The sequence below is a fragment of the Nannobrachium achirus genome (assembly GCF_963921795.1).
Source record: "Nannobrachium achirus genome assembly, chromosome: 2".
Taxonomy (NCBI): domain Eukaryota; kingdom Metazoa; phylum Chordata; class Actinopteri; order Myctophiformes; family Myctophidae; genus Nannobrachium; species Nannobrachium achirus.
In genome coordinates this window covers 71,667,043-71,739,131 of record NC_137811.1, presented here as the reverse complement: position 1 = coordinate 71,739,131, position 72,089 = coordinate 71,667,043, and the positions used below count along the sequence as shown (strand labels likewise).

Sequence of the window (72,089 nt, the reverse complement as noted above, 5' to 3'; positions counted from 1 at the left end):
TTTCAGACTGTAGCTACAATATGAATAGTGTTGAAATGTGTTTTTGTTAGGGATAACATGGGTCGCAGTGCAATGCATTGGGAGCTTGTAGATGTAGATCTGCTATTTTCTGCAAAAGCTTCCCCCACAATAAGGATTCTGGGGTTTAAGTGGTTAAAGTGCCCAGTCTGCCCACATTTGGGCCTTGAGGAAATTGCAAGTGGGCCGCCAAACACTTACGATTGTAATGATAATAAAACATTCATTTTAAAACAATCGATTGGTCATTAAAATAAACTATGCGCAGGAAATGTTCGCGGGCTGCTGACACTTTCAAGGCTGCTGACACTTTCAAGATTTTCAAATGGTCCAGAAAGGTTTGGGAAACAGATGTTTTATTTAGGCTACAGTAGGGCCTACATTTATCAATACTTTGTGAATTGTTATTGTGGCTAAATGTTTTGAAAATTGATGGATTAGATATGGATTGGGATCAGTTTATTTATTTATTTAGTTGTATGTGGTTTATTTGATTTGAAGTGAATGAAACCCTGGAACCTTTGGTCTCATTGTAGTACCACCACCAGAGGGTAGCATTGGACTGCTTTTAGAACAGTGTGACAGAAATAATAGAGACAGGTTTGTTTTTCCATGATTACAAAAGAGTATCTCCCTTGCACAGTTATACAAATACATCAGTGGGCTATAGGGTGTGCCAAATGTAGTTCTAAGAGCGGCCATTTCTTGTGACAACACAGCCTTACACAGGTGTTCTGATTAGACTATAGCATTAGTTCTATGCAATCAAACAATTGAAACACCTGTGTTTTGTCACAAGAAATGGCCGCTAAGGACTACAATGACGTAGCCGCTGGCACACACTATAGGAGCCTTGACCTGCTGACCTGAACTCCCCGCATTCCAGTCTTATTGCGACCGAATGTCGCAGTTTACCATGAGAAATGTCACAGATTGTCTCTGTGTGCGTGTACACATTTTTGAGCGATGCAAACCGCTCCTATATTTCACTTTCGGTTTATTTAGCTAAAACATATTAGCACGGGGCGATTCTTTCATTCTTCATCGATTGGCTAGTTGAGTAACTAAACATAAGAATCGACCAATCAGAAACTGTTCTACTCATGACGACATGTGTTAGCCAAACAGAACAGACCAATCAAATGCTGTGTTGTTCATGTTAATTTAGATCTGTCTTGGCCATTACACTTGCACTTGAGACCGGTTTAAAATTCATGAAAGGTCCAGGCGTAATGGCCAGGTTGTTTCATATCCTGGACCTCTCCTAAACCTTAAACTAACAGATTGAACATCACACAGGATTCGAAACAGCAACCACGCTACATTACCCTTGTAGGCTATGGTTACTGTTTCGAATCCTGTGTGCTGTTCAATCTGCCAGTTTAAGGTTGGTTTTGATTGATTGATTGATTGAAGACTTTATTAGAAGTTTGCATAGGAAAAGGTACAGTTTCATGACGGTACAGTTCACTGGTACAAGGTCTACTAAAAGGAGATCCATGAAAAGACTAAGCTTATTTCCACTGGAAACCATTGAAGTATCTCATATAATGCCAAGAAGTGCTGGGTTGCCCTCCTGTCTGTTTTTCCTCTGTTTTCCCTCTGTCTCCTAAACCTTAAACTAACAGATTGAATATTACACAGGATTCGAAACAGCAACCACGCTACATTACCCTTGTAGGCTATGATTACTGTTTCGAATCCTGTGTGCTGTTCAATCTGCCAGTTTAAGGTCGGTCATGCCAAGAAGTGCTGGGTTGCCCTCCTGTCTGTTTTCCCTCTGTTTTCCCTCTGTCTCCTAAACCGTAAACTAACAGATTGAACATCACACAGGATTCGAAACAGCAACCACGCTACATTACCCTTGTAGGCTATGATTACTGTTTCGAATCCTGTGTGCTGTCTGCCAGTTTAAGGTTGGTCATGCCAAGAAGTGCTGGGTTGCCCTCCTGTCTGTTTATCCTCTGTTTTCCCTCTGTCTCCTAAACCTTAAACTAACAGATTGAACATTACACAGGATTCGAAACAGCAACCACGCTACATTACCCTTGTAGGCTATGATTACTGTTTCGAATCCTGTGTGCTGTTCAATCTGCCAGTTTAAGGTTGGTCATGCCAAGAAGTGCTGGGTTGTCCTCCTGTCTGTTTTCCCTCTGTCTCCTAAACCTTAAACTAACAGATTGAACATCACACAGGATTCGAAACAGCAACCACGCTACATTACCCTTGTAGGCTATGATTACTGTTTCAAATCCTGTGTGCTGTTCAATCTGCCAGTTTAAGGTTGATCATGCCAAGAAGTGCTGGGTTGCCCTCCTGTCTGTTTTCCCTCTGTCTCCTAAACCTTAAACTAACAGATTGAACATCACACAGGATTCGAAACAGCAACCACGCTACATTACCCTTGTAGGCTATGATTACTGTTTCGAATCCTGTGTGCTGTTCAATCTGCCAGTTTAAGGTTGGTCATGCCAAGAAGTGCTGGGTTGCCCTCCTGTCTGTTTTCCCTCTGTCTCCTAAGCCTTAAACTAACAGATTGTCTCTTCTGTATTTATATGACTATGTATATGGCCATATACTGGCTTGTTCCTTAAGGTCTGTGTTCCTTGTTTCTTCACCTTTTGGTAAAAGAGAAACCAGTCTTTTCTACAAGTCCTTTTTACCAAGAGTCTGCTGTTGGTGTCTTGTTGGTGGCTGTATACTCCGGTCCCTTTTGGTCCTCTCTCTTCTTCCGTATTAGCCGTCAAGATCTATATGAGTCTGCTGTTGATGTCCTCGCTTCCTCACCTTTTGGTAAAAGAGAAACCTTTTCTACAGGTCCTATCTAGAGATACTCCGATTTTCTCAAAGTCACCTTTACAATTTACAATTATAAATTCAAATGTACAATTACTCACACAATAACAATACTATTATATTTACTGATTTTGTGTAGAAGAACCTATATTATATAATACATAATGTGATATCATAATGATAACACTTTCATGACTGAGTATAATTGGTTTATATTATGATATAGAATACATTTTATGATCCATACATGGAGGTCTGTGTTACAGTAATAGGCCTATGGTGAAGTGAGCAGAGCACTCAATTCTGTAAGACTTGGGCAATGGGTCAAGATTGTGTTTATATTGAAGCTGCAATCCGTACCTTATTTTAACCATTTTAACCATGGCATCACTGCTTTGGGCTTTAAATACGACAAATTCGATACATCTGTTTGTGAGTCTGTCTCAAACATGATTTTAGATGTGAACAAGAGGAAACTAAGGCAAAGGAATGGACTGCCTTTAGCAACCCTTGACTATAATCCATTGAGTGATCTCTGACGTTATGGTGATATATGTCATAGTAATAAATATGGAGGTAAAACAGCATGCGTAAATCTTCATTGCAACAAGTAGAGCTGGTAGAGCAATAGACTCAGAGAAAATAACAAGGAAGCGTTTTGTTACTCCATTGATGCTAACATCCAGTGAGTTTTTGAGAACACTTTTACGGGAGATGTGTTAACGGTACACACCCACGCGACCCCTCATCAGTTTACATTCATCAAAACAAGGTACAAAACAACGAGCCAAAGAACGTACAATGGTCATACATATATGAAAATCTATATTTCTTTTTTTGTTACGCTATTAAGGATCACATGCATAATGAAAATCGCCTTTGCACCGCTCACTTCGCACGGGTGCGATTCTTTTTACAGTCTATGGGTTGGTTCCCTTGACACATCACTGTGACATCACAGGTGATATCACAGGTGACATCACCTATGTAAAAGTCCATATGGGCCTATGGGTATTCCCCAGAATCCCTTTTATGCCCAATAAATGAAGATCCCTGATGTCATCATTGATAGATATCACTGGCCAGATGGCCATATATCTGATAGGGATATATGGGCATAAAATATAGGCCTATTGTATGTATATGGATACATATTATTATTAATAATATATGGGCATTCCCAGAAACAAAATCCCTTTTATTCCCAAAAATGGAGATTTCTGATGTCATCAATCCCAGTAGTAAGGGAAAGTTAGCCTATTGCTAGAACAATCTGGGAACTAAATCTAAATCATTAGCTTCATTAGCTTCATTAGCTTCAAGTTCACATGTGTCTTTCTTGTTAGTCCCTTTGATTGATTGATTGATTGATTGAAGACTTTATTAGAAGTTTGCATAGGAAAAGGTACAGTTTCATGACGGTACAGTTCACTGGTACAAGGTCTACTAAAAGGAGATCCATGAAAAAAATAAGCTTATTTCCACAGGAAACCATTAAAGTATCTCATATAACATTGAATGACAGACGAATAGAACACAGTACTATGCAGTAGATGTAAAGAAAAGAAAATGAGAGAACAAAAAAAAAGAAAGAAAACAGTAAGTTTTAAACCCTGTGTTTGAGTGTTCCTTGTCAGATTGTATCATGTTATCCTGTGTGTCATGATGTGCGCTTACCCACCTGATCTTGAATAGTTTTCATGAATTCAAATCCTACTCCAACCTTTCTTTTATTGCCAATATTAGAATATGTCTCATGGACACACCGAAGTAGGTGTGGCCTATTTTATGGCCAAGGAGTCATTTTAACTGAAAACTAATGATTGGAATGGATACAGCAGCCCAGAAATACCAAAATTACACACCTCATACATTCATATTGGCCATTTTTAATTTTTCCCCTTTAATCCCAGGCCCTCGGGCAATAACTTTGATTGGCTCCCACAAAGTGTGTCAAGGGAGTTGGGTTTGACAAAGGTCAGAGGTGATAGTAGACACCTTTATGAGCACGTTTGTGAAGAAAGCTAGTGATTTAGATTTAGTTCCCAGATTGGTCTAGCCAGGGGCGCAATTGGCATTTTACAAGTGAGGGGGTTATATCTGGGAGGTATGTGCGCGCGCGTAGCGCGCGCGAAGTTTTTTGGGGTATCCCCCCCACTTTTGGTGATATCCCCCCCACTTTTGCCCCGAGGAGGGGGGGACATATCCCCTCCACTTGAGCTGAATTACACAGTTGTTTTACGCAGATTTCAAGGCATTTTTAGAATGAAATACACATGAATTCATTAAGTCTGTATTAGATCTTTTTATTGAAGGAGTAACAGGCCAAGAGCTGCAGCACTTTTTTTAACCCCAGGTGGCCGGGCTCACTGGGGACAGGGAAGTCACTGACCAGGGGTAGGCTCCATGTAGGAACCAAATAACAACCTCCTCCTATCATTACTCTGCACAAACTGTTGAGCAATGTCTTTTCTGTCCAATTTATCCAGCCTGTCTTGGTGAATGTGGCACACAGCAACACCATTGAGTCTTTTCTGAGTCATTGTAGATCGCAACCATGTTTTCAATCTACGCAACGCACTGAAGCTGCGCTCCGCCTCAGCAGATGAAACAGGCACCACCAACAACAATCTGACAAGTGTCTCTATATCCTTGAATAGCCCACGCGTCTCAGGATTCATTTCTTGTAGAATTTTCACAGCATCTGCAGTTGTTTTTACTTTGTACTGTTTAAACATGGCCAATTGAATTTCCAATTTGTCTTTATCCAGTTCTGGGTATTTGCAGACAGTGTCATTAATAGTACCAGTCAGGAGTGTGCTTTCCAGTTGTTTCACACTTTCTATGCCTTCTTGCGCAAATCTCTCACTCAGTTGTGCATCTGCTGTATCCAACAAACTGTAGAACTGCGTTCTGTAAAACTCTGAGGCAGATGTTGGAGTGTAAGCAGCAGCCGGCCCAGAATATCTTTTGGGGGGCTTGCACGTGCGTGGCAAAACAATGGGCTCTAGAGACAGTTGTTCACACACAGCTTCTGCCTTCTTAAATACTTTTTCAAAGTGGTCAGAGTCCCTTTTTGTCTTCAGGTGGTCTTGGACTGTGGAGACTAGAGAAACCATACCTGCCACTGTCTGGCTTCTTTTTTGTAAACTGACATTTAGCATCTCTAATTCACCGATAACCTCTTTGCCAAGCATTAGGCCAAGTACAACACTTCCTTGTCCTAATCTGTCATGCAAGCCCTGTGCCCTGCTATCAGTGCTGCTACCAGATGTTGCCTTCTCATTCAGTGCTTCCAACACTGTGTTGTACTGGGTCAAAACAGCTTTAATGGCAGACAGTCTAACAGTCCATCTGGTGGGACATAAAGGCCTGATTACAACGATTGGGTTGACTGGCCTGTCATCGTCACCATGACCCGCAGCAGCAATCGTTTTGAATGTGTTCTTCAAATTACCAGACTGTGAAAAGAAGGTTCCAAGTTCATGAATACAATCAAGGGCGCTACTCACAACAGGGGCGGCTCTGCATGCCTGTTGTGTAACCAAATTCACACAGTGGGCTGTGCAGTGTACATATGTTGCGAGTGGCTGTGTTTTACGGATTATTGCTTGTGTACCTTTGAATCTACCTGCCATATTTGCAGCACCATCATATCCCTGGCCTCTAAGGCCTGACACAGGCAGGCTCAGCCTCAGTAGCACATCAAAGACAAGCTTGGCCAGTTGTTCACCTGTTGTTGATGTTGTTTCAATTAAACCGATGAATACTTCATGCACAATCAAGTCATGGTCAACATAGCGCAAGCATATGGACTCCTGCTCAGTACCACACACATCCTGTGTCCCATCCATCACTACTGAAAATTGAACCACAGGAAGTTTCTGTATTTCTGCAACAATTTCTCTTACAATTGCTGTGCTCATTAAATTGATCATTTCGTTCTGACAGAGCCAAGAAGTGTACATTTCTCTCTTTTTAGACAACCACAGTTTTAAAGACTCATCACCCTCAGCTTTATAGTCTAAGGTGTGGTCTAGGTTTCCTTGGCGATGAGCTTTCCCCCTATAGGCCAAACCTTGTCTTCCCAACAATACCACCCCACCAAGAACTTTTAGTAGGTTAGCTCTGTTTTCTTTTTGTTGTGTTGTGATTGCACTGTTCAGCTGGGAGTGAACCGTTCTGTTTTCATGCAACACAGTTTTCATTGCAAGTTTGTGGCAATCTGACTTCTCATGAATTGTAAATTTCTCAATTGCTTTTCTCCAATTTGAAAACCCAGTCGTAACAAAGGCAGTCTCTATGTTCTTAGCTTGGGTAGGTTTGGCCCTCTTAAAGTACTTTGAGCAGTGAAAGCACAGAACACCATCAATGCCTGGAATGAAATGAAGCCATCTGTACTTTTCATACCAGCTTTTTTGAAATTTTAATACTCTTTTTTTCTTGCCACAAACTTGCTTTTTAACATGCTTTGGATTTGGTTGGTTTGGCTTGGTGAACATTTGACTGTCCTCAATTTCAACCTCCTCTGACTCCTCTCCTGTGTCTTCTTCCGTCTCCCCTACACAAGGTCTCTTTTGCCGAGGTCGTACAGCCATCTCCTCTGAACTGGAGTCATCAGAAAGGACCTGATGCACATACAGTATGAGATAAAGTTCTCTGGTCAAATCAATGTTCAAAATACTGTCATAAAAAACAAAAAACAAATACCACATCTACAAGCTCAAAATGCAATGCAGTGTGACGTATTTTGAACTTGCAGATCTGCTATTTTTTGTGTGGAATTATGAACACACACACACACACACACACACACACACACACACACACACACACACACACACACACACACACACACACACACACTAATATAGACTGAAGAAATTAATGCAGGTACATTTTTGGAATTCTAACAGCTCAAATAAATTATATATCACTGGATATTAACCTGTGGGCCACATTAAGTGAAGGCACATGGGACTAAACAAGAAAGCAGTTATGGAGTCTCACCTGTAGTGGTCCATCCTGGTCATCCATGCGGCTTGGGCCTCCAGTCTCCTCTGACTCCTCTCTCTTCTCTTCTTCCGTCTGCCCTACACAAGGTCTCTTTTGCCGAGTTTGTAGTCGTACAGCCATCTCCTCTGAACTGGAGTCATCAGAAAGGACCTGATGCACATACAGTATGAAATAAAGTTCTCTGGTCAAATCAATGTTCAAAATACTGTCATAAAAAACAAAAAACAAATACCACATCTACAAGCTCAAAATGCAATGCAGTGTGACGTATTTTGAACTTGCAGATCTGCTATTTTTTGTGTGGAATTATGAACACACACACACACACACACACACACACACACACACACACACACACACACACACACACACACACACACACACACACACACACACAAATATAGACTGAAGTAATTAATGCAGGTACATTTTTGGAATTCTAACAGCTCAAATAAATTATATATCACTGGATATTAACCTGTGGGCCACATTAAGTGAAGGCACATGGGACTAAACAAGAAAGCAGTTATGGAGTCTCACCTGTAGTGGTCCATCCTGGTCATCCATGCGGCTTGGGCCTCCAGTCTCCTCTGAGTCACTCAGTTCCTCCACATGGATGGATCCTGTTGTCCCATCTTCTGACTCGCTGTCAGATATGTCCTGAAAATGAGAACGTTATTTGGTCAGATCATTCAGAAAAGTGTCTTAATATTGAATGACATGCAATGATGCACACAGGATTTACAAAGGATTCTAACCTGCAGTCCAAGTCTGTGGCGTCTGGTTTCATCCACCCAGCTTGAGCTTTGGGATACAGTCTGCTCTGACTCACTGTCATGATTAGAAATGTCCTGAAAACATGAAGGAAATAGTAGTTTCATACACAATGCAATATAAAGAAAATAAAGGTTAAAGGGGGCCATTAATGGTATAATTAATAATTTGTAGGTTTCTCCTCACCTCCTCCAAAGCCTGCACTGGCTGCCCTCCAGCTGCTGCCTTCTTTTTGTTGTTGTTGTTGTCGTCTGAATTTGCCTGGTCATAAACCATGAAAATTAAATCACTATGTTCTGTGCATGTTGACAAGTGTCAAACCAAAGACACATGTCGGCTGCTGTCTTTTTGTTGTTGTTGTTGTTGTTGTTGTCAGAATTCGCCTGGTCATAAAGTTTCATAAATCATGAAAATTAAATCACTACAATTTGTTCTATGTTCTGTGCATGTTGACAAGTTTCAAACCGAAGACACCACATGCCATGCATGTACAGTGTTTTACTTTAGTAAAATATTCTGTGTCTGTGACCAGTGAGTGAGTGATTCTTTCACTCTTTCACTGATTTATTTTCACCCATGAGTGATTGCCTCATTGGTGTCTATTTTTGGGTCCGACATGAAAAAGTTGGGAACCACAGTAACAAGAGGAAACGTAACTTAAAATGTGTTGACAAACGAAATTGTATTTCCATTATGCATCTGTTCAAAGGTACTTACATTGTTGCTTGATTTAAAGAACGACGTTATGGTTTTTTGGTTTTGTGACCGTTTCATTTTGATGTGAGAGGTCCAGCACCTGCAATGACGGTCTCCTTCTGCCAGTGCCACTGCCTGCCTGCTTGTGTCGCATTAATTAAACTCATTCAGAACAGATGTGCTGTTAATGGACTGCACTGCACTGGTGGGACTGTGCCTCTAGAGGGCAGTAATACGCCTTGAAATGAGAACTAGGCCTACTCTCAGTGTGTACAGTATAAGCGATCATATTTGCGTCTTTTTCTTGGACCTGAACACTGGGTGGGATATCCCCTCCACCCAAAAAAAGTGGAGGTGTTAATCCCCCCCGTCCCCTCCTATCTATTGCGCCGATGGGTCTAGCAATAGGCTAACTTTCCCCTACTACAGGCCCTATCTGGCCCAAGAGCCTGCTTCTGATTTACACCCTACCTTCCCCGAAAACATTAATATTAAGTCCATATATGTATATGGATATATATTAATAAAGGATAAAATAAATACGGTAAAATGTCCATATACAGTAGGGCATTCCCAGATGATGCCCTGTTAGGGTACCCCCTTATGCCCATATGGAGATCCCCAGGCATTAACCCCAGGCCTTAACTCGCCAAGGCCCTGCTTGGCTTTACTAATTAACATATGTTTTATGCCCATATATGGAGATCCCTGTCCCAATGTCATAAATATTAAGGACATATCTGGGAATGCCCATATTTGGTAATGCCCATATATGGGCATGTTTTGACATAACATTGTTGACTATCATGCAGGGGTCTCCATATATGGGTAACTGGTCCGTTATGCATCACTGGCAAGATGGCAAAGAATTGGCGCGACCTCGCCCTTTAGGATGAGGTTGCATGTCGCCCTGAGGCGTCTTACTAGTCTTATCTACTGTTGTGTGTGTGTGTGTGTGTGTGTGTGTGTGTGTGTGTGTGTGTGTGTGTGTGTGTCTATATATATCTCATATCATGAGTGTCCTGACTGAAATGAAGTGAACTAAAGAACGATGGAGGTGTGAACAAGACAAGCCCAGGATGTCACTCAAACTTAGTCTGGGATCACTTCACTTTACGGGGTTTGATCGGGAGCGGAAACCACTTTACGTCATGTTGTAGTCCTAGACGGACTACACTTTGGCCGGAACTATCAACCGGATTCAGTTTTAACCCAAAATATTCCCCTGCACCCAAGGACATAGTTTTGCTTTCGAAAAATTCGTTTGGTATGTGCATCTTTTAGTCCAACTCGCAGCGACTGGCAAGACTACACTAGGCTCGAGCATTTTAATTGTGATTGGGGAAACAAGCGAGGGGAACTAAATCAAAGCGACGCCGCTTCTTCTAGTGGTTTCCGCGCTTTAGGCGGAAACCAAACAGTCTGTTGTGAATGAACACCAGGCTTTCTCCCCAGAAAGACTGGTAGGCGAGGTTACTCAAACTCAAGATGCTCCTTAAAGGGGTTATGCCACCTTAAGGGTTACTGTCACCTTAAGAAATTATATTAAAAACAAGTTAATATTTGTTTGATGTCATTGTGGGAATGCACGATAAGCCAATCAAATTAATTAATTGACTGTTACTTACTGTATGTCTGCACAATGTACATTTTCTTCCCATCGCCCGCAGGCTCGCTCTCACAGTCACAGCCCTCACAACTTCTCTGCTCCCACAGGGCTAGCTAGCTGGGCTAGCACTAAAGCTAACCAGCTAAAGACACACATTTATATATGAATCTGTGGCTATAGAAATTATATTTCCGGTGGTTACTGGTTGTTACTTCCCCATTGTTCATGGGAATATGCTTGTTTATGTTTATTCATTGAAATGGAAAACACGATGTTTTCACTGAGTTGGGCAGCTGCGCTCGAACTCATCCTCGAACTGCGTGCGGCTGGCCAGTATAGATGTGACGTTCGCGAACGAATCAAGTCTTTTGAACGGCTCTTTGAAATGAACGATATGATTCGGTTCACAGTAGGGAGCCGTTCCTTTCTAATGAACAGTGGTGGGAAAAGTACTCAATTTCAGAGATCCAGCTCACTTCAAATAGCCATAAATCCCATATCTGCTGGCCAGGCTGTCTCCTGTCTGTCTCTCTACTCCTCCGAGTGGAGGGGGCTGCGCTACGGGGGATGGGATCATTTGATTCAGAGATTTCAGACCGTTTTAAAAAAGACCACGTGACCTACTGTATCCTACTGTATCATACTATTATAATTTCGGGGCGTGGCAGGACCCCTTTAATAAGATAAGGAGCATCTTGAGTTAAGATTTTCCCACGTCAATCAGTGATAAACTCATACAATGATGAAGACTCCTAGTGTTTGTGACATCCTGGGCTTGTCTTGTTCACACCTCCATCATTCTTTAGTTAAGTTCATTTCAGTCAGGACACTCATTGAGATATTGAGAAAACGTTTATTGCAATATTGTTATTATGCAACAGGTGGCCAGCCCAGTAGAGCCCAGAGTCCCCTATAGGCCTACTAGTCTTTTCTGTTGTTGTGGGTCACAGAAAATAGCTGATTGACAAGCTCACAACTCACAGTTTTGTTTTAATACAAGGGTTCATATTTAAGGTTGTAATTTAGGCCTACTTCTTTCTATCGTTTTAGTGATTTTGATTTCTGTGGTTGGGATCATGGGTACACAAGTGGCTGAATGCATTTAGACATCATAAGCCAGCAATGTCTTTATTACTATTTATTTACAGTATAACGCTACTAGCACCCATAAATCATCATCACATAGGGAATGGGCTTATGTGTAAAAAGTCATGTTCCTGGTAAGCAAACTGCAAGGGGTGTGCAAGGGCATGTCCTGTGGTCTCAGTTCACAGAGATGCAGTCTAGGGTCTTCATGATGTGTGATGTGAGGGCCCAGGGGCGTCACAAGGGGAGGAAAAGTGGGACTGAGTTACTAGAGCCCAAGGTAGAGGGGCCTTAATTATTTTATACTTTAGCTACTGAAAAAATAGCAGATAAACAAGCTCACAGCGCAGCACAGAGTGCCACACTGCAAGCTTATAGATTTGCTATTTTTGAAAAGTCGTGAAAATGTGTGCAAATCTTTGAATAGGCTATATGTATTATTATTATTATATATTTTTAAAAACAATATGTTTATTTTTCTTTTTTAACACTCAAAACAGCACACAAAACATTAAAAAAGCAAAACGTATTATTATTATTATATATTTTTAAAAACAATATATTTATTTTTCTTTTTTAACACTCAAAACAGCACACAAAACATTAAAAAAGCAAAACTCAGATAAAATAAGCACACAAAAACCCCGCAAAAAACAAAAACCCCAAAAATACAAAATAAACACAAAGAGCACGCACATCACATCAACATCCCGATTCATGAGCCACAAGGCCAGACAAATAATTGTAGAGAGAGAGCAAAACAGAACAAAACAAAGAAACAATTACCCCACTCCTGGTTCCTCCATCAGATGAGGAAAGTCGTTTCCCTTAACATATTGAATAAAACTTCCCCATATTTTCTCAAACATCTCTTGTTTGTTTTTGAGAGGATATGTATTAGTTAAGTGAACATTTGTAACTCAAATTTTGCTTCTGAGGGGTCCCTAGAACAAAATATTTTGAGATGGAGGTCTGTGGCCAAATACATGGGGGTCCTTCACATGAAAACGTTTGAGCACCACTGGTTTTTCAAAAAAACCTTAGAGGGATTTGAAATATTCAACGACTTGCACAAAATAATGTTCATCCTATTAACTCATTGAGTGCCTATCCCGAATATGTTCGGGATATATTATCGCATACCAGAGTGCCTATCCCGAACATGTTCGGGATATTAAAAAAAAAAAAGAAAAAAATTGAAAAAAAAAAACTTTTTTTAATTTTTTTTTTGGACCCCATCAAATCTAGTGAACATGATTTCAATCGCGATTTTGCATGTTCCACCCCCATACAACCCCATCTAACATACAGGGCAGCCATGTTTGTTTACATAACATGTAAAACATAATGGCGATTATCTCAAGAATGCCTGAACGGATTTCCAATCGGATTTTTTTGTTTGAAAGCTGTGAACAAACTGCACAAATCCACTTCAATGCAATCCAGGATTGCATTGGATTCTTTAGAGCTCATCAGTGACGTCATTACGTGCGCATCCCGCGTCTCTGACGCATTCACGTTGCCTAGAGACGCATTCACGTCAGTGTTCTGGGGTCCCACGGACGCATCGCCTCCATTGGAGTCCACGTGAAAATAATTTACCACGTCGCGAAAAAATATATATTTTAAAAAGTCCACAGACGCCACCATTGTTCATGGGTGAAGGCATGCTACTGTACCCTACGTTAACACAAATGAAATCCGCGTAGAAAGTCTTAAAACAGACGATAGAACGACAGTGTGTGTTTGGAATCCACCGACGCTGCATGGTCACAGAATTCAATGGGTGCCTTAGTTTTAGCGTAGCACCGGGCCGCTCTCTGACCATAGTGGCACAGCGTGTTAGTTGATACACCAAGAAGGGTTCCCCCACCGAACGTGGGTTTGGCTTGTCGAGCCTGTTATCGGGTAAGCGTCACGTCATGGGCTGCTATAGCGGCCGGGGGCCGGGAGGTACAATGTGTCATCGATAGTTGTGTGCTTTGGAAGTGCATGCGTGCCGCGGAACAACGGTGGAACGTGTGAAACACTAAAAAGTTTGGTTACCTTTTGGAAAAGACAAGGGGAGAGCTAATTTACAATGGGCTATATGCAGCACGGTTGTTACATCATGCTCGGGAGGGAACACTGTCTTCGACAATGCAGACCGAGCCAGGCACTTGTCCATAATGCATCACATAAGACCCAAGTGCAATCAATAACTTTGCACGTCTGCGACTAGCTCTGGTCCATAGCGTTTGAGTTCTCCTCCACTAACGCTATGGACCAGAGCTAGTCTGAGACGAGTTGAAACAACTCCAACGCGGGCTGTTGAAGCAGCGCGACACCCGTTCTCTTCCACCCACAGTATGTGGTGCTTGAAAATATGAATGATTCCATCGATAATAATCCGTTTGGGACACTCAAAATCACTGCCATAGAGTTATAATGTATCGCTCCGTGCATCAGAAGCGGGTGATCCGTAGCGTTGCCAGCGCGACTTCTGAGTCTACCGAAAATAGCAGATGTACAAGATCACAACGCGGTGCGAGCAGACACCGTTTGAGCTTGTTGATTGGGTATCTTTTTGTTGCGTGACACCGTCGTACTATGCATTATAAATTACACTGTTAAAGAGACGGTACACATTTAGTTTCTTCAAATATTTTCCAAAAATAAAAAGGTTGACTTGCCTTCTGTCTGTTAAAGTACTGTATTTGAAGGCCCTGGTCAAATGTATTTAATGGATAAAATAGATATGCATTTACTGTAAAAAAAAAAGAAAAGGAGAGACATGGAAATGTTAGCCTATAGTTTATAGTATAGTTTTACAGTAGGGTATTATTATTAATTCATGAATAGTACTGTAATTATATATATATATATATATATATATATATATATTAGTGTCTCATCATGTCTTTCCACAAAACAGAAAAAAGCTCAATAGTGGGCTCGATAAAAGCCCGGCTCGATAAGCAACATCGATAAGGTGCTCATTATCAATAAAAATTTACGAGCTCCATCCCTAGTGCTTCTTCATCTCAAAGTACTATTATAGTTTAATTGTTTCATTCGTTTTTGTATGTATTTTGTAAGATAAACAATGTAAATAACCATATAATAACCAATTCAAGTTAAATGCTGCACTTTGTCAAAAATGACATGACGCGTTGAATTTTTGTGGGACCCATAAAATATCCCTGGGACTCATCCGAAAGACCCTCCTTGGGTCCCGGGACTCATTACATTAAAAACCTATTAACATCACTGGCTCATTCTTCTCTGTTTTTTTCCCATGCATGAGGTGTGCAAGGTTTAATCATGGCTAAGTTGACGAAAATAAGGCTTCTAAAATGCTTGGTAACCAATAGCTAACTTCATCCTCTTCCTGTACATGCACAAAGGAAAGTGTTCAGGCAAGTCATGGCTGCAGGGCTTCTGCATATACCAGCATATCTCTATGGGATTTTCTATGGCCACTGGGCGCCCTCTAGTGGTGAACGGGGTGGCACTCAAAGAGTTAACCAGTAAGACTCCCTAATCGGGAGATAAGCGACCGTTGGTCGCTTATCTCCACAAATAGGGCAAAAATTAGTTTTTTCCAAAATCTTCCTTATCCATGTTGATGACATGAGTGTAGACATACTGTGTAGTGATTTTCGTGATTTTAGGGCAAAATCTGTAGGAGCAGTGTCCAAAAATGTGTTTTTAAAAATCGGCCTGAAGGTGGCGCAATATGGGACAGATTCATGTTGATGGGATGAGTGTAGACATACTGTGTATCGATTTGTGTGATTTTAGGGCAAAAATTGTAGGAGCAGTGGCCAAAAATGTGTTTTAAAAATCACCACTTTTGCATCCGTTCTGGAGCACCAGGAGTGGGTGGTCCCCGGGAATTCCCCGTGAGCAGCCCCGTTGGGGTTATCATTTGGTCATTTTTGCACATTTGGTCATTTTTTACACCTGGGGGTCCCCAGGGACCTGGAGGTCCCTGAAGCTCCGGGGGTCCTTGGAGGTTGTAGTTTGGCAGGTAAGGAGTGTGTGTGCAAAATTTGGCATGGATGGGGGCAACGGTTGTGGAGATATGAGCAGGGCAAAAGTGTGACGTGTGACTGACGGACGGACGGACAGCCGGACAGCCGGTGGAGGTTTTGGTAGTAAATGCGACCTACGGTCGCAAATAACTGACATCACTAATACGCCATGGTAACAGCTGCATGCTGAAACAGTGACCAAATCACTGATACCTCTGGGTTCTCCAACATTACTTCCGAGACTCCTGCATTCAATCCCTCATATACTGTGCACACATAACCCAAACTCTGCACATAATTCGGAGCACATAATGTTCAAACGGGAAAGGACTAGTGTTATTATTTTGTTTTTGTAGAGTAATTTCTCCTAGCGTTTTACGTTTTAAGAATTTACCACTCCAACCCTTTCTTTTAATTTTGAAAAAAAAATAATAATAATAATGAACTGGGGACTCCCCATCCTGACAAGCACTTGGAATTGTAAGAGTTGAGGTACCGGTATTCAATATTCAGTTCTGCAGATAAATATTGTTAACAGAATTTGTAGTGAGCTGGTAGATGTGCTATTTTCAACAATTTTGCCTTATTCTTATATTATTTGTCAATTTGGTCAATGTTTGACCAGTTTTATGGTACAATTTGATTACTTTTGATGCAGTTAAGGTCTTTTTGTTCTTTCCTTTATATGACACTGGAGTCAATCACCAAAAGCTGCACAGTTTACTTAATAGACATTTTGCTTGTATCAAAGGTGTGATTTCTCCTTTTTATTACAATTTAAGAAAAAACAAGAGACACAATCAATACAATCATTCAGCATAGTTCAACTTTGAGTGGTACAGTGTGTGACATTTCCCATGATGCAAGGGGACCTTACAGCTCTTACAGTAGTACCTTGTATCGCTCCGCACATTCTTTTTGGCACAAACCCTGCATTTCCTACTTGGGCGTAATTTTTTGCCGGTGCGCGGTAGCAGAATAAGTTCATGGAGCGCAATTTTGGCATCCAGCCTGCTGTGAGGGTCCTCTTTTGTTGCCCTAATACACCTATTATCGGTTAGAGGGTCGATGGAACGCCTTGCTCCCTTACTCCCAGCTCTCACGCTGGTCCATGACTTTACAACACTTTGAATGAACGAGAGAAGATGTTTACAGCTGCTCAGTGGGTTTTTAGCTCTGTAAATGGTAAAAGCATTGAACAAACTGATCTGAAACAGATAGGCTACAAATTTTTTTGTCCACTTGTTGGACCTCCTGATAAAGGGGTAGTACACAATGTTTTGGTCCATTCTATCAACTCCATTCATTGACTTATTGTATGCAACAACGCAAGATGGCTTCAATAGTGTAACTTTATCGCTGTGGCCTTTCTTATTTTCCTGAACCTCTTGCATCTCGCTCTGGTGGAATGTTGTAATCATTCTCACTATTCGTTTATCCCGCCATGCCAAGACCATCACCTTGTCATTGTGACGCGCGATTGTTTCGCCAACTTGCAGGTCAGTTTTTGTAGCCTGTCGAATGGATGGTGGTTCTCCTCTATTTGTTCTTAGGGTACCACAGACATGGGTTTTCAGATCCATAAGACGTTCACACGTTTTTACAGAATTGTAATAATTATCCATGTACAATCTATAGCCCTGACCTGCTAGATCACCAAGAACACCTTCAACCGTGTCTCCTAGGGCAGCATATTTTCCACAGTAGGGCTTCATGTTCAAACAGTACCCTGTCTCAGAATCACAAAGGATGTAGGATTTTATGCCGTATTTGACAGGTTTTTGTGGATTGTACACTTTGAACGATAGGCGCCCACGCCACAGAAGCATACCTTCATCAATGCAAATGTTTGCGTTTGGTTGATACATTTCACGGAATTTGGAGATTAAGTAATCTAAGACTGGGCGGATTTCGTACAGCCTGTCAGTAGCATCGGCTGATTCGTCATCACTGAAGTGAAGAAATCTCCATATAATTCGATACCTGTTGCGAGACATGGTCTTGGTGAAGAACGGGGTATTTAGTGCTTCATCTGTCGACCAGTACATATCCATCTCAGGCTTATGAATGAGACCAGTGAGAAAAAGCAGCCCTAGAAAGTTTTTTAGATCTGGAACGGTGAGAGCTTTCCAATCATTAACTCTAGAATGTGGCTGTTTAATAGTTTTAATGACCTGCTCTGCATACAAGTTACTCCTATCAACAATAACCTGGAGCAGTTCATCAGTAAGGAATAGCTCAAGAAAGTCAACTGGTTGATCTGAATCAAGATCAGCAGCACCATTGATAGGTCCAGGAGTTGCGGTGAAAGGAATGTGTTTTGGCTGCCAGTTCATTTCAGACCACTCAGGAGGATCTGCAGCCAGAGGCCTTCGATCGGGCCTGCCACCACCTGCAAATTAAAGAAATAAGACATAAGCACAAAATACTTGTGTGTTTGTATGTGTGTGGTTAACACAACCGTTGGCGAACATACTCTTTAATTCAAAAAGCTGCGGTTCCCCGCCATTGAGGAGAATGTCCCTCAATTGGTCTTTTCGTTGTTTTAAATTACATCGGCGTCTCCTGTATGTAGAGTTATGCCGGAACTCAGTTTCCCATGATGCTTTGGGAGAAGACGTCATCGGGAAGTGACAAAGCCTCCATTGCTCTTCCGAGCACAGATCTCCAGCAGGCCAGGCGGCCTGTTATAGCGCCACCATGAGGCTGATTTGAGAAATTTGAAGTGGCATTTCTTCCTCTGCTTAGTGGGAACCTGCATGCCCAATTTCACCAAGATTGCACGATGTGTTCATGATTTGAGGCATTTTGTTCAAAACGGAGCAATCCTGCAAACTTTGGTAGCCAATTGTAGCCAATCAGGATGGAATATGGAAAATCGGACATATCCATGATGATCACATGACTGTAGAGATACTGTCTACCGATTCTAGGATTTGTGGACAAAATCTCTAAGAGTAGTGTACAGAAATGTGTTTTGCAAACATCGGCCTCATGGTGGCGCTAGAACAGGGCCATTTGAAAAAATGTTGGGCAGAGGTTCTGAATTGGCATCCAGGGAGTGCGTGTGCTCATTTTGGCAGCGACCGGGCCAACGGCACCGGAGATTAGCTGGTAACAAACTGGAGGACACACGCACGCACGCACGGACGGACACACGCACGGGCGGACAGACGGACGGACGGACGGACGGACGGACGGACGGACGGGGCGTAAACATACTCTCCCCCATGCCTTCGGCTGGTGGATACAAAAATAAAAAGTAAGCTCTACAGTTGCAGAGAAGACACCAATCAATAAAAGAGAATACATTAAAAACACCTAACAGTAACAGAATACACAAGAACAAAAGAAAAGTAAAATCAGGGATGCCTATAAGTGACCAAAGGCCTGTCTGAACGCTTGTATGTCTCTACCAGATAACTTGAGGCCGATCGCCCCCCCGCTACCCCCACCTCCCCCTTTCTGGCTCCCAGACCATGCCCCCGACCGTCGCGATTGGCTGGCTGTACTTCCTGGCCGTGTCCTGTGTGTTCTCTGTTGCTCTCACATCGCTCTAGTGTGTAGAAGGCTACGCATGCCATAATACTTGCTGGCTACAATGCTATAGTACTAAAAAGAATGTATGAATACGCAGAGACCGCCGCCTTGTTCTACGTTTGTCAAAATGAAAATGCGCGTGTTCTTACTGTTGATTTACAACGCCCCTTTCGCTATATAGGGTTAAATCTGCCTTTTATCATACCCCTTCATACCTGCTTTAGTCGATTTTTTTCATAGCTGCCACTGTTGCTAGATTTTGGCTGCCCCTGTTGCTAGATTTCGCGGGCTCTCTCATAACTAACACAGTGGATTGTCCTTAGGCTAGTGCGGTTATTTATTTAGCTTCAAAGTTAGTATTTTTTGATTGGATTGTGTTTACACAACATCCTGAGACCAACCAAACCGCTGTTTTGACCTCACAGGCACCCTTACTTGTCAAACAGACCCCTCCCTCCCCTCCCTTTCTAGCCTCTCCTCTCCCTGCTCTGGTGCAGAGCAGAAGCAGTTTGACAAGTAAGGGTGCCTGTGAGGTCAAAACAGCGGTTTGGTTGGTCTCAGGTCAACCATCGTGCCATGCACAGTCTCACACATAAAACCCACAGGACATAAACTACAAGATGACCTGTATGATTTTATGAACTAGGGGAACCAGCCCAATTTAAAATTGCAACATTCTTTCTTTTTAAAAACAAGATGGCGAAAGCACTTTTCTCTATACTGCATCTTAGGCATTGACTTGGCCTAGGACAATATATTGAAGTCTTCACTCCCTAACCTAACCCTAACCCTAAGCCTAACCCTAAATCACCGACCTGGTCGCTAGCGCTAAATCTACCGACCGGGTTGCTAAATCACCGACCGGGCCGCAAAATCACCGACTGGGTCGCTAAATCTACCTACCGGGTAGCTAAATCTACCGACCAGGCCGGTAAATCACAGACTGGGTCGCTAAATCTACCGACTGGGTCGCTAAATCTACCGACCGGGTTGCTAAATCTACCGACCGGGCCGGTAAATCACAGACAGGGTCGCTAAATCTACCGACCGGGTCGCTAAATCTACTGACCGGGCCGGTAAATCACTGACTGGATCGCTAAATCTACCGACCGGGTCGCTAAATCTACCGACCGGGCCGGTAAATCACCGACTGGGTCGCTAAATCTACCGACCGGGCCGCTAAATCACCGACCTGGCCCAGTCGGTGATTTTGCAGCCCGGTTGGTAGATTTAGCGACTCGGTCGGTAGATTTAGCGACCTGGTCGGTGAAAACTACCGACCAGGTTGCAACCCAGTTGTAGGTCGCTAAATGATCTCGCTGAGTGTTACTCTGTACAAAGACTTGCTACAGTATCTGTGCAGACTAGTGCTTGCTCTGCCATCATATAGCTAATATTACTGTATTGTGATTTTTGTATATTAATCAGGAACAATCTAACAACAAATAGTTAATATGATGGTGGAGCAAGCACTGCACAGAAGTCTTTGTACACAGTAAGGTTGCAACCTAACTTACCTTGAATATCGTTACCATGGATGTAATCAATCCTGTTACTGTAGCCCTTCTATTTAATCATTTTGGGGATGTTGATGTTGTCATCTGCCCATTTGTCAATTTGGTAAAAAGAAATTGGTTGAATAGAACTCATATTTTGGGACCATTGCTCCATTGTTCACAATGGTTTGTAATGCAGGCTGCCCAGAACGGCTTGTAAACATTGAAGCGGCCGCCCTACTTCAGGCGGGGTGAAACATACATGCACGAGCATAAGAGCGCGCCGCTGGGGTCTACAATAGGGTTCAATGGACGTCGACGTTGTTAGTGACGTCATTACGTCTCGACGTCAAACATTTTGGCCACAAGGTAGTGGCCAATTTCCCCCAGAATGCACCTGGATTAGCTACTTCCGCATGCTTCAAAACGCCACTGAGCACTTGCATTGAAGTGAATGGCTGGGGGCGGGGCTGTCCGCTCTCTATTATATATATATATATATATATATATATATATACTCTATGGTTGTAGGAAAATACGTTTTTTGCTCTTACCTCCATTTTTACTGCCAACAGATGGTAATCTGCTCCCGATGTCCTCCCTACTCGGACGCAATTCATCACCCGAGTCCAACTCTGTGTCAGCGTCTGAACAGTGTTCTGTTGGGATGAACAACACAATCCGTTTAGCCAGCACCTTTTAGAAGTGATTTCAATTTAATGGAACAATAGGAGTCACCAATCAGCTAAACTGAATAATTGCAACCTGGCAAGAACAGATCTCTGCCTCTGAGACATTAGTGTCCCTGCTCTGCGATACTATAAGATTATTGTGAAGAAAATGTTATCACGACAAACGATAATAACAATCATCGTCCCACCCCCACTCCAGCTGCCACTCAACTGGCATAACGACGGTCAGTGACAGCCAGGGCATACAAAGGAGCGGAGCGAGTAGAAAAGCCGCTCGCGATTTACTCTGGTCGGCTACCGTGCTGCTCCGCTCCCCCTCACTCCGTTGCTCAAGCTGATTTGCGCATCTCTCGCTCCGCTCAGTTTGTCGATCACAGCCAAAACAGACAAATAAATAAAAGTAGGCCTGCCAACAGACGGTAATCTGGCACTAGACACTGGCTGTGCAGATTCTGTGTCTGACTCTGAAATCACAGTAAAATGTTGGCAGTTGGTAAATATGTACACAAAATCTAATCAATTTACAATTTAGGCATTTAGCAATAACCCATTATTTTCCAAATAGTAACCGGGTGTTTGATTTGTAAAATCGTTTTGAACCCCTGCTGGTAAATAGAACCGGGCCGCTATTTGTTAAACTTATTTACGTCCTTATGAATGGCAGTGTCAAGACCCCCGGTGGGTATTTGGTGCCTGGTGGCTCTTTGCCCCTGGTTAGGGTCATTTGGAAATATACAGTATGTAAGACATCAAATGCAGTTATACATAGTTACCATACATCGATGGTCATTGCGACCGTAGGTCGCATTTACTACCAAAACCTCCACCGGCTGTCCGTCCGTCTGTCTGTCAGTCACACTTTTGCCCTGCTCATATCTCCACAACCGTTGCCCCCATCCATGCCAAATTTTGCACACATACTCCTTACCTGCCAAACTACAACCTCCAAGGACCCCCAGGTCCCTGGGGGACCCCCAGGTGTAAAAAAATGTCCCTCCGTGAGTGACACGTCACACGTCACACTTTTGCCCTGCTCATATCTCCACAACCGTTGCCCCCATCCATGCCACATTTTGCACACACACTCCTTACCTGGCAAACTACAACCTCCAAGGACCCCCGGAGCTCCAGGGACCCCCAGGTCCCTGGGGGACCCCCAGGTGTAAAAAATGACCACATGTGCAAAAATGACCAAATGACCACCCCAACAGGGCTGCTCACGGGGAATTCCTGGGGACCACCCACTCCTGGTGCTCCAGAACGGATGCAAAAGTGGTGGCGCCCCCAGTGGAGGACCCCCTCCACTGCAGCTCACATAAAATGCCGTAACTCGGGCTAGGAGCGTCCGGGAGAGCCGGGGCCGGTACCTATTCGTCCGCCAAGGCAACGCGGAGACCCCACCCCTCATTTCTCACATGGCCCTCTTCTAGCGCCACCTGCAGGCTGATTTTTTAAACACATTTTTGGACACTGCTCCTACAGTTTTTGCCCTAAAATCACGCAAATCGCTACGCAGTATGTCTACACTCATCCCATCAACATGAATCTGTCCCATATAGCGCCACCTTCAGGTCGATTTTTAAAAACACATTTTTGGACACTGCTCCTACAGATTTTGCCCTAAAATCACGGAAATCACTACACAGCATGTCTACACTCATGTCATCAACATGGATCAGGAAGATTTTGGAAAAACCCATTTTTGCCCTATTTTGTTTTTTAGTCCAGCACCCATCCTATATGGCTGTGGATATGCATGCTGTTTTTCAGCCTCTATTTCCAAGTACCTGAGGTTAGACACAAGGTGTGAGAGCATAACAGCATGCATGAACAGTACAAGGGTAGGGGCATCACCTTACAACCTCCAAGGACCCCCGCAGCTCCAGGGACCCCCAGGTGTCACACGCCACATGTCACACTTTTGCCCTGCTCATATCTCCACAACCGTTGCCCCCATCCATGTCACATTTTGCACACACACACTCCTTACCTGCCAAACTACAACTTCCAAGGACCCCCGGAGCTCCAGGGACCCCCAGCTCCCTGGGGGACCCCCAAGTGTAAAAAATGACCAAATGTGCAAAAATGACCAAATGACCACCCCAACGGGGCTGCTCACGGGGAATTCCCGGGGACCACCCACTCCTCATGCTCCAGAACGGATGCAAAAGTGGTGACGCCCCCAGTGGAGGACCCCCTCCACTGCAGCTCACATAAAATGCCCGATTAGGGAGTCTTACTGGTAGTAAATACATAGGCTGCATCATCATCAATTAGGGATGGGCATAGTTTGGATTTGTATGAGTCCAGTTCCGGTTCTGCGTATTGGTTCCGGTTCCCTGGTTCCGGTTCCCAACGGTTCCGTATTTCTTTTCCAAAATGGTTAAAAATAAGATTTATTTATTTTAATTTTTACACAGAAACATATTTTTTGTTGTATATTTTTGTTTAAATGCTTCATTTTATAGATGTTTTAATGTGCCAATTAATAGTATTTCAATGGCATCAGTCATACTCTTATTCTGAAGAGATCGACCACTGGAAGCCTATGCTGGAGCTCTTATTGCTGCTAGAGCAACATATCCTATTCTGAAAAGTTCGGCCCACTGGAAGTCTTAATGCTGCCAGCACAACATACGCCTGAGACACGATGAACGGACAGAGACCGCAACAGTCGCGACACAAACACTGTGACCGCACTCTTTCAGTCAGATGAATGCCACGCTGTCTTTATGTTTCGACAAACCAGACGTGGAACCTTTCTTAGCGCCACTTTCCTCATGCCTATTAAACTTTCCCATTGCTTTGGGTTCACTGCTTTAATGAAGCTACACTTTAGAGTGCTTTCCACAGTCCATATTTTGCAAGCCTGTCTGGCTGTTGCTCTTATCTACACGCCGCTGTGTGTGTGTGCGCACGCGTGTGTGGAGGAATACAAGTCGCATAGTCATTTAAGTTAGACAGGTCCTGACAGATAGTCAAACACGTCATTTTCTTTTTACGATATACACGTAATGTAATCACGAAGGCTTTATTTATTTTACTAGAGTGTCAGCCGTGTCTAGGAACCGATAGGCAGTACCAACATTTCAAATACATTTGTTGGTAATGGGTACCCAGGAACCGTCATTTCCTCATTGGTTCTGGCTTGGTACCGAAATTTGGTACCCATCCCTACATCACATGCATAATATCATCTCAAACCATGATAAAAATGTACGTCTTCTTACCACTGTCATTTTGGAATGGAGAAGGACTTCTTTGGAATGGAGAATTAGATCTGCTCCCGATGTCCTCCCTTCTCGGACGCCATTCATCACCCGAGTCCAACTCTGTGTCAGCGTCTGGACAGTGTTCTGTTGGGATGTACAACACGACCATTGCTCCATTGTTCACAATGGTTTGTAATGCAGGCTGCCAACCCAGGAAGTCATGTGATCCAAGATGGCCACGGTGTGAATAAGGTCTATAGTTGTGAAAATGTATCCGTAGAAAAATAAGTTTTTTGCTCTTACCTCCATTTTTACTGCCAACAGATGGTAATCTGCTCCCGATGTCCTCCCTACTCGGACGCCATTCTTCACCCGAGTCCAACTCTGTGTCAGCGTCTGAACAGTGTTCTGTTGGGATGTACAACACAATCCGTTTAGCCAGCTCCTTTTAGAAGTGAATTCCATTTAATGGAACAATAAGAGTCACCAATCAGCTAAACTGAATGATTGCAACCTGGCAAATACTCTGCCTCTGCCTCTGAGAACTTACAGTAAGTGTCCCTGCTCGGCGATAAGATTATCGTTAAAAGAAATGTTATCACGACAAACGATAATAACAAACATCGTCCCACCCCCACTCCAGCTGCCACTCAACTGGCATAACGACGGTCAGTGACAGACAGGGCATACGAAAGGAGCGGAGCGAGTAGAAAAGCCGCCCGCTATTCGCTCTGGTCGGCTACCGTGCTGCTCCGCTCCCCCCCCCCACCCACCCCCCCGCTCCATCGCTCAAGCTGATTTGTGCATCTCTCGCTCCGCGCTCCACTCAGTTCGTCGATCACAGCCAAAACAGAAAAATAAATAAAAGTAGGCCTATTTTGCTGCGTGTCTCCCCTTTGCCACAAGTGTTCCCAATCCCAACACAAAGACTGCCTGCGGTAACGTGAGCCGCGAGCTTCGGCTCGATATACAGCTATCCTATGCTACAAAAGACGCCATCTTTAGACGCCAAGTTTACTGTTTTGGTGATAAAACTTAACTGACACAAGGTATTTACAAACATTTTGTGTGGATGACAGAGAAATCTTGACCGGAAGGACGACAGACGGTGTCGGGTGTAGGGATGGCCAACGGTTAACCGTTACCGTTAAACCGATAAGAAATTGGTTACCGGTAAGCACTAACGGTCAATTTTGACCGATAAAAAAGAAAAGAAAAAGGAAATCAACCCATGTGTCACACCAAAAGCCCCGTACACCAATATCTACGCAACATCAAGACATCAACCATGCAACTATACGCGCTGTGGTCACACATTTCTGGGACACCAATGTCTGTGTAACATCGATCCATGCATTCACGCAACTGCGAGACGTGCGAGTCTGCGACGCTGCTTGATTTTGGAGTCGTACACGCTGACTTGTTCAACAAATGCTCCGTCGTCGATTGGATTTTACAAAACAGACCCCCGTCACATTGAATCCCGTTAAGAAGAGCTTAAAACACAACTTTCTAATGTTACATGTTGATGACGTGAGGAACGCTAAAGTCGTCTTGTTTACAGAGTAGGATATGCGAAAGTAACACAGCTCAGAGTCGCAAATTCAATGATCGCTGCATCAGCACGCACAAAACACGGTCGAGAGAGAAGAAAATGAATGAAATGGACATCACGTTTAGCCGATTCAACCATTCCAAATGTCATACGATTGAAAGTTATTGCTCTACATGCGAGCATCTCGCTGTGGCTGTTTTGTTAGGCGATAGCCAGGGAGTGCAGTCAGTGCACAGAATGTTAGAGAGGCATGGGCTGAAGGGCCTTTTGGTGGACAATTCTGTTGATAAAAGTTAAGGGCTCCAGCCCCCTTTGCTGTATGTGCGCACGTGCCTGGCGAAAGCGCATCACATTACAGATTGATCATTTCAATCCCACGGTTCCCTGCAAAAACACATTTCTTTTAGAAAACATTTGTATTCTTGTTTCTCCTAGTTTTATTGTTTGTAATGTGTAAATATGGCACTTTATTATGGGGGAAAACGGGTGTATTTTCCTTTTTTTTTTTATCGCAAAAATAGCGCATTTTTGAACACATTTCCTTAACGGTTAACGGTTAATTAACTGATAAGGCCTTTCGGTTATCGGTTAAGAAAAAATCTCCATTTGGCCATCCCTAGTCGGGTGCACTGCGTGTGTGAGGTTCATGTTATGGCGTGCGGCCCCAACAGGATCGGCTTGGAGCAGAGTAGGGTCGGCGCTCCAAGGAACGGAGGAAAATCCTCGCTCCAATACAGCTCATACCCATTTTAAAACCCGCTCGCTCATGCTCAACTAAAAAAATGCCCCGCTCCACTCCCTGTGCTTCGCACCACTCGTATGCCCTGTTGACAGCGTACTCACCACCATCATCATCCGCTTCATCATCATCATCATCATCACCCCGCCATGGGTCGAACTCCTCCGTCTCACACTCCATGAATAAGTTGCTGTCCGTGTTGCTGCGCACACAAACACACACCAGTAACATTTAGAACACAGATGGTGACATTGGCATAGAGCCTAAATTCTGAAAGAAAAACTAAATATCTCCATACTATCAACACACACACACACACACACACACACACACACACACACACACACACACACACACACACACACACACACACACACACACACACACACACACACACACACACACACACACACACACACACACACACACACACACACACACACACACGTCCCAGTCACTGCTGACCCCTACAGATGGTCTTGAGGAGAGAAACCATGTTTTATCTCAGCTTTCTTTTTAGCGTCAAGCACTGAGGCCCCATTTACACTGGCAGCCAAATCCTGCCTGAATAATATTTGTGTCACATCCAGATTGGAATCTGATTTGTTCCATATGAACATGTGACCATTTAAACCAATCGGATTCCAATATGGATGTGGCACGGATCTGAATAAAGGGATATTTCAAAATGAAAGATTGATTTTTAATGAATCTATCATGGTTAAAATGGAGTTTGAAGTTACAATGGGTGTGTATATGGGGAGGGTCCCTGGACCTGGAGGACCTGATAACATTTACATCAAATATCTAAAAACTGAATGAAGCAAATTAAAATCTGTCCAGGGTGTTCATAAAAGCATATTAGACGATAAAATGACCAAACGTTTTTTGAAAGTGGAATATCCCTTTAAGGCTAGATATGGCTGCCAGTGTAAATGGGGCCTAATAGTAGTATAGTAAAAGTACACTTTTTTTTGTAACGTATTGAGTTCCCAATCCAGCCTCCATCTGGAACCGCTGCTGCTACGGGCGGGATCAGAGCGAGACCGGGCGTGACGCGATCGAGAAGCGCCCGTTGCATTTGCACTGTAGTTCTTTCACTGCTCATCTTTGCCACAACCACGAACAAGCCGGTGCTGCTGTGAGCCTCTTTTTTTCAAACACACTTCACGCCTCGATCCCCATCAGGGGACCGAAACGTGAAGTGCGTTTGAAAAAAAGAGGCCTGTGTTTAGTGTTTACTTTCCTGCCGGCATAAAGCTACTATACGTCATGCAGATACGTCAGTATGAGTGACTGTGATAGACAGATGGTCCCATCCAATCACCAGCCAAATAGCTTGAACAAGCGGTGTGGTTCCGCGGGCACGTCTTGCCAAATGCTAGATGCTGAATAGATACATGCATAACCCCTCCCTTAAAGGAATAGTTCACCCCCAAAAATCACTTTTTTCCATTGAATAATGGAGACTTCAATTTATGGATTATTATTTTTTTGTTTATTTTGTTTATGTTGCATTCGTATTTGAGTTTCTCCATTATAGCGAGCTCTTTGTGTCTCCATAGGGAATTATACTCCTTTAACCTTGCATCACCAGACTTTCCACTGCAGAGGAAAGCCTGATATTCATTCAAAACAGAGCTGTGTGATCCGGTTTAGGAAGAAGAAAAAAAAGGTTTTAGAGACACTGAACTGTACCTGTCTTTCAACGTGGCTTCAACCTCAACCTCCCGACGTCTTTTCCCTTGATAGATAAAGACAAAAGTGATTGGCATTAAATGATGCATTTATATAGCACTTTACATAGATTGTGAATTACATTCACACATTCATACACTGATGGCGGAGGAAACCATGCAAGGCACCAACCTGCACATAGGGAGCAATTAGGGTCAGAATATAATCAATTCTCATATATATCAACCCTTCTAGGCACTTTAGATTGTCATGTTGTTGACACTTTCCGTTGTTAATCCATACATGTGAAACTAACTGCTTCGCCCTTCAAACTGCCTCCGTTAAACATTGTTGGGTCATAATACTGGGGAGAATTATTGCGACCGTCAGGTCGCAGTTACTATCAAAACCTCCACCGGCTGCCAGTCTGTCTGTCTGTCTGTCTGTCTGTCTGTCTGTCTGTCTGTCAGTCTGTCAGTGTCACATGTCACACGTCACACTTTTGCCCTACTCATATCTCCGCCACCGTTGCCCGATCCATGCCAAACTTTGCACACACACTCCTTGGCTGCCAAACCACAACCTCCACCCCTCATTTCTCACATGACCCTCTTCTACCGCCACCATGAGGCCGATTCTTTGCAAAACACATTTTCCGATGCTGCTCCTACAGATTTTGCCCTAAAATCACGCAAAGCGATACACAGTATCTCTAAAGTCATGTCATCAACATGGATCTGTCCCATTTCCCATATTCCCTCCTGATTGGCTACCAATTCCCTCCTGATTGGCTACCATTGCCTTCTAAAGTTTGTGTATGCGACCTGGTGGTCGCTTATCTCCCGATTAGGGAGTCTTGCTGGTGTTACTTATTACATATTACTCCTGAAAATTACTCTGAAAAAAGAAAAAGTACAACACAATCTGTTTAGCCAGCTCCTTTTAGAAGTGAATCCAATGGAATGGAATGATAAGAGTCACAAATCAGCCAAATTGAATAATTGTCGATCAGTACCAGCTTCTTCCTCTTCTGCATAGCAACCATTGTATTAGTGTATTACCTTGCTTATTGTAAATCGCTCTGGATTAAGAGCATCTGCTAAAGCTAAATGCCTAAATTGTAAAGGGGTACTAAAAGTCTTTGTGTCCTCTCTTGAGAACAGCTGCTGACTGTTCATTAACAGTCATCATTAAATCTTTATTTTGTACTTTTAAACTGTCTTGTCAGAAGGTTAGAATTGTTTTGTATTCAGTGAATTTCTCCACCACAACAGTAGTCATGTATAGTAGTATAATTACAGTACAGCATACAGTATGCCCAGTGGCAATTAATGATGAAATCTTACTGTTCTGTTGTGGAGTAGCTGATACCGTTGTGTCGTCGCTGCTGTTGCTCGTCTCCTCATCAGTGGAACTCGCAGCAGTCACAGTGTCTGTCAAATGAAAAACATTGTCAAATTAAACCAGCAGGGAATATCTAGTGGCCCTTCAGACCGCTCACGTCTAAAGATCTACGTTGCAGCAGTCATCCAACTGATATGGCCATATATGGAGATCTGTATCCATCATTCCCTGCACACTGTCAGAGAAACATAAGCTTTGTGGCGCTCATGTCTAGAGATCGGGCCACGTATATATGGCGATGTGACTGATATGGCCATATATGGTGATCTGTGTGTCGGTCAGTCAATCCTAATTTAGGTGCCCACTCGTCCAGGTGCCCAGTTGTCAACATGTCCCTCGTGCCCATATGTCCTTAGTGGCCACATGTTAGCCTGATTTCAGACTCAGCGCTGGAGCTTGAATCTGACATTGTCCCCATTGTAAGCAATTTCAAAAGGGAGGGGATTGGTGGGAGGGCTTGTGTTTGACTGACGGACCCTCGCACACTTGTTTATGGCTGCGTGCGAGTCCGCACAGCAGAGTTCAGAGTGATTGTGTACATATAGTATACTGTACTGTTGTTCTTAAGATTAAATACAAAAACAAACTATCTGTGCTAACTGATTTGCTTGTCTCGTTAGACCCAACCCCACCTCTAACTCTCACTGGCCTGGTACCTGCTGGTACCAAAGAAACCCTCGGTTCAAATTACGACACCAGACCAAGAGAAGCAGTCCGCTCAGAGAGTGGGCGGGTCTATGGATGGAGCCAGGCAAGCCACATGTCCCCCTAGTGCCTAGATGGTTTTGGAGGCCAGTTGTCCAGGTGCCCACCTCTCCAAGTGCCCAGTTGTCCAGGTGCCCACCTCTCCAAGTGCCTACATGTCCCTAGTGCCCATGTGTCTCTGTCTGTCTGTCTATCCATCCATCTCTATCTCTTTTTTTAAAAGCAAGAAAAAACACCAAAACAAAGCCCTGACTGTGTGGGGCCCCAGGCAACCTAGACCCGGCCCTGCACAGCAAAACACAGCCCAGACTGTGTGGGTTCCCAGGCAATGTAGGCCTGGCCCTGCGCAGCCTACAGGCCAATATTTGTAAACATTTTGTGATTATGAAAAGTAGAGACACATCTGAATGTATTACTGATACAGCACTACTGATTTTTGTATTGGGTTTTTAGACAATTGAAGGACGGCTGGAAGCAACTCATATGTGTGTGTGTGTGTGTGTGTGTGTGTGTGTGTGTGTGTGTGTGTGTGTGTGTGTGTGTGTGTGTGTGTGTGTGTGTGTGTGCGTGTAAAGGTAATTATAACAGTATTAGTAACAATACTGCAATGTAGAAATACTGTTACGAAACACCTGTTTGTTCTGGAAGGAAGCACTTCATCCTATGGGATGCGTCCTTTTGAGCAGCCTGCACCACTCATTCAAACTGTGTTTGATTTAATTTTTTTTGTGTGTAGCAAGTGTGATGTGCAGAAAAAGGTTCTTACTTCTTTTGGCTCTTTTACTAGAACGAGATGTGGGCTGTTCTTTCCTCGACTCTGTGTCTGAAATCACAGTAGAATGTTAACAGATTGACTTTGTGCACATCATATTTACCAATTAACATCCCAATCATGTCATAGGCTGGTCCATGACATGATCACCCTTAGAATGAATAAGAGAAAACAGCTACAGTTTCTTTTTAGCTTAATGTAAATCATAAAACCATTGAACAAACAGATCTTAAACAAATGTATTTGTGCACTTTCTGACAAATGAGTGGTGCACAGTGTTTTAATTTGTCAACTGCATTGAATGCAACAATGCAGGCTGGCTTCTGTTGTGAAAACATATCTATAGAAAAAGAATGCACATGTCTGTATGAGGACGGCAACACCAGCTGCAACCACACAGCGGTGTTTTTCAGCAGCCTGCACTGCTCATTCAAACTGGGTTTGATTTATGCATTTGTTGTGGTAAGTGTGACGTGTAGAAAAGGTTCTTACCTCCTTTCGTTCTTTTCCTGCCAACTGGTGGTAATCTGGCCTTGGTAGTTGGCTGTGCTTCGTCTGATTCTGTGTCTGAAATCACAGTCAAATGTTGGTAAATATGATGTACACAAAATCAAATACATTTTCAATGCAGGCAGAATATGCCCTTTATCCAGAGCGACTTAGAATAAACACCTACAGTATGTAATACATCAAATTCACTTATACATAGTTAACATGCATCTATCCCTCAGAAAGGGTCTTCTATTTGAAACGGCTTAAGCTAATTCATGAACGCACATTTTCCCTTCCCTTTTCACTAATGGCTTGTACTATGTACCTAAATGAAAAAAATATGTATACCGAAATGGGTTCATTTGTACACTCTCACAAATTACCCAAAATAGGCATCTGCAAGCTCATAACGCATCGCAGTGCAACACTTTGTATTCCCATTCCATCCTTATGATAGAGGATGGGATTTCTTTCATTTCAAACATGATATAAATGTATGTCTTCATTTTCTTACCACTGGCATTTTGGAACGGAGAGGAACATCCGCTCCCCGAATCCTCCCTGTTCGGTTGCCATTCTTCATCTGTGTCCTGGTCTGGGACGAGAAGAAGAATAATAGAATAATAAGTTACTTATTACACAGTAATATACTCTATATATTATATAATTACGTAAATATGAATTGAATGCAGAAAAAAGTATCGGAAGTGTGTCGAGGCCCTCCTTAAGACGCATGGTTATTTTCAAATGGCCAAAACATGTTGGGGTCCACCCTATGTTCCCCAGGTTCTATGTTCCCCACCTCCCCCCAAAAAGGTTCTATGTTCCCCAGGTTCTATGTTTCCCACCCACCCTACCCCAAAAAAGGTTCTATGTTCCCAACTCAAAGGCAGGAAATGGTGGGACATCTGGGCACTAAGAACATGTGGGCAATCCTAATTTAGGTGCCCAGTTGCCCTCATGTCCCTATAGTGCCCAGATGTCTCCACCCATAAGAGCCCACTCGTCCAAATGCCCACGTCCCTAGTGCCCAGATGTCTCATCCAGATGCCCAGTCATAACAAAAGTATGGTGCCCAGATGTCACTAGTGCCCCCTGTCCCACTAGTATTCGTAATTTCTCCCCATTATTAGGTGTTTAGAGTTTTATTAATAATTAGAAAAGAATGTTTCCTGCATTTTTGGATGAGCGGGGAACATAGAGCCTTTTTTGTGGGGGTAAGTGGGGAACATAGAACATAGGACCTTTTTTTGCTTAAGTGGGGAACATGGAACCTTTTTTTGTGGGGATAAATGGGGAACATAGGGGACCGTACCTATGTTCCCCAGGTTCTATGTTCCCCAGGTTCTATGTTCCCCACTTCCCCCCAAAAAAGGTTCTATGTTCCCCAGGTTCTATGTTCCCCACCCCGCTCCTCAAAAAAAGGTCCTATGTTCCCCACTAAACCAAATAAAGGTTCTATGTTCCCCGCTCACAAAAAATGCAAGAAATGGTCTGCGCAAACCAAAAATGCAGGTAATGGTGGGCCCTGGGCAATTAGCCTTCGGTATATCCTTTTCAATTGAGGCATGATCAACATTAGCCATCATCTGCAGTTTCCAGGTGCTTTATTTATAAAGCAGATAAGAAAATGGGGGTTTAAATAACATTGGGTTAAATATCACTTACCAACAACAAAGCAGTGTTAAGTTAAAAAACACGAATCCTAATTCAGGTGCCCAGGGGCGGTGACGTTTCAATATTCAAATGGGTGCTCGTTTTTGACCCCGCCCCCCCCCCCCCCCGCCCTCCCCCCCCGCCCCCGCCCCCGCCCGCCTGCCTGCTCGGCCAGCCGCTTACACAAAATGATAATAATGACCATTGCTATGTTTGGCCACTAGAGGGCACTGAAAACCCACAACGCTAATATGTTCCCCATTTTCAGCAGTTTTGTGACACTTTGGTATCATGCCAATAAAGCTCCTTTGAATTTAATTGAAAACCAATGAAACAGAGCAGCCTGAATTAAAAATGCAGACAGGCCTATACTTGAGTAACTGTAAATGTACAAACGTATTGGTATCAAAATATCCCATTTCATGTCAGCAAAAGAAAAGGCATTTTTTTTTCCATCATTGAGTACTTTATTTACAGTTTGCCAATAGTACAGTGGTACGATAACGATGTCATAAAATGAATGCACTGTAGGAATTTTTTATGACACACGAGCAATCATGACTTTTCAGCAATCAGTGTGTTTCAACATCTTAACACAGTAATTAATGCATGATATTGCACCTACATTAACATGCTACAAGCAGAAACAGACCTTTTTTTTCCCAAGATCTTTGTCTATTTTAATTGTGGAGGAACATGTTTTTTTTTTTTTATGTAATATTTTCTGTGTAAAAAGAAAAAGAGAAAAAAAAACCTAATAAATATTGTCAAAAAAAATGTGGATGAAACATCTCTCCCTCCCTGATCGCGGTCTGTCACCTTCACTGTGCCTGCTGCAGTGCTGCTTGGCCATCATGGATCTCTATAAATGAAAAGGGGGAGAGGGGAATAAAAAAAAAGTATTACAACCATGACATTGACAACAATATTGCTACAGTAAATTACAATTAGCCTATTATAGTAAACCTTGCATCATGCAGTACAGTATTTTTTAGTTTTTTAGTACCTACCATTTATTTATCAGGAACGTGTTTCTCCTCTGGGCTCCTCTTGAGATGAAGTCATTGGCTATGACATCCAGGTCAATCTTCCTTGCCAAATCACTGTAACAGTCTAACAGAGCAAGGTGATTGAGTCTTCCTTGCCCCATTGTGGATCGCAGATAGGTTTTCAGTCTCCGTAGGCCAGAAAATGACCTTTCTGAGCTGCATGATGTCACAGGGATAGTCAGTGCTTGTTTCACCAGTCTTGTGAGTTCTTCACAAACACCTCTCCTGGTGCCTCCCTGGTCACCCTTCAAAAAGTTGACGACATCATTGAAGGTAGACAGGCGATGTCCTTGGGTCTTTGCCATCTCCAGGCAAACGTCACGATGCAGTGTCAGCCTGGCTTCATCAAAGTCGTCTCCATAGAATTGCATCATGCGTTTGCAGTCGCTGTTTCCGACAACAAAATCCTCCACATCTTGCATGTGTGTGTATACAGCAGCACTAAATCTGCTGTCCAGAGATGATGATGCTGTGTCCATCACCTCAAAGTATTGCTGTCGGTGCATTTCTTCTGGCGTTTGGATGTGTGGAGGAGCGCCTCCATCGTCAAAGCGGCTGGGAACCTTCCTTAGTCTGGGCACTTGTGGGCTCTGCAAACCCAGTGTTTCAGCTTCTGCAGTAGTGGTTTCCCAAAACGTTTGGAAATCCTCACGAAGAGATGCAATTCCCCCTCGGAGTGAGTCCACCATCTCTTTAGCTTTCTTTAGGTTCAACTGGTGGTGTTGAAGTGACGTGTTGACCATTTCACTTTAAATGAACAAAGCTTTAAAGCTTTCAAAGCTTTGTTCTGTGTATCTCCTGTATCTTTAAAGCTGGTTTCCATTGAGATAACATTGACCAAGCAAGCAAAACTTTAGCTTTGCTGCTCCCTATGTGAATGAGGCATAAGAACAGTTCAGTTGAGATTTTTTTTTTAATTATTTTGGAGGTGGGGGTAGAATACTGTAGAGCTACATGGCTACATCACACAGAGTAGACATACAGCCAGGATGTGGAGGCGGGCTATGACGCTGGGTGACGCCCTCGAAAGGGACAAAGCCGACGTGTGATATCGGCCGAGTGCCAGGAATGCAGTTTGGCCAGTTTGGCGAAAAATCAATGGGCTCTCATAACAGTACGCTCAAGCACTCACGCGCCCCCTATGTTCCCGCCGCTGCAGGTGCCCAGTTGTCCAGGTGCCCACATCTATACTATAATTTTGCGAATGTCTGACTGAGTGAGTGAGTGTCTGTCTGTCCCAGCGTTTCTCCTCGGTGGCTGGAGCAATTGATCTGAAATCGCATCACCATCAGCATATGAACACACCTGACATAACTGTGAAGCCCGTTTGTCACTTTCACAAATCGTATCATGCTGTATAATAGCATTTTTATGGTGTATCTATATCTATTTAGCCTACAGTACCTTTTGTGACCACACATGTTAAGGGAGGGGCGCTGTTGTTCAGGCCATGCACAATCACACACAAACCCACACACACACACACACACACACACACACGCGGGGGGGGGGGGGGGGGGGGGGGGGGGAGTAGTGTGTGTGTGTGCAGGCGGGCGGGCGGGGGGGGGGGGGGGGGGGGGGGGGGTTCTGGCCCTGTTACAGATGTTACCCACACACACACACACACACACACACACACACACACACACACACACACACACACACACGGGGGGGGGGGGGGAGGGGGGAGTGTGTGTGTGTGTGTGTGTGTGTGTGTGTGTGTGTGTGTGTGTGTGTGTGCAGGCGGGCGGGGGGGGGTTCTGGCCCTGTTACAGATGTTGTCCAAAAATCATGCAGATCGGTACACAGTATCTCTGTAGCCGTTAAATGGAACGGGTATTTCTTACATTGATGCTCCTACATATTAGCATGCAAGCACCAGTTAAAGTTACTTTCCATCCCTCATATACTGTGTGCACAGTGCACATCCCATAACCCACACACTGCACATCATTTCGGAGCTCATATCTTTGAACGGGCTTTGCACACAGGACAGTTGCGTTTCTTCCGTTTGCTGTATGAATAAAACGCATTGGATTTGGTGTGCAATGCTGTGCGGAATCGGCGCTGCGGATCCCAAAAGGAGTCATAAAAGGAGTGATGAGTTTTTTACCGCATGCGACAAGACGCACAAATCGAACTGGGTTCGATCGAGAAAAAAACGCACGGCGGCAGCCACTCGTCGCACGGCTAATTCGGAGCCGGTGTGCATGAGGTCATAGAGAATCATTGTTTTCTTTTCAAAAAATGATATTGTCCGTTTTACCCCTGCGGTTAAACGCGCCTGTGTGCAAAGGGCTTAAGGGCTAGTGTCCCTATAATGAACAGATGTCTCCACCCCTATAAGTGCCCACTCGACTAGGTGCCCACTTGTCCAAATGCCCAGTCATCCCAAAAATATGGTGCCCAGATTTCCCTAGTGCCCCCCTGTCCCACTATATAGTATTTGTAATTGTTTCTTGCATTTTTGTATGAGCGGGGAACATAGAACCTTTTTTTAGGTAAACGGGGAACATAGAACCTTTTCTTTGTGAAAGTAGAAGGGGAACATAGAAGTTAGAACCTGGGGAACATAGAAGCTTTTTTGGGTAAGAGGGGAATATAGAGCCTTTTTTATAGTGGAAAATGGGGAACATAAAACCTGGGGAACATAGGTTGGACCCCGAACAGGGAACCTGGGGAACATAGGTACGGTCCCAAACCCACATGTTTAAGAGAAGACCGAAGTGGCTAATGTATGTTTAATACAAATCTAAATCTACAAAATAACTAATAGGCTAATAACTAATACAATATTTGGATCCAAGATAGTGGAGTAGAACTAAAATTAATGGAAAAAGTGAATACTCAAGTAAAAGTAGGTCTACCTAAAAATTGTACTTGGGTCACCACTGTTGTTGTTGTTTACCCACCTCGTTGCAGTATTTCTCTGACGGTGTCGTCTATAGCTTGCTTTGCCGTGGCGGACTCCATCACCTTACTGGGCCCTGCTCTATCTAGAATAGCGTCCAACGCGTCGAACCATGTCGTCCTGTCGGCACCACTTTGACCCTCGTTATCTTTTGCCTTCTTGTAGTCCTGCTTCAACTCCTCCATCTTTTCGCGGCACTGCTGGCCTGTGCGCTCGACCCCCAACGCAGAGAGACGCTGGGCGATTTCCAGATAAACCGTTTGGTTTGGAGCGGCCGCTTCCAGCTGCACCTGGACCCTTCTTTCTCCCCACACACACATAAGAGCCTGGACGTCGTTATGTGTCCACGTTGTTGTCGAGTCCACCGTGTCCGATGTGCCCGACTCCATTGCGTTTGTAAGCTCTGTGCTTGCTTACTTTTCCAGTCTTGTGCACAACATGCCATGCACTCAAATCATGAACTCGTCCCCTCCTCCCTACTCCTGGGAAGCGACCTGGCGTTTCCCAACGGGTCTGAGGCTTTAAGCTAGATAGCCTAGGCTACAGAATAGACTAGTAGTAAACATTTTAAACTCAAATCTTTGCTTCTGGCCTTCTGAGGGTCCCTGGAGCAAAATATTTTGAGATAATACATATCATTTTGGGGGTTCTTGACATGGCCAAATACATATCATTTTGGGGGTCCTTTCCTTACCGATAGGCCTATACAAAATGTCTCCTAAATCCTAACAGTTTTCTGAAGGACCCTCTAAATTATATGTATTTAGCTGCAGACCCCCATCTCATTTTTTTGTTTGTTTCAGGGACCCCCCAGAACGGTCAGAAGCAAACATTTGAGTTATTAGCCCTAAGCTAGATGCAGAATATCTATTCTGCATCTAGCTTGGGGCCTCAGACCCGTTGGCAAAAACGAGCACGCGGACTGCGAATCCAGTGGTGAACCTACTCATCAACACATTCCTCGTTTATCTATTCTGCATCTGGCTTAAGGCAAGACTCACATTTAGAGTGTACATTTTAATCTCAAATCTTTGCTTCTGGGGGTCCATGGAACAAAATATTTTGAGATGGGGGTCCAAATACATATCATTTTGGGGGTCATTTACATGACAAAGTTTGAGAACCACTGATAGGTCTATAGCAATAGGTTTTTTTGTTTGTTTTTTTCAGAAAACTGTTTGATTTAGAAGACATTTATAACATGCTCCAAATTCTCAGGTATCTGAATAGCCTAGGCCTCACTGATAATCGTGGTTCGTATTAGGCCTGTCACTTATATGACATTTTACATGACGATTAATTATTTGTCACTCAAATAATTGGCGATTAACAATTTAATTGTGTATTTGTCGTTGATAATTACATTTCTTTTAGGCTTTTAGGCTTTGAAGTTACATAATTATGGTAGATATGACACATAACCTAAATATGCAAATACATTACTGACATATTTGACAACTTACTACTTAAAAAATAACATTGATAGTGGAAATAGCCGATCTACAAGCTCACAACGCGTCGCGATGCGTTGTGAGCTTGTAGATCTGCTATTTCCACTATTTCTGACATTTTTCAACATTCACGATTATGACAAAATAATTGCGACAATGTCAAATAATCACGATTAGACGATTATTTAATAATTGTGACAGCCCTAGTTCGTATAGGGACCCACTTTAATTCACTGACTACTTATGAATACCATAAAAGTCGACCTTTAGGGGGATATTGAAGCTACTGACACTGTAAACTGAAGCTGTGACAAATGCTTGTGAAACTTTACAACGTTTATTTTCATATATAACTTGAGTTCAATAATGTTTTTGAGTTTGTGTTGCATTCCTAAGGCAAACATTTGATTTTAGTAAATTTACCCACATCGATTCCGGATGGGCACAAATTTGTGTCTTAGCAATGTGACAAATAGAAAGAAATATTATTGAACTCAAGTCTCCATGGCGAGATTAGTAAAAGTCATTTTGGGGGTGAACTACTCCTTTAACCTGACTCCGCCAGATGGTGGCGTCTAGTGCAGCATAACTCAATGATGCCACCATGTGGCGGAGTCAGGTGCTGCTATCAACAAAATAACATTGGTCCAGATTAGGCTACTGGGGGGGAATTTAGGGGGATGGCATGACATTTAAAGTCCAAAATCACCTATTTTTGTGTCAGGGGGAGAGAATTGAAGAGAATAGGAGGTTGGGGAGGAGAGGAGGGATGCTAGGACAGGAGAGAAACGTGGGGTGGTGAGTAAGATATTGCAGTTAAACTTTTCTCAGGATGACAGAGGATGGTGTGAACAAGACATGCCCAGGATGTCACAAACACAAGTCTTCATCCGTATTAGTTGTAAAGACATCACTGATTGACGTGGAAAAATCTTAACTCAAGATGCTCCATATGCAACAGGTGGCCACTGCTGCTTCCCTGGTTGGTTTATTAACCGCTCATACCGTATTTTCACAGAAAATAGCCGATCGACAAACTCACAACTCGACAAATCTTAAAGGACAACTTAGTGGTGGCTGTAGCTCAGGAGGTATTGGCCAATGCTCCATGGGTCGGCGGTTCAAATCCCAGCTTCTCCTGTCTACATGTCGAAGTGTCCTTGGGCAAGACACTGAACCCCAAGTTGCTCCCGGTGAGCTGGTTGGTGCCTTGCATGGTTTCCACCGCCACCGGTGTATGAATGTGTGTGTGAATGGGTGAATGTAAAGCGCTTTGGATAAAAGCGCTATATAAATGCACCATTTACCATTTACAGCAAGGGTTCATATTTTAAATTCTAAGTAGAGAAAAGAGTGTTAAAATGTTTTCATTTACTTCCATCATTTTAGCATTTCTTTATTCCAGTGGCCGGGAGCATGCGTACAAGTGAATAAATATATATTTTTAGACACAATAAGCCATCAATTTCATTATTACTATTTAGAGTAAAACTACTAGCCCCCATAAGTCACATCTTATAATATAGGGAATGGGCTTATGTGTAAAAATACCTATTTAGCCACTTGTACACATGCCCCCCCACAACCATGGAAATCAAAATCATTACAATTATAGAAAGCAGTAAATGCAAACGTTTTAAGACTCATTCAGATTACAATCTAAAATATGAGCCCTTGTTGTAAAAAACAAAAACAATGTTGTCCTTTAAATCTCAACCCGTGTAAATTTCTCCTCAGATAACTTAACTCCTTATTTTGGGGTTCTCTCTGCTATCCATAATCAATGCACGTTAAATGATAATTGAGTCTAATAGCCAAAATCTGCATTAGCGTGTATCAAATTGGCGTTTTATTGAAATAAACAAAAAAAACATACAAATCATAAACATTATTATGCATATTTCAACTTCATGAGTGGTACTTGGTGAAACATTCCCCCTTGCATAAGGGGATCTTGCAGCCTTTACAGTAGAACCTCGTCTCTTTCCGCAATTTCCTTTTGGAACAAGCCCTGCATCGCTTAGACGGGTGCTGCTTTTTCAGGGTGGGCGGTAAGCGAACGAGCTCGTGGCCTTTAAACTTGGCATTCAGCCTGCACGTAGGGTCACGGTATGGTGCCCTGGGAGCCAACCCTGAATCATCTTCAGAGTAATCGCTTTCTTCCTCAGAATCCTCAGGCTCTCTCGCGCTGGTCCATGACTTTACAACGCTCAGAATGAATGACATGAAACATTTACTGTACAAGCCCTGTGGGATTTTAGCTTTGTAAATGGTGAAGGCATTGAACATACAGATCTCAAACAGATACGTTACAAATTTCTTTGTCCACCTGGTCGTCTTCCTAACATACGGGTAGTGCACAATGTTTTGGTCCAATCTATTAATTCCGTACATTGACTTATTGTATGCACTGACGCAAGCCGGCTTCTGTCGCAAAACTCGAACCGGTTGGCCTTTCCGCTTTTCCTGAACGCTTTCCATCACGTTCTGGTGGAGTGTCGTAACCATTGTCACCATTTGTTTGTCCTGCCACGCCAAGACGAGCACCTTGCCATTGTGACGCGCGATTGTTTCACCAACTACCATGTCAGAATTTAGAACCTCTCGAATGGATGGTGGTTCACCTCGATTTTTTCTCAGGGTACCACAGACATGGGTTTTCATATCAATTAGGCGTGCGCACAATGCTACAGAATTGTCAAAGTTATCGATGTACAATCTATAGCCATGACCTGCTAGGCGATCGAGAAGAGAGACAACTGTGTCTCCTAGGGCAGCATGTTCTCCACAGAAGGGCTTCATGTTGAAACAGTACCCTGTCTCAGAATCACAAAGGAAGTAGGATTTTAGGCCATACTTTACAGGATTTTGTGGATTGTAGACTTTGAAAGCTGGGCGCCCACGCCACAGAAGCATGCCTTCGTCAATGCAAATGTTCTCCTTTGGTTGAAACATTTCACGGAATTTGGAGATTAAGTAGTCAACGACTGCGCGGACTTTGTACAACCCGTCAGTAGCATCTGTTGATCCAGTATCACTGAAGTGAAGAAATCTCCATATAATTTGAAACCTGTTGCGAGACATGGTCTTGTTGAAGTAGGGGGTAGCTATTAGTTCATCTGTAGACCAGTACATGTCTAGCTCAGGCTTGTGAATGACACCAGTGAGAAATAACAGTCCGAAGAAGTTTTTTAGTTCTGGAACTGTGACAGTTTTCCATGGATTAGTTTTAGAATGTGGCTGAAGACCATCATTGACAATTTGAATGCACTGCTCCGCGTACGAGTTAGTCCGAACGGCAATATCCAGGAGCAGCTCATCAGTAAGGAATAGCTCAAGAAAGTCAACTGGTTGATCTGAAACAAGAGCAGCAGCACCATTGATAAGTCCAGGAGTTGCGGTGAAAGGAATGTCTTTCGGCTTCCAGTTCTTTTCAGACCACTCAGGAGGATCTGCAGCTGGAAGGCTTACACCGGGCCTGCCACCACCTGCAAATTATAGAAATATGAAATTACCATAAAATACATATTTTGAGTGTTGCCTGCCGCGCCAACATTTGACTGCATGTGCATGTTTGTTTGTATATCCGAATGTGTATGGCAACACCAGACGCAGCCACCACCCAGCGGTCCTTTTGAGCAGCCTGTACCACTCATTCAAACTGTGTTTGATTTTTCTTTTTGTTTTTGTGTGTGGCAAGTGTGATGTGCAGAAAAAAGTTCTTACTTCTTTTGGCTCTTTTACTGCCTAATGTAGAACGAGATGTGGGCTGTTCTTCCCTCGACTCTGTGTCTGAAATCACAGTAAAATGTTAACAGTTTGATTTTGTGCACATCATATTTACCAATTATTAACATCCCCAGCATGTCATAGGCTGGTCCATGACATGATCACCCTTAGAATTAATAAGAGAAGACAGCTACAGTTGCTGTTTAGCTTAATGTAAATCATAAAAGCATTGAACAAACAGATCTCAAACAAATGTATTTGTGCACTTGTTTAGCTTTCTGACAAACGAGTGGTGCACAGTGTTTTAATGTGTCAACTGCATTGAATACAACAATGCAGACTGGCTTCTGTTGTGAAAATGGTGCCATGGCATTGGTCCAACACCTCATTGTTCCTACATGCCATTAGTCCGAATCTGGTGAATGTTAAGCCCTTTGCACACAGGACAGTTGCGTTTCTTCCGTTTGCTGTGTGAATAAAACGCATTGGATTTGGTGTGCAAGGCTGTGCGGAATCGGCGCTGCGGATCCCAAAAGGAGTCATAAAAGGAGTGATGAGTTTTTCACCGCATGCGACAAGACGCACGAATCGAACTGGGTTCGATCGAGAAAAAGACGCACGGCCGCAGCCACTCGTCGCACGGCTAATTCGGATCCGGTGTGCATGAGGTCATAGAGAATAATTGTTTTCTTTTAAAACAATGAAATTGTCCGTTTTATCCGTGCGGATAAACGCGCCTGTGTGCAAAGGGCTTTAACCTGGTGAATGATACTATGCCTAAACCTAACCCTAACCTCAGTAAAACTATGTCTAGGGAGCGTTTCGCTGTTTATACATGTCATCCTTTCGACAACCAAAACTAACCTAAACCCTAACCTCCGTGGGGTGAGGCGCTATGCTGCCGGCGCTCCGCTGTCTAAATGTTGCGTTGTCGAAAGAGCAAGATTTCCCCCCATGTCTACACCTAACCCCAGTAAAACTAAGCCTAAACCTAATGAGATTTCAGACGTATGGACAGTCCCAGTGAAAACATATCTATAGAAAAATAATGTGCATGTCTGTATGAGGACGGCAACACCAGCTGCAGCCACACAGCGGTGCTTTTCATCAGCCTGCACTGCTCATTCAAACTGGGTTTGATTTATTCATTTTTTGTGGACGTGTGACGTGTAGAAAAGGTTCTTACCTCCTTTCGTTCTTTTACTGCCAACTGGTGGTAATCTGGCCTTGGTAGTTGGCTGTGCTTCGTCTGATTCTGTGTCTGAAATCACAGTCAAATGTTGGTAAATATGATGTACACAAAATCAAATACATTTCCAATGCAGGCAGATGCCCTTTATCCAGAGCGACTTAGAATAAACACTTACAGTATGTAATACATCAAATTCACTTATACATAGTAAACATGCATCTATCAGTCAGAAAGGGTCTTCTATTTTAACTATTTGAAACGGCTTAAAGGAGTAGTTCACCCCCAAAATGACATTTTTTTTCTATTGATTACTCACGCCATGGAGACTTGAGTTCAATAATATGTTTTTGTATTTGTCACATTTCTAAGACAAAAAAAAATATTTGAGTAAATATACCCCCATTGATTCCGGATGGGGACCCAAATGCATGTAGGTAATTTGGGTCCCCATCCGGAATCAATGGAGGTACATTCATTGTTATCAAATTATTTGCTTAGGAATGCGACAAAAACCCAAAAATATTATTGAACTCAAGTCTCCATGGCGTGAGTAATCAATAGAAAAAAAGTCATTTTGGGAGTGAACTACTCCTTTAAGCTAATTCATGAACGCACATTTTCCCTTCTCTTTTCACTAATGGCTCGTACTGTACCTAAATGAAAGAAATATGTACATATACCGAAATGGGTTCACTTGTACACTCTCACAAATTACCCAAAACTAGCTCTTACCCGTTCAAAGATATGAGCTCCAAAATGATGTGCAGTGTGTGGGTTATGAGATGTGCACTGTGCACACAGTATATGAGGGATGGAAAGTAACTTTAACTGGTGCTTGCATAGCCTCGTGAACCAGGCTTTTATTTTGGCGATCGGAAAAAAAATAAAGCGCCTGGTAAGAAACGTCTATTTTTCTGGCCAAAGGAAGTTGGCCCCGCTCTCTATCTGAGCCTCCAATCATGTCTCGGCCAGCTCGGAGCAAACCCGCCCATACCGGATTTGCCAAAATAAAATCCTGTGTTCCTGAGGCGAGGGTCCGTGTAAACAGTTTGTAGATAAACTTTCGCTCACTCTGTAGCATATAGACGTGTCGTGAAGGATGCACGTTTTGTTTTAACACAGAACGCTGCCACTGTGTTTATTGACTCCCAGCCGTGTACTCATGACTTGTTTTTTGCATTGAAGCGGTCGCTACCTAATTGGAATGGACGAGAAAATTTACTTTGTTTTTGTTTCACCGGATTGAGGATTCACTAGCATCCAGCAGCTACATCGAAGCTAAAGGATACCATACAACGTATTGGTAAGCAAATCAATGTTATTATCTGTCTGGCAGTGGTGTAAAAAAGGGCCCAAAATGTATCAATACTGCAATGTAGAAATCCTCCGGAAAGTATTGCCATCAAAATCTACTTAAAAGCATCAAAAGTAAGTCCAAAATGTTTGAAAATAGACTACAAGCTCACGATAGTGTTGCATCGCGCCGTGTAAATCCAGACTATGTATAAAGTAGGGCTACAGTGCTCAATGTAATATTTATTAGGCTATAATGTCTGCAAAGTACAGTACTGGAGTAAATGTAGCTACTTTACACCATTGTCCGACCATATCATGCAAACAAGAACTGCTTTAATCACATTCAACCGATCACTAACAGTAAAGCATCATTCCCACATGGGCCACTATAATAACTATATAGGTCCTATCTTTCAACCACTTATGGCAGTTGAATGTGATGATAAACAGTTCTTGTTGGCGTGGTATGGCTGGACATCAATGGTGTAAAGTAAGTACATTTACTCACTGTACTGTAGGTTTTGTAGCCATATTTTTATTTCTACTCCATCCCGGATCCAAATATTGTAATTTTATTCCACTATATTATTTGAAAACTTTAGATGCATCCATTAATACATAATATTATAAAACATACATAGAACACGTTAGCCCTATGTTATACCTATAGGCTGTTTGAAAATGGTTGATCTACAGCTCGTTTTAAAAGGGACCATCAGTCAGAGGACATTAATTTGCAACACAATATAGTAGACCTGACACCATGATTCCTGATACTCAATAGCTACACAGAGTAAGCCTTAGAATTAGATGATGTGGTGCTAAGTGGTCTAGGTGTGTGCCTGGCATTCCAGGTACTTTATAAAGAATAGATGTTTTGCCCTTGTGTAAATTTAAGGGTATATAGCCAAACAAAGGGTGCCAATTTACATTGATATTTTAATAGCAGTAACAAGAATGCTGTCAGACACAGTTTCCCATTTGTTTTAAGTAAAGGGACTGTTTGAAAACATTGGCTTATTTCTAATTGTAAAGGCTTATTTCTAATTGTAAAGGCTTATTTCTAATTGTAAAGGGTTCATAATTAGCTCAATCATTATTGTTGTTTCAGTGTTGTGATGTTTGTTTTTTCTCTTCTCCCACAGGGCCTGCGACAGCCAGGGACAGAAGTTCCTTTTAGGAAGTGCCATGGAGAGCTGTATTCCATCCTGTTTGCATCAATACCAGTGCACTCACAGCATCAGCGTCTTAGGGAGAACATTCATGTAGAAATGAAATGCAGATTTGGTGTTGGACACACTTGCCTTCTGGTCAAAATGCAACCTCTGGGTGTACAAATAAAGCCTGTTATGACACTTGCCTGGACATTTATTTGGATATGCACTATATGTAGAATGTTTTACCTAGCTTAATGTATCACCTGTGCTGTGAGTATTACTATAAATGTTCAATATCAGTCTGCCGCTGGATATTATGACAAATATAGATTTCAGGTTATTTGTATAATGTATGAGCATATAATAAGGAACTGCTCTTGCAAATATTCCTTGACAGACCTATTTATGTTTTGTTCAAATATAATCCCATCTACATCAAGTAGGGGCTATAGAATTATTATGTTTAATGATTGAGCAAATGCATACATAGACAGCTCTGCTGTTTGGGATTTTCATTTACATTTCTAAAATTAGCCATGGATGCCGTTTGTACAGGCTGGGTAGTAATACAATTTCTGTGGAAGTGCTGGGCCATTATGTTACAGAGATGTAAGCCTACTGATTTGATTACTTTTATATTCAAGTCTAACTAACTTTACCTCTGTAAGAAATAAAGTAACAGAATATTATGATTGTTGGGGCCATATGCTACTATTGGATTTCGTGTTTAATATTACATTATTAGTAGTAGGCTATACTACTAGCTGTAAAACAACTAAACCAGTAAGTCATATCCTCACCCTATGAATGCCTGATTTATGCGTTTTGGTGGTGTTTTCATGAAGGCTATTAAAACGTACGGCATATCTTTCCATTGTTTGATTGCTGCTTATTCTGGTAACTCAGATTAAACTGCTCGACAATCACAGACGGCAGTTTATTATGCTAACGAGTTCGGTACTTAATGCTTTCTGTCGGTAGCATTAGCATATGGCTGGCTGACACATTAAGGTGAGTTGTATGTTTAGGCCTATTTGAAATCACCATTTTGGCTGCATACATGCATGCACGTTGCACTGGACTTGGACAACAACAACAAAAAGATCAATGAAACATGATAATGTAATCGGTGGTGGGTCAGTCAAATGCACTAGAGTCAGACCATTACACAATTCACATTCATTGAAATCCTTGACCCTTTATAATAATATTGCTATTTCTAACATGTAGGCATATAAATGTATGTTTAAGGATTGGATTGTTATTTGAACTGGGTGATTCAAAGTAGATTGGGTTTATTTTGTATTGTAGCGACCCTGCAGGAACGTTCCCACTTCCCGGTAGGGGTTTCCTACGGTCTTGTTTTACACTGAGCACCCACTACTGTGGGCGACGCCTCCTTTTCTTCATTGGCTGTTGATTTGTGAAAAAAATCACAGGGCAACGCCCCTGCAGACCAGGTTTCAATGCAAATCCCTCCAGACTAGTGCTTGCATGATGTAGGAGCATCAATGTAAGAAACCCGTTTCGTTTAATGGCTACAGAGATACTGTGCTGCTCCAGCCACTGAGGAGAAACGCTGTTTCAGACAGACAGACAGACAGACAGACAGACACTCAGACATTCGCAAAATTATATGTTTGATAGGCATCTGCAAGCTTGCAGTGCAACACTTCCCATTCCATCCTTATGATAGAGGATGGGATTTCTTTCATTTCAAACATGATAAAAACGTATGTCTTCTTACCACTGGCATTTTGGAACGGAGAGGAACATCCGCTCCCCGAATCCTCCCTGTTCGGTTGCCATTCTTCATCCGTGTCCTGTTCTGGGACGAGATCTGGAGAATAATATGTTACTTATTACACCGTAATATACTCTATATATTATATAATTACGTAAATATGAATTGAATGCCGAAAATGACCAGTACTGTGCACACTGAGGAAGTGCGTCTCGGAAGTGTGTCGCGGTTTTTAAGTCCCTCCTTAAAGGAGTAGTTCACCCCCAAAATGACTTTTTCTATTGATTACTCATGCCATGGAGACTTGAGTTTAATCATATTTTTTGTTTTTTGTTGCATTCCTAAGACAATTATTTGATTACAATAAGTGTACTCCCATTGATTCCGGATGGGGACCCGAATCCTTGCATTTTTTTGTCTAAGGAATGTGACAAATACAAAAAAAAAATATTATTGAACTCAAGTCTCCATGACATGAGTAATCAATAAAAAAGGTCATTTTGGGAGTGAACTACTCCTTTAAGACTCGCTTTTTTAATTTGGCTTTTAACCACAGCCGAGCTTAAGTTTTAACTTTTTCAATTCTTTCTGTTTGTTTATTTGGTTGTATTGTTTCTTGTTGCACTGTTTTTCTTTTGTTGTACAGCACTTTGGTTAATTGTGCTATAAATAAAGTTCCTCTGCATTGTTGTATTATAGCATGTAATAAGTTAACATTCGGTGAAAATAGTAGATCTGAGCAAACAATGTTTCCCTAAAGATAAAAGACTACGGGTTAATATGCTGCGGTGTGTGTGTGTGTGTGTGTGTGTGTGTGTGTGTGCGCGTACCATCCTCTCCTTCCTTTGGATCACTGTCCCGATTTTTCCTTCCCGATCCGATACAACCCATACCGATCCGATACAGTGCTGTAACCAACAGTAGTAATACAATATGATTAGTATCATTTTAACAGCTGTATACCAACACTGACACAATATAATCACGATGAACGATAATAATGATTATCGCCCCATCCTTGCTCCAGCTGCCACTCAACTGGCATAGCGATGGTCAGCGACAGCGTACCCACCAGAGTGGTTGTTTTCATCCTGGAGCTCCCAGTCATCTTCCTCTGCATCATCATCATCAACCTGCTTCCATGGAACCTCCTGCCATGGATCCAACTCCTCCGTCTCACACTCCATGAACAAGTCAGTGTCCATGTTGCTGCGCGCGCGCGCACACACACACACACACACACACACACACACACACACACACACACACACACACACACACACACACACACACACACACACACACACACACACACACACACATTTTAGAACATAGTATCTTGATAGCATGACTTATTTAGTTTCCTTTTTTCATTATGCAGGGCATGACATTAAAGGGGAAGACCCCCCATATTCAATATTGAACTATGTCATTAATATACCTTAGAGGAGTTGTGTGAAAATAAATAAAAAAGTTCCCCCTCTTCTGTGTTGCCTAGAACTGGAGGATTGATTTTGGGGTTTGTATTGTAAAGTACAACTTGATGACATCACACATTGTACTTTACAATACAAAATCAATCCTCCAGTTCTTCTAACACAGAAGAGGGGGAACTTTTTATTTATTTCCACACAACTCCGCTAAGGTATATTAATGACATAGTTCAATATTGAAAATGGGTGGTCTTCACCTTTAAGGCTTGTCCTGTTGTCCGGGACAACTAATGAATCTTTATGGACGTTATGGAAGTTAATTAAAAATGTACTTGGCTCTTGGTCTCACTTTGCCTGTGACGCTCCTAGCAGCTTTGTGCTGTATGCACACTGCGGATTATACTGTGCATTACTGCACATTAGGGTTCCCCAATTCGTTTTCCCCAAGGGCCAAATTATGTCTAGGGAACCAAGCCGGGGGCCACAACATTGTAATACCTGTGGACAGATTGGGGCTTGGGGGCAGCATTCCCGCTACTGACCCCCATGTGAAAAGAATTTCTAAGGCCCTTCCATAAGCGAATATCTTTGTGTCTCTAGCAGTGATTTTGAACCATTTTAATTTCAAGGACCCCCTTTTTGACATGCATTAGGTTACAGACCCCCATTTAATGTAATTACCATAAGTGGGACCCCAATTTATATTGTAAAAGAAATGTTAATTTAACACAGTGTACAAATGGAAACAAATGGGTTAAGGCAAGACCCGCCCGTGGAAGCTTGTGATGGGGGGGGGGGGGGGGTACTATTCTATCTATTCTGTCCCCCTGGTTTACTACTTCTAACGGCACAGAGTCCGCTCATGTGACCTTCTCAACGCTCGACACAGCGACTTGCTCGCTCAGCGATGTCTCACGTGGCTCAAGGTCGCCTGGGACAGCGCACCTCCGTCGTCATCACCGAAAACAAACGCTCCTTTACAAGAACCAGCCTTACCCAGGTAGCTGTTTTGAAACACGCTAAGAAAACAGCTGTTGCTGGTGGCCATTTAGTAAAATGCCTGCCTCCAAAATTCATGTTGCCTCCATATGCCTCCAATTCTTTTTGGAATGCCTTTGGCTACAAGTGTACCAAATCTCATGCTTTTATCACAAACTGAACGATTGTTTTGGTTACCTGCCGCAATAATAGTCCATCTTTTTCAATAGATGTATGTAGCGAGATTACTTATTTGGGTCATATTATTTCCAATGACCTTTCAGATGACAAGGACATCTATAGACAGCGGCGGAAGCTGTATGCCCAAGCCAACATGCTGTGTCGCAAATTTAGCATGTGCTCAGTACCTGTGAAGCTATCTCTTTTTAGATCCTTTTGTACACCACTGTATACTGCCCAGCTTTGGTGTCATTACAGACAAGACAGCATCAGACGTCTCACAGTGGCCTATAATGACTGTATGAGGCTGCTGTTGAGAGCTCCGAGAAGCTCCAGCGCGAGCCAGATGTTTGTCAGTGTCGGGGTTCCCACCTGTTCTGCTGTGCTACGCAACCTTATGTACAGGTTTATGTGTAGGGCATCTGAGTCAGTTAATGACATAATTTCTGTTATAACGGACCGTTCTGTAAGATTCTCATCTAGACTGTGGAACCATTTGCGCACATATCTGTATGTCAGAAACTGAATTGTGCTTGGTGCTTTTATTTCTGATTTTTGTATTACTTGTTCTTGTATTGTTTTATTACTTGTTCTTGTATTGTATTGTTTTATTGTATTGTAACTAAGTGATATGGATATTCCTGGCTCTGAAATAAAGATTGAATGCATTTTAATCATATCTGTGCTGTGACCAAACGCCATTTCGCCCTTGTTTACTTCCTGGTTTACATAAGTGTAATACCAGCTTTCACCCATGAGGCCTGCAGGCTACAGCTGTGTCTCAAGTCCTTAAATTAGATCCTATTTCCTACACTTCATTCCTATTTCCTTGTATGTTACAAGGTATTTTGATACAAGCAAGTTAATAGGAACTAGGAAATAGGATCTAATTTAAGGACTTGAGACGTAGGGTGAGGTTAGCTTTCTCCTCACCACAGCCCAATGGCGCCCATTGTTGGGGGAAGGGAACTTCCGACGGAATCCGACGCAGTCGGGAGTAAAACACACACTGACGCACAGATACATTGAAAAACAGATATGGACTTGCACTCAAACCATCGTAGATATGAAATTAGACTCGATAAAATACATCTACGGTCATCTCGGTCTATATAATACACGAAGATAGACGATAGACCAGTATGAATACAAACAACATTCACACACAATAGTAACAGTCTGCTCCACTCTCCACTGTACTTTCCACGAGTGCGCGCGGAACGCCGTGGCGGCGACGACAACGCGTCAGAAACCCAACAACTCAAAACCATTAATAATTCGTTTGTAAATAAAACGACTTACCGTGTTTTTATTAAACGCCAATGAACGAAGAGTTGTTTTGGAGTGTGTTACTACTAGCCATAAAGACGTATTACTAACTGTAACTGCTGCGTGCGGACAGCTGCCCAAGACGGAACTATCTTCTGCTGCACCAGGAAGAGGCGGGACTTCCGACACCTTATTATGTCGCAGGGCCGTTTCCTATTGGATGCTATGATTATTTTTTCTTTCCTTTTTTTAATCTTTATTCAAAGTCATGACATACAAGACAACACAAAACAGACAGTGATTACAGAACAGTTACAGTACAGAACAATACAAATACAAACACAAACGACAAGTTATCAATACAAAAACAATATATTATTAAAATGTGAACACAAAAGAACAGTTTTTTCAGCCTTCTTATTTTTTGTGTGTGAATGTAATGCGCTTGGCTTTTATCTCAAATAATATAAATGATGACTTAGAATGACTACATTTTGACTTATGGATGTGAAATTTGGCCAGAATTATTATTAATTGAATTATAAATAGGCCTACTGGGAAGACAGGCTGGTGGGAGAGATAGTTCACCCAAAATATTACTTTACTCGCCCCATGGAGACTTCATAGACATAGTTTTGTTTTTGTCGCATTCCTAAGCCAATCATTTGATTGATTGATTGATTGAATAATTTATTAGAAGTTTGCATAGGAAGGCAAAGGAGATCCATGAAAAGACTATTTCCACTGGAAACCATTAAAGTCTCATATATAGTCTCATATATCATTGAATGACAGACAAATAGAACACAGTACTATGCAGTAGATATGTAAAGAAAAACAAAAAAGAAAACATTAAGTCTAAACAAACAGTACAAAGAAGGGGCAGGGGAGGGTAGGGTTGGGCTAGGTTAGTTTTTTTACCAGTTGCGAACGGTTGCTGCCTGTAAGTGGTTTTTCAGGGCAATTTTAAAGGATGCTAGTGATCCACACTCCTTTATGGCCTTCGGTAAGGCTTTCCACATTTTGGTGGTAGGCCTATAGCACCATGATCACTGGTTCCCTATGGAGACACAAAGAGCCTGCTTTGTTCTCTGTGGAGACACGAAGAGTCCTCGATTTATTGGCTTTAATGTAGGTCTACAGCAGGCCTACAGTTCAAACCCAAGCATTATTTCCACACCAGGAATTCAGGTTCTGTTGGAGGAACAATAAAACACACTCTGGGCTCTAGCTGTGTTTTATTGATTTTGTGTAAACTGTAAACTAGCTCTGGGTTTGTTCTCTAGCTTTCAATGCTTCATAATAACCTATTAGATCATTCCGTTTTTTTTCCCTCTGGTGTTTTTGCATTCCATAAATCAAACCATTTTCTGTTTGTATATTTTTTTATTTGGATCTCTATGTCTTCAAAAATGGACAGGGATGACAGATGGTCAAATATGTTTATAGGCCTACATTATGTTATTTTAGGGTACATTTGAAAGGTAGGCTAATTGTCTATAAATTGATTGAATTTTAGGATTTCTAAATATTCATCTGTGTACGTTTAACAATAAGTTGTGAATCATATTGGTTATTATGGTGAAATGTTTTTACATCGATGGATTGGATATTTGACTGGGATTGTTTTATTTATTTATTTGCATGTTTATTTGCTTGAGGTAGCCTATATTCTAAGTTATTCTGTTCTGTTGTGAAGGAACCAACTCAGGGAATGAAGGAAAGTTTGTGGAACCTTTGGTCGCAAAGTAGTATGACCACCAGAGGGTAGCATTGGACTGCTTTTAGTGTGCGTGCCTGCATTTGTGTGAATTCTGTTTGTTTGATTGATTGATTGATTGAAGGCTTTATTAGAAGTTTGCATAGGAAAATGTACAGATTCATGACGGTACAGTTCACTGGTACAAGGTCTACTAAAAGGAGATCCATGAAAAGACTAAGCTTATTTCAACAGGAAACCATTAAAGTATCTCATATAACATTGAATGACAGACAAATAGAACACAGTACTATGCAGTAGATATGTAAAGAAAAAAGAAAACAGTAGGTCTATACAATCAGTAAGTACAGTATATGGGTGGGTGACGTGACGTAACGTTTTCGCTGTCCTCGGTGTCAAACATGTATAAATAAAAAATATATTTGTCAAAAACCTTCTGAATATTGTGCAGGACATTAAGCTTTATGTGAACTTACTCAAGATTAAAACATTTCATTCCTCATTTCTTCAGAATCTTCAACCAAACATGGCAAAACTCATATGGTGTGACTGTCCTGACCTTGTTTCTCAAAGTGGGAACTTGAATAAAACTAAGAAAAATAATTGCTAAAAATCATTTGAAAATGAATTTAGGCTAAAAAAAATGTCTATTTTGAGCCTATATCTTTTCAAAGTCAAAGCATAATGTTTTCAGTCATTTCTGATCAAAAACATTTTGTCCCCCAACCCAAAATCATTTGGTGTGACACTAGTTTGGAAAAATTAAACAGGCAATTATTTGGACACCTATTGGCTAGAGAGGTCCTTCTTCTGTAAGGCTATTCAGCACTCCCAGCACAACTGCAAGACAGGTGTCTGAGGTGAGTTATGATTTTAACATTTTCATGAAATGCCATCTTGTTGAAACGTTCACAAACTCACCATTCTGGATGTCTTTTGGTGTGACACCTTTTCTTTAAAAAAAGCTTAAGTTATTTGAAGTTTTGGTCATATTTCCATGTAGATCTAGGCTGCTTTGTTATAGCTAGCATGCTGTTAGCATGCTAATGTGTACATAGTAGCCTCAAGGTAAACCTAAATGCAGAAAACAGTAATATGGTGTGACACTTAATCATATGGTGTGACAGGTCTGCTTGTCACACCATATGACTTGATTGTCACACCATATGATTTATACTGTATTTAACTACAGATATAACAATAAATAACAAAGTTCCATGTTTCTTTTGTACATTTAAACATTTGTTTTAAACATTTTTACATAAAATGTAATTTAGCTTCATTCAGTGATACTTCAAATTCATCAGACAGAGCAGAAACCCCTTCACAGAAACCTTAACATATTGTTTCAATCTAAACAATATTTTCTCTTTGTCTTAAACTATACATTCCATTTTCTTTTGTCAGCTGGAAAATGACAAGTGCTGAGAGAACGAGAAAGTACAGGGAGAAACTAAACAATGACCCAGCAAGGAGAGAGGAGCCAAAGGGGCGAGACTGCATTTTCTAAGAAGAGCAGGAGGTTGTCTGTGGCATAGCAGAACCACAACAAGGCAGCCGGTTTGCTACCCTCACCAAATACGACTGGCTGATGTACAATACAGTCTAAATGTATAATCTAATCTGATCTAATACTTTTGTACTTTCACTCACTGGACTGGACAGTGGACAGTGTTAAGGTAGGACCCGAGACAAAACTAGCGAAAATAGCTGATCTACAAGCGCTCAACACGTTGTGCTTGTAGATCAGCTATTTTTGGAGTTGCGCAACCCAGCACTCTTTAGCTAGTGGAGATGTGGTGTAATGTCATGATTCCTAATTACATTTGTTCAACACAAAATGCTGTGTTCAAGTTCAGGAGACTTCGGAAAAAAGCAATTTACCTGAATGCTGAGTTCTGTTTCCACTAATTGGTGTTAATAAAATGTTGCCTTGGCTCCAAGTGTGGCTATGCGCCTTATTGTCTCTTTAGGATCCTTCTGCCGTGGGCCGGCAGAAGACTTAGGTGTGTGTAGCATTCCTGTGCACATCCTCATCATCCATCTACTACTACAATTCTTTCTTATCCCATGTTAAAGCCCTACAATAATATCCTGTTCAGAAATATTAAGGCCATGTTATCCTGGGTAATTGTTTAATCAATCAGTAAAGTTCAGTACTCACTAATAGGTAGGTTAAACACAGTTTGTTTTGACACATGAAGATATGATCATACGGTGTGACACTAAATCATTTGGTGTGACATTCCAAATAGTGAAAAATCATACCTTTATTAATGATTAAACCAAAAAAATGTTTATGCATTACATAGAGAATATTATCAGGAAGAGTCACAAATATTTGTGTAATTTTAGAGAAAGTTTTGACAGAATACATTTAAAATATGTTGTAAGATCATGAACATGGGCCTCACACAGAGTGTCGATTATGAAAAAAACATACAGATATAATTAATTTTCAAAAAACTATAGTGGATCACTGGTTAGTTATGATAAAGGACTTTGATAAAGTGAGTAACTTAAGAAAGATGTACTCCATTTTCATTTTATGAACAATTATTTTCATGTCACACCATATGACGATTTTAGGCACAAGTACAACAAACTGCTGAATAAAGTCTGATTCCAATAAAATATCTAAAAACAGAATGTATTTCCATAAGGTTGAGAGTGAGTAGAACAAAAGTAAATAACTTTTATGCCTGCAATTTAAAGTTTTTTTAAAAACACATTTTTTGGGGCGTCACGTCACTGACCCACATACAATATATACAAGGAAGGGGCAGGTAACAGTAAGTCTAAACAATCAGTATGTACAGTATATACAAGGAAGGGGCAGGGAGGGTAGGGTTGGGCTAGGTTTTTACCAGTTGTGAACGGCTGCTGCCTGTAAGTGGTTTTTTAGGGCAATTTTAAAGGATGCTAGTGATCCACACTCCTTTATGGCCTTCGGTAAGGCATTCCACATTTTTGTGGTGTAGCAGAAGAACGAGTTCGACCCTTTCTTTGAGTTGACTCTGGGTTGAACGTGATCTGTGGCACTGCCTCTGGTGTTGTAATTATGGACATCCTTAACGTTTATAAAGTATTTTGACAGGTACTTGGGTATCATAGTGGTGTAGTGTATCTTGTACACCAGGCCCATTGCAAGTTGCTGTACTCTGTCATCTACTCTGAGCCACCCCACTCTTAACTGGTGAGTAGCGGTGAGGTGAGTCTGATTGGGAAGGTTAAGCAGGACCCTAATTAGTTTATTTTGGGCTGTTTGGAGTTTAGTTTTTAGGGCTTGTGGGGCGTCACGATACCATACGTGGACTCCATAGTCAAAGAGGGGCTGGATTATTGCACCAGCTATGGTCTTCAGTGTGTTGAAGTTGACCATTGGGGCGATCCTCTGTAGGAAACGAGTTTGTTGGTTGATTTTTTGTATTACTTTTGAAGTCATCTTTTCGCTGGAAAGATTAGCTTCAAGGATACATCCTAAGTAGGAGATTTCGTTTTTTCGTGTTATGACCTTGTCACCCACTTTGATTGTGAAGTTCTCTACCTTTTTGAGGTTATGATTTGATCCAAAGAGGATGGACTCGGTTTTGCCCAGGTGAATTGATAATTTGTTGTCGTTAAGCCATGTGCAGATCTTACTCAGTTCAGAGTTAAGTGTCTTTTCAACTTCTGCACAAAGGAAATCAACATCTTATCCTGTTTCTTAAACCGTTATATACCGTAGCCTACGTGCTATAGACTACACATGCAGACATTTTCTAAATCACGCTAACATCGTCCCAGAAATGCAGCTCTACAAGCTTATGGTGCATTTTTGTGAGCTTGTAGATGGTCTATTTTTGCTGCACAACACCATTGCATGGGTATTTACATTATTATAGGGCTTAGTAAGTGGTTAGGAGTTGGTATAAAACGTTTTTTCATCTAAATTATTGAGATTTGACCTTGAACTCTGTCACCATGTCAGTATTGGTGACACAGGCTGTCACACTGGAACTACCATATGACCGAATAGTAGGCTATATAGGCTAATCCATTCCTACTCAAAACACAATATCTGTTACTAGGCTTTCCAATGTGTTATTCTTGTGATTATCTTGTGAAATAAGTTGAAGCGTGTATTGAAATGGATCTCAGCTATACTCTTTTATACCTGTAAACTTGTGATGTATAACAATAAATTCAATTCATTTTTGTAGTTTTGTAGAATGGAGGGGAGGGGGAGGTAGTGGAAAATATTGCAATAAACTAGAATAGAATTAAACTAAAGAATAGAGCAGGGGTCTTCAATAGGGGGTCCGGGACCCCTAGGGGTCCTCAGAGTTACTACAGGGGGTCCTCCAAATCTTTGTGAGATAGAAACCTCTTTTTTCTCCTTTTTTATATCAACCATTTGAGCACTAGCGTCCATATTCAGAGAACTTCAGCCAAAAATAGCAGGTCCTAGCATTCTTTAAAATTGCCCTGAAAAACCACTTACAGGCAGCAGCCGTTCGCAACTGGTAAAGAAAACAATCCTAGCCCAGCCCTATACCCTCCCCTGCCCCTTCTTTGTATATACTTTCTGTTTTAGACTTACTGCTTTTTTTTTTTTTTTTGGTTCTTTCATTTTCTTTTCATATCTCCTGCATAGTACTGTGTTCTATTCGTCTGTCATTCAATGTTATGAGATACTTTAATGGTTTCCTGTGGAAATAAGCTTAGTCTTTTCATGGATCTCCTTTTAGTAGACCTTGTACCAGTGAACTGTACCGTCATGAAACTGTACCTTTTCCTATGCAAACTTCTAATAGTCTTCAATTAATCAATCAAAATCTAAAAGATCACGCCGCCTTGCAGCGTAGATCAGCTATTTTCGGCAAAGAGGTTTTGTAGAGGGGAAAAGGAGCAGACCAAGTACAGAGAGAAAAGTCAACTTTATCAAGTATTGACAGTTCAAGTGGTTAAATATCTGAAAACACAAATTGACATGAATGCCAAATACAATGATGATTGTGCTGTCAAACGATGAAACTATATGGAATCTATGATAAGGTTGTGGGGGGTCCCTGCTTCATCTCTCTCTCTCAACTAAGGGGTCCTTGGCTGAAAACGTTGAAGACCCCTGGAATAGAGGATGGTGTAAACAAGACAAGCCCAGGATGTCACAGTGAATCTTCATCTGTATTAGTTGGTAAAGACATCACTGATTTAATGTGGAAGTCATCAAGATCAAGATTATTATTACATTTTTGCTAGTGACTTTGATATCAACAGCTGAAGAGTAAGTTGAAGTTAAACTGACCAGTAAAATATTGTGGGCACTAATGAGCATAACAATGTGTGCTTTCTCTATTTTCTTAGCTGGCCTCCAATGGCCATCGTTAGATAAATCTTAATTTTTCTTCACAGGTGTAACTTCCTTCTATGCGTCTAAGTTTCTAGCATGTTCAGTTCTTTACTTATAGGCATATTAATGCTTGGTTCTGCAAAAAAAACAGCCCTCTCAGAAAAAAATATATAAATAAAAAAAACTGGAGAAACACGCTTTGTGAATGATACTCAAGCAGAAAACTCACTTGATCTTTTAATATTTACTTCATATATTTACAGTACGTCTTCAAACAAATTACAAAAAAAAAAAAAAAAAATTGTCAGTACTTTTCTAACAAACAGAAAAAAGGCAGAAAGGAGTATGCGCACGCAAGTAAATAAGTTGTCTCAACAGTCCCTGGCATGGCATGCACAGCATCACACTCACACACACTCACACACAAAAGGTCTCACTTCCCTCGCGCAGAGCTCATATTTTCATAGTCAAACCCTTTGTGGTACTTTGCGAAACACCCCCTGTGTAATGGCACAACACAAACGGCACATTGTTGCCCCGTCTCACTCCGCTTGCCTTCTGCCTTACAGGCCCTGCATTCCCTCTGTGGGCGCTGACAACGGGTGGTGGGCGGAATTTCTTCAGGAACATGGCCCCTGCTCAGATGTTCATGGTCAAACTCTGCATGTAACTTTGCGAAACAGATCTTCCTGTGCAATGGCAATAAACATACAGCACATTGGTAACACGTCTCGCTCCGCTTTCCCATTGCCTTACAGACAGTGCATTCCCTACTTGGGCGCTGTTTGTTGCGGGTGGGTGGAAGTCTTACAGCAGCATGGCATGTGCGCAGAGGTGGGATATTGGTTGACCGAGGCCTTGGTGCTCTGGTACTGGCCCACGCCTTGGCGACACTTAGAATGAATGAAGGAAGCAGGTTACAGTTGCCCTGTGGGTTTTTAGCTCTGTAAATGGTAAAAGCATTAAAAAAACAGATCTCAAACAGATAGGTAACACATTTCTTTGTCCACTTGGTTGTCTTGCTAACAGACGGGTGGTACACAATGTTCTGGTGCAATCTATTAACTCCATTCATTGACTTGTTGAATGCAACAATGCAAGCTGGCTTCTGTCGTGAAAGTTTCCCTCTGTGGCTTTTCTGCGTTTCCTGAACCTGTACCATCTCGTTCTGGTGGAGTGTTGTAACCATTGTCAATATTTGTGGTGTGTCCCGCCATGCCAAGACCATCACTTTGTCATTGTGACATGCGATTGTTTCCCCAATTCCCAGGTCATAATTTGTAACCTCTTGAATGGCTGGTGGTTCGCCTCGATTTTTTCTCAGGGTACCACAGACATGGGTTTTCAGATCAAGTAGACGTGCACACATTGCTACAGAATTGTTAATGTTATCCACGTACAATCTATAGCCATGACCTGCTAGGCGATCAAGAAGAAGAACCACTGTGTCTCCTAGGGAAACACGATCTCCACAGTAGGGCTTCATGTTGAAGCAGTACCCTGTCTCAGAATCACAAAGGATGTAGGATTTTATGCCGTATTTGACAGGTTTTTGTGGATTGTACACTTTGAAAGCTAGGCGCCCACGCCACAGAAGCGTACCTTCATCAATGCAAATGTTCTCGTTTGGTTGATACATTTCACGGAATTTGGAGATTAAGTAGTCCACGACTGTGCGGACTTCGTACAGCCTGTCAGTAGCATCGGTTGATCCCGTATCACTGAAGTGAAGAAATCTCCATATAATTTGAAACCTATTGCGAGACATGGTCTTGTTGAAGTAGGGGGTAGTCATTATTTCATCTGTAGACCAGTACATGTCTAGCTCGGTCTTATGAATGAGACCAGTGAGAAATAACAGTCCTAGGAATTGTTTTAGTTCTGCAACTGTGACAGCTTTCCATGAATTAGTTTTAGCATGTGGCGGAAGACCATCATTGACAGTTCTAATGCACTGCTCTGCGTACGAGTTAGTTCGAACAACAATAACCTGGAGCAGCTCATCAGTAAGGAATAGCTGAAGAAAGTCAACAGGTTGATCTGAATCAAGAGCAGCAGCACCATTGATAGGTCCAGGAGTTGCGGTGAAAGGAATGTCTTTTGGTTTCCAGTTCATTTCAGACCACTCAGGAGGATCTGCAGCTGGAAGGCTTACACCGACCCTGCCGTCACCTGTAAATTATAGAAATACGAAATTACCATAAAATACATATTTTTGAGCGGTGCCTGACGCTCCAACATGCACCACTGACCACTCATCCAAACAGTTTCTTTTTGTGTGTGTGTGTGCTCTTGAGCTCTTACCTGTTTTCATTCTTTTACTGCCAACAGATGGTAATGTAGAACGAGATGTGGGCTTTTCCTCCCTCGACTCTGTGTCTGAAAATAATCCCAGTCATATTTACCATTATTGCAGGCTTGTTTGAATGCTTGATTCTGATTGGTCAAGCGCTGGAATCAGCGGTGAATTATAGGTGAATAATGACCGCTCCGCTCCATGCCTAATCAAAGGCTCAGAGCACCTGCTGCATTCAGGCTGCGCTGCGTGAATTTAGTGCCGTATCCAACATGTCAGCCATGTAAACAAACACACAGCGTCATTTACAACTAAATGAAAACATTTGAAGTGAGAAATAGACAATGCAGTAACCGAATATGGATTCTATTTGATTAACACGTTCTTGATTGCGTCAAGGCAACGTTGCGCTCTGCAGACGGCCAGTGCAACACTTTCACTATACTGTAAGCAAGGATTTTTTTTCTTTCTTTTTTTACTTGTAAACCGTGCTTCAGGTTGATATGCCACCTCCGCTCCGCGTCGGTGGCATATCAACCTGTCGGGCTCCTATCACTCAATAATCACTGCTTAGCGTTAGCGAGATGTTATCCCTTACATAATCTACACCCCCAACATGTCTCAAGCTGGTCCATGACTTTATGACAATTAGTTAACTAAGGTAACTCTCACGATCTTATAATAGCCATGTGTTTGTGCAAAAGGTTGGAAAAGGAACTTTTAAGTAAAAGTATTAATACTTTTATGTAGAAACTCTCTGTTAGGCTGCCCTCAGACCAAAATATGGTCGGCAGTGGATAAACTCTTCTGGTGCGCTGCTGGCAAACGCAGAGAGCATATTCCGTCCCAAAGCCAGTGACGCCCCTGTCACTCACTTCCCGCACCGCCCTCCCTCTCTGTAGCCTGTTACACTAGCGTAGCGATCCTCATCATATTTTACGTGTCAACTCTATAATGGACAGGCGAAAGGTACTCGCCCTTGCTTTATTGGAAGGGGAGATGCAACAAGCTAAAAAGAGAAGAGTTTGGGTGCACGAGACTCTTGATCAAAACAAAACATCTCCCAGTCCCTTCCTGATTCTCAGAATATTACGCCTTCGACTCACCCGATTGGACAGGGGGGGAAACCAGAATCTGCGTGGAGAATTTCTTTGCTCCAGCATAAACGCAAGGTCTGCGCGGAGCGCAGATATCCTCCACTGACATGAAACCGCCGCCTTCTCATTGAAATGCATTGGCGGAACGCGGTTTCCACTCTCGTAGGCATTTTGGTCTGAGCCCAGCCTTACAGTAAAAGTCCAGACTTCAAAACGTACTTGAGTAAAAGTGCAAAAGAATTGGCATCAACATGTGCTATTTAAAGTACCAAAAGTAAAAGTACTCATTATGCAGAATGTCCCATTTCAGTTTTCAAATGTATATTAAAAACCTTTGAAAATAGCAGATCTACATCTATGTCTCGCATCGCCAAAGTTACTTATAATTAGCACACCGGCAACACTGGCAGGCCAGCGTTGCAGGTGTCATCTGAATGTAATGTTTCATCGCCCGACTTTTAAATGACAAGTTTGCTGTTGGAAGTAGTCTGTTAGAGAGGTCTTTAGAATTAATGACACATCTACAGTTACTACATTTTGCAGCTTTGTAAATGATAAAAGCATTGACAAACAGATGTGCAATGTGCAATGTGCAGAACAATTTCTTACCTCTTTCCTTTCTTTTACTGCCAACAGATGGTAATGTAGAATGAGATGTGGGCTGTTCTTCCCTCGACTCGGTGTCTGAAATCACAGTGAAATGTCAAAACAGTTTGATTTGATTTTTCTGCACATCATATTTACCAATTATTTACACCCCCAGTATGTCTCAGGCTGGTCCATGACTTTATGACTCTTAAGGCCTCTCCATACTTCGACCGAAATGTTCGGTGAGTTGTGTTTTCCGACGTGCAAATTTCCGAACTCTCGTTCGGTCCAATGCTTTTCAGAAGTCCCAAGGGATATAATGTTATGGTAGAAAAGGACCTTTTGACCGAAAACGGTGGTTTCGGTCGAAGTATGGAGAGGCCTTTAGAATTAAGACAGAAGAAACTACAGTCACTTTTTTAGCTTTGTAAATGATAAAAGCATTGAACAAACAGATCTCAAAATGTATTTGTCCACTTGTTTGACTTCCTGACAAACGGGCAGTATACAGGTACATTGTTTTGGTCCAATTCATCAACTTGATTCCTTGACTTGTTGTATGCAACAATGCAGGCTGGCTTCTGTTGTGAAAATGTGTATCTGTAGAAAAATAAAACCCTTTTGTTCTCACCTCCATGTTTATTGCCAACAGATGGTAATGAGGCACTAGACGTTGGCTGTGCTTCGTCTGATTCTGTGTCTGAAATCACAGTAAAATGTTGGTAGTTTGGTAAATATGATCTAGATGTACACAAAATCAAATCAATTCAAAATGTAGGCTCACAGTATATGCTCTTATCCAGAGAGACATACAATAAGGACATCATTGTGTAATACATCAAATGCAGTTATACATAGTTGCCATGCATCCATTTTGATTGGTTAATTGAACACATTTTGTTTGGTGGAGCTTTGCAACTTGATAGCTTGGAGCTCAGCTCCCATGTTCAGGGTTTTTGAGTGAACACTTTAGTTTGAAAAGAATAGCAAATCTACAAGCTAGTATAGGTAGGCTAGTATCTATCTCATCACTGCACCATCCGTCCAGCCCCCATGCTAGAACAGTTATTAGAACATTGACACCAAAGTTCTTATTCATGTCAAAAAAGGAAATGATAAAAACGCTGCCGTTACTTCACATTAGCCTTTAAAGTGACACTCAGAAAAGTGTCTTCTGTTTTCACTATTTGAAACAGAGCTGAAGTTAAATCATCATAAATGCACATTTTCCCTTCGCTTTTCACAAACAGCTTGTACTGCATCTATATGGAAAAAAAAGAAGAAAAACTAAATGGGTCCATTTGTACACTCCCATGTGGTATAATTAAATACTTAGTAACTATACCATACAGGCATAATACCTTGCATGTAAAATGTCATGTCATATTGCCTTGATTAGGATTAAATCGATGATTTACAGTGATATAGTGAAATGAACACAGCATAGGATGCACATAATAGGTGGGCTAATGTGTATTATGTCTATTCTGGAGTGGGTTGAGTTGTTGACAGGCCTATTTGTAAAAACATTAATGCATATCACACAACACAAGCCAACTGTGACTTCATCCCAGAACAGAGGAGAATGGAGATGACAACGTTTGACATGATCAACCAGCGTTCTGAAGGGAAAAGGTTTGCTAGCTAGAAATCATACAACATTCTCTTCCATGAAATACTGATTAGGTTCAATGCTTGCTTTCAAATACACAAATCTGTTTATTTGTAGGCCTATATCAATTCAATTCAAAGGAGCTTTATTGGCATGAGAAGACATGTTTATATTGCCAAAGCAAGTGTCAAATAAAATAAAAACAGTTTAAAATGGCGAACATATAATATGACATGCAGTTGGAGGGAGTACAGCATTGTGTAAAAAGCTATGTCGCATTGTGACATTTTATATATATATATACAGGGTATAAAGCTTTTGAAACAATTTAAATAGCGTTATTTTTTAAGAAGTTTGCATATGAAAAAAGGTAGTTTCATGACAGTACACTAGTACAAGGTCAACTAAAAGCATACGCCCAAGAAAGCCTATGGCAATTGTTTCAATTGAGATCTCTTTTTTTTTTCCTCCAACTCATAACATTGAATGATGGCAGAACAGGTGTGTATCGTCACAACTCATTTATTTATCAGCAGAGTGGATGAGTGTTGCCATTAAGTGACATTGTTAACATAAGTTACAAAGTAAAATTACAAAGTAAAACAATCCCGTCTCATTAGTTAAGAGGAGAATCAGATCAGATGAACGTAAACAGGAAATCGCGCTACGATCAAGCCCAAAAAAGGGCTTCCGGTCGGAAGTAGGGGGCGTGGCCAGGCATGTTGTCTATATGAACAAATTACCCCAAATAGCCAATCTACAAACTCACTACACATCACAGTGCGACACTTTGACGCACCGTATTCCCATTCCATCCATATGATAGAGCAAGGGTCTTCAACAGGGGGTCTGGGACCCCTAGGGGGTCCTCCAAGTCTCTGTGTGATAGAAACCTTTTTTTTTTTTTTATCACTTGAACCCTAGCATTCATATTCTGATAACTTTTAGCCAAGAATAGCAAATCTACAAGCTCACAATACGCTATGAGGGGTTGTGAGCTTGTAGATCGGCTATTTTCTGCGAAGAGGTTTGGTGTAGAGGGGGAAAAGAGCAGACTAAGTACAGAGTGAAAGGTCAAGTTTATTATGTATTGACGGTTTAAGTGGTTAAATATCTGAAACCACAAGTTGACATGAATCGAAAATACACTGATGATTGTGCTGTAGTAGTAGTAGTAGTAATCTTTATTTCGGTCCATTAAAGAAAAAAAGAAAATACATTATTACAATGTAGTCCACTGACAACAGTGGCACCGAAAGGTGTCAAACAATGAAATGATATGGAATCTATGAAAAGGTTGTGGAGGTCCCTGCTTCATCTCTCCCGCAACTAAGGGGTCCTTGGCCTTAAAACGTTGAAGACCCCTGTGATAGAGGATGGGATGTTATACCGTAGTTTACAGGCAGGATAGCAGCTAGCTACAGCAGCAGGTTAACTGGCCAAGACATACAGATCTAATGCAGCATCAAAGTACATATACAGTGCTGTGTTCTACCTGTAACGCAGGCATGCGCCATAATGCTGTGAAGACATTTTGTTTTAAAGCGCCTGCCCTTGTGAACCTTTCAAAGTAGCGTATCTGATAGGCATTATGCACTGGCGTCCGCGCTGGCCACGAATAGCCGCGGATCATAGATTATAGTATGCCCTGAAGAGAAGTCTAGAACACACCACTGAGTACATACATGAAACAGTTCAGGTGGGAACTAAGTCATAGTAAATACATAGGCTGCATTATCATCATACGTTGACATCATGAAACACAGCACATGCATAGATGCAGTAGGGCATTAACGAAACATTCGACAAGTCGACTTCATTACACAAGTCAACTTCATTACACAAGTCGACTTCATTACACAAGTCGACTTCATTACACAAGTCGACTTCATTACACAAGTCGACTTCATTACACAAGTCAACTCCCACCAGAGAAAGTCGAAAGTCGAAGTTGGAAAAAAAAATCCTTTGTATTTTTTTCTATCATTATTGTTTTGCTCCATGCGTGTGTCTGTACAGCATTCAAACAGTAGGATTGCTTATTGTCAAGGACAATATTACAGTGCTACATAGCAGATCTACATACTCATGAGGCGTTGTGAGCATGTAGATTGGCTATTTTCACAATTTCTGCCTCTATATATTTGACAATTTGGACAATGTTTAATTTATCATTTTAGAGGTATTAAAGTCCTTAAATTGGCACTTTAGAAATGTGCAGATACCCTCTATATACTTAAACTTTATAAAATAATTGGGGGGTCGTGTGTGATGTGACGACGTCATCAACGATAAAGTCGACTTCAACTCAACTTTTTACTGAGTCGAGTCGACTTGCAAAAATCACAAGTCGGTGATGCCCTAAGATGCAGTATAAATGCATTCTCTTAGTTCTTTCATTTCAAACATGATATAAATGTATGTCTTCTTATTCTTACTAGAGCTTAAAAGTTCAGCCCGACGGGACCCGACGGGTCGGCGCGGGCTGGGCCGGGCTCAATTTGTCACATATATGTCGGGCTTTGGGTCGGGTCGGTCTTTTAGAATCCGGTAGGCAAGCGCAGCACGGTAACGTGATGTCTCTGTGACTGTCACTGTGTAAGCTGCGCTGCACCGCTGCGGCGCAACTTGACACAGTTGAGCGTGTGTGACTGTATGTGTGCTGCTGCGCAACTTTCAGACAGTTATTGAGCTTGTGAGTGTGCTCCCGTGTGTGTGTGTGTGTGTATGTGTGGCGGTGGCTGCTATGGCCAGTGGGTGCTTCTCGCTGTGGCAGAGCAGAGCGGATATTATAGACGTAGTGTGAACGTTGTAGCTATAACAGCCTGTACGCCCGCTTCCTGAATCCTGATTTAGCAACGGCCGTCAGCTGTATTTTCCAGCGAGGCTCCGATGTTTGTTTTTTTTCTTCATAATTAGGACGGTGCTTGCTACAATGTCTTTTATATATATATAAAGACAGTTGGAAAATGGTAGAATGACACTGTTCTTAATGAATCACCAATATTGTATGAGGAAAAAAAGGCTGCTGCCGTCTGCATCATATAAGCTTGTTTAGAATGTCGGTCTTCGGTCTGGGCCGGTCTCCAATTGTCAATTATGTGTCGGGCTTGGGCTCGGTCCGGGCTGAAATTCTCTAGGGCTGGGTTGGGCCGGGCTCACTTTTTTAGGCCCGATTTAAGCTCTTATTCTTACCACTGGCATTTTGGAACGGAGAGGAACATCCGCTCCCCGAATCCTCCCTGCTCGGATGCCATTCTTCATCCGTGTCCTGGTCTGGGACGAGATCTGGAGAAGAATGTAAAACGTAATAAGATAAGATTACTTGAAATCAAGACTTATAATACAGGCATTGACACCAAGGCTTGCCCACCTGCCCCCGGCAGGTAAATACAACTTTTGGGCAAGGAAAAGTTTGCTTTCAGGTTGCCCAACCGGGCAAGTGCTCATTTGACGCAACAGGTTATAAACTCAACACCAGATTTCCGTCTAAACACCTAATCGAGGCCAGCGCGCTGGTCTGTGGAATGTAACAAGTGTGAAACCATAAACATATTCAATCATAGCTATATGGATTTGGAGGTATTGAGCTATGACATTTCTTATCGCACAGCCCCAGAAAGTAACAAAATAAGTGTTGGTGTCTGGTGTTTGAGAACACGCCCAGGCGGCTCATTGGCTCATTCTCATAAGTTTAAAACTGAAACTTGTGTAGCCTACAAGGCAAACAGATATACAAGCTTGTATATCTGCTATTTTTGGAAAATTGTGAAAATTTGTGCAAGTCTTTGAAAAACCTATGTTTCCGTGGTATGTCTGTGGTGCCCTTTTCATGTGAAGGACCAACAAAATGATATGTATTTGGTCACAGACCCCCATCTCAAAAGATTTAGTTCCCGGGACCCCCCAGAAGCAAAGTTTGAGTTACAAATGTTCGCTTAAAAAATACATATATTCAAAGATTTACACACGTTTTGACGACTTCAAAAATAGCAGATCTACAAGCTCAACAGTCATGTTTCAAGGCTATGTCAGACACAAACACAGACACACTGTCACCAGCTCATAGACAATACAACCAAGGAGAGAGTGCTTTTATCTCGGACATAAAACGAAAACAAATAATGTTCATTGTAACGAGTAACCCAGTGTTATTTAAATAAGTAATATAGTATAATAAAGTTATAAAGTTTGTTCATCATACGTGCGAGGCGTTGTGTGCTTGTAGATCTGCTGTTTTCACAAGTGTCATTGTCAGAGAGTCTGATTTTGTCTCGAATAGCAAGTTTTTGCTAACAATAATATTCATAGTTTCTTCTTGTGTAAGCTGAAAAGTATAAATTCTGGGCATATGGAGGGAAGTGCATCTGGGCCTCTGCATTTATGAAAGTAATAATAATAATAATAATTCAGCTGATTCAGAAATTCAGCTTGATGAAGGTCTATTGACCGAAACGTTGCTTTAATAAATCTCTTGAACCTGCGTGGCAGTGTGCAGGCTAGTCTTTTCAAGATTCCCACTTCTAATGCTTTATTGCCTACGCACTCTGCAACAGAGGAACTGGGTGTGCGAAAGTCTCTCTTCACTTGCAAGTAATAAGTGAACACTCAATGAAAATAGGCAAACATTCTGTGAAAATAGTCGATCATCTAAGCACCAAGCACACAAAGCTAAAGATAAAAAGGCCATGGGTTAATATATGCTGTGGCGTGTGTGTACGTACCATCCTCTCCTTCCTCTGTATCACTGTCCCGAAACCACTTTTTCCTTCCCGGCCTGAGACAACGTCTCGCTGAATACAACAAAAAAAGAAATATGATTAGTATCATGTTAACTAGGGGTCGACCGATATGGGATTTTCATGTTCGATTTCGATATCGATAAGTCGTGATCAAAGAGGCCGATAACCGATATTATGAACCGATATGCATTTTAAGTAAAAAAAGAAAAAGAATTATCCCCCAATTTGAAATAGTGGTCAATTCATTTATATATTTTTCCCATCCTAAATGTCTAGAGGCTCACATCTAGTCGCCACATACTAGAATAGCGTTAAAACGTATTCCGCAGCAGGAAATCGGTGAAAATCAGTAACCAAGATGCAAAAAATATATAAATAATAAAAAATATATATAGATTTTTTTTTTCAACTTTTTTTCCCGATCGATATTTTGCGATATTAATAAATGTTATGAATATTGACTTCGATTATCGCCCGTTTCGATAATCGGTCGATCCCTAATTTTAACAGCTGTATACTAATCTTATATGACATAATATAATCACGATAAACTATAATAACGATTATCATCCCATCCTTGCTCCAGCTGTCACTCAACTGGCATAGTGACGGTCATTCATTCATTCATAACCTTAAATTAAACTCGGGAGTATTACTGAGAGTCAGGCCCTCATTTGCAATATAGCCGACGCCGAGATACAATACATTCATCGACAGCAATATACATTTACATGTATATTTTGAAAGAAATATGGGAAAATAGTCAAAAGTAGCTGATCATACATGTGACCTGACGGTCGCTTATCTCCCGATTAGGGAGTCTTACTGGTTTATTATGGATCAGTTTAGTGATGAGTATTCACTTTTCACAGTTTTGTGGGGTCCGTCTTTAGCCCAAGGAATGTTTTTCGAGCAAAACAAATGCTTGCATTAGATTCAAAATCATGAAAAAACCCTAGTTTGACCATAGCTCTGGTCCATAGCGTTAGTGGAGTTCTCCCTAACGCTATGTTCCTCTACCTCCGTATTTCTTGGCAAAACCGGGAAGCCCCGCCGTCTGGTCCGAAAATAACAAAAACGGTTTCACCCCTCACCAAACCAAAGGTATCAGTGGACAGTTGAAAGCTTACTCTACTTAGTGGACGTGGTCTGAGCCCCCAACACACGCTTAAAATATCTTTTTATGGCGAAATGAAAAAGAATCCACCTGACGGAGACACTCGTCCTGGTTGAAGACTGTTTTTACGAAACAGCGCTTCCAACGTTGCAGAGCTGAATAACACCCAACGAGACCAAAGCTTTGTTAATGCGGTGCATTTCGGTCCTCTGACCTGCGCGGCAGTAGTGAGCTGGCGCCGTGATGGCGACGACAAATAGCAAAAAACAAGAAGAAATGGAGTCTCCATCCGGTGGAATATTTTTCATTTCGCCCTAGAAATGTATTTTAAGCGTGTGGTGGGGGGCTCAGACTGCGTCCACTAAGTAGAGGAAGCTTTCAACTGTCCACTGATACCTTTGGTTTGGTGAGGGGCGAAACAGTTTTTGTTATTTTCGGACCAGACGGCGGGGTTTTCCGGTTTTGCCAAGAAATACGGAGGTAGAGGAACATAGCGTTAGGGAGAACTCCACTAACGCTATGGACCAGAGCTAGTTTGACCACTCACATGCTACTTAAAGCAGATTTATATTTTGTATTTTCCTGTCAATGAGACCCCAACTTTGATTGTCTCCCACAAAGTTTCCCAAGTTGGGGTTGACAATGTTTAGAGGTGACACCTTTATGAACACATTTTGAAGAAATTGCTATTGGTAAGCATTTAGTTCCCAGATTGGTCAAAGACTCTGCTAACTTTATTAACTAAATGGAACTTTGAGTGTCAGGAAGTCACTTGAGCCTGTCTGATAAGGGCTAGGGTTTACGTTCAACAGTGAACAAATGTGTGTGGAGTAGTCCTGAGATGGCTTTAAAAATAAAATAAATGCCAGTGCTTATCAGCAACAGCGTACTCACCAGAGTGGTCGTTTTCAACCTGGAACTCCCAGTCATCTTCCTCCACATCATCATCATCATCAATCTGCTTCCATGGAACCTCCTGCCATGGATCCAACTCCTCTGCCTCACACTCCATGACCAGGTCAGTGGCCATGTTGCTGCGCACGCACACACACACACACACACACACACACACACACACACACACACACACACACACACACACACACACACACACACACATACACATCAGAAACTTTTAGATTTAGAAACAGATGGTGACAATTCTTGATAGCATTAGTTTCCCTCCTTTTTTTCTCAGAATGTAGTCATTATGCCTTAATTACACATACACATTCAATTCAATGG

At 42.0% G+C, this 72,089-nt stretch overlaps 2 protein-coding genes across 2 annotated transcripts; both read right to left on the bottom strand.

The window, feature by feature from the left end:
• Positions 1–16,730: 16,730 nt before the first annotated feature.
• On the bottom strand, positions 16,731–38,324 carry LOC308280195 (piggyBac transposable element-derived protein 4-like). The gene is made up of 11 exons (XM_080720458.1): positions 37,913–38,324; positions 32,810–32,890; positions 32,296–32,370; positions 31,798–31,854; positions 30,269–30,355; positions 28,944–28,989; positions 27,350–27,447; positions 25,255–25,359; positions 24,970–25,095; positions 21,602–21,706; positions 16,731–18,403 (listed from the first exon to the last, which is right to left on the bottom strand). Exons 1-11 carry the CDS (start codon positions 38,298–38,300, stop codon positions 16,821–16,823), a joined length of 2,751 nt encoding a protein of 916 aa, XP_080576584.1. The 5' UTR covers positions 38,301–38,324; the 3' UTR covers positions 16,731–16,820.
• A 2,946-nt stretch (positions 38,325–41,270) lies between these two features.
• On the bottom strand, positions 41,271–52,479 carry LOC308300279 (piggyBac transposable element-derived protein 4-like; the record flags this gene model as incomplete). Its single annotated transcript, XM_080744099.1, has 7 exons — positions 52,374–52,479; positions 49,553–49,689; positions 49,311–49,388; positions 48,484–48,576; positions 44,278–44,352; positions 43,089–43,154; positions 41,271–42,850 (listed from the first exon to the last, which is right to left on the bottom strand). The coding sequence occupies exons 2-7, from the start codon at positions 49,683–49,685 to the stop codon at positions 41,271–41,273; spliced, it is 2,025 nt and encodes a 674-aa protein (XP_080600225.1). The 5' UTR covers positions 49,686–49,689; positions 52,374–52,479.
• Positions 52,480–72,089: the final 19,610 nt, after the last annotated feature.

Bases quoted from the DNA above. Each gene is read 5' to 3' on its own strand.
- LOC308280195 (XM_080720458.1), bottom strand. From the start codon at position 38,300: ATGGAGTCGGGCACATCGGACACGGTGGACTCGACAACAACGTGGACA. The intron at 28,990-30,268 runs GTAAGATTTCAT...TTATCTATCAAG, and splicing joins AGCTACTCCACAACAGAACA to GGAAAAGACGTCGGGAGGTT. The intron at 27,448-28,943 runs GTACAGTTCAGT...TTGTGTGCGCAG, and splicing joins GAAGCCACGTTGAAAGACAG to CAACACGGACAGCAACTTAT.